The sequence below is a fragment of the Sorex araneus genome, chromosome 2 (assembly GCF_027595985.1).
Source record: "Sorex araneus isolate mSorAra2 chromosome 2, mSorAra2.pri, whole genome shotgun sequence".
Lineage (NCBI taxonomy): Eukaryota > Metazoa > Chordata > Mammalia > Eulipotyphla > Soricidae > Sorex > Sorex araneus.
In genome coordinates, this window is record NC_073303.1 from 206,931,969 (window position 1) to 207,002,053 (window position 70,085).

Below are 70,085 nucleotides of genomic sequence, written 5' to 3' on the forward strand. Positions count from 1 at the left end.
TGCTATCGCCCCAGCCCCTGAATGAGGCTTTTAATTAGGGTTTCTCAAGCACATAATCCCAACACTACGCCCCTCCCCCCTGACCCCCCCACGCCACCCCACCTTTCAGAAACCACCACCCTCCCCTGCCTCTCTCCAACTCAGTTGTATGGACCAGTTCCCCCATTGTGGTGCCTTTGATGTTTTGTTGTTACCTCGCTGTGCATTTTTTTTTTTTTTTTGCTTTTTGGGTCACACCTGGCAATGCACAGGGGTTACTCCTGGCTCTGCACTCAGGAATTACTCCTGGCGGTGCTTGGGGGACCCTATGGGATGCTGGGAATCAAACCTGGGTCGGCCACATGCAAGGCAAACGCCCTCCCCACTGTGCTATTGCTCCAGCCCCATTGCTGTGTATTTTTTTATTTGTTTCAGGGCCACTCCCGGAGGAGCTCAGGGCTGACTCCTGGCTCTGCTCTCAGGAATCACTCCTGGTGGAACTTGGGGATCATATGTGGTTGTTGGACTCGAACCCAGGCTGACCGTGTTTTACTACCTCTCCAGCCTCCTTGCTGTGAATCTCTAAGTCCCACCTATGAGGAGGACCGTTCTGTGTTCATTTCTTCTGACTGACTTCCCTTGGTCATCCTGTGTCTGTCCGCTCTGACTGACCTCACTCAGATTGCTCTGTCTGACCTTCCTCCCTGACTTCACTCAGTGCCAGGTCCTCTGCAAGTGGCATGATTTTGTTTAGGAGACTATAGGGGCTGGAGTGATAGCACAGGGGGAGGGCGTTTGCCTTGCACACGGCCGCCCGGGTTCGATTCCCAGCATCCCATATGGTCCCCTGAGCACCGCCAGGAGTAATTCCTGAGTGCATGAGCCAGGAGTAACCCCTGTGCATCGCCGGGTGTGACCCAAAAATAAAAAAAATAAAAGGAGACTCTGAAAAGGGGATTAAGTCAACCTGGCCCCGGGACATCCCGACTGGTATCATGATCAGGAGAGGGATGTGGGGTGCACAGAGGCAAGGGCAGAGAGAGGCAGCAGCCAGGCAGCACCACGCTGGAGACACGCGACTGGGTGCCCTGTCCTGCCCCTGGGCCTCCACAGGGATGCCCGACCTCGGCATGGCCGGACAGCTCTGAGGGACAGGGGGAAGCGGCCGCCCTGGAGTGGCCACCGTGGTCCCGGCCTCTCGGAGGACAGGGCAGGAGGGGCCAGCGGCCAGGGGAGCCCCCGTGTGTCCTCTCAGAGCTGAGGGAGAGGGCGGCTGGCGAGGCCCCAGGCCTGCTGAGTGCCGTGGGGGCCAGGCTGCCTCTCCAGTGCTCAGCGCCGTGTCCCAGAATGCAGTGAACACATGCTCGGTGGTGGCCAGCTTCTGTGGGGCGGACGCACGGCTGCAGCACTGATCTCCGGGGTTCGAGATGGCGCACGTGGTGGAGCACAGCCCTGCGCCAGTGTAACCCCAAACCGTGTGACCCCTCAAGCATCCCCAGGCATCCTGGCCCGAGCACTGACACACTGCTGAGCATCCCTGCCAGTGGACCCTATGAAGTCACCGGTCTCCAGAGCCTTCCCTGGTACCATCATCAGTACGAGTATCGCCACCGTCTCCACAGGGTGGCGATACTTGAAGCTTGATCCTTGAAGCTTGAAGTCCGAGTGAGGAAGTCAAGAGCCACCATCGGAAAGGTATCATGCAAGTTCCTCGCAGTAACAGTGCTGCAGACACAGTGCCTGGAAGGAAAATAAGAGGGGGAGGGGGAGGGGGAGAGAGAGGGAGGGAGGGAGGGATGAAGGGAGGGAGGGAGGGAGGGAGGGAGGGAGGAAGAGAGCGAGAGAAGGAGGTAGGGAGAGAGGGAGAGAAGAAGGGAGGGAGGGAGGGATGAAGGGAGGGAGGGAGGGAGGGAGGGAGGGAGGAAGAGAGCGAGAGAAGGAGGTAGGGAGAGAGGGAGAGAAGAAGGGAGGGAGAGAGATGGAGGGAGGGAAGGAGGGAGGGAACGAGGGAGGGAGGGAGAGAGATAGGGAGAGAGGGAGGGAGAGAAGGAGATAGGGAGAAAGGGAGGGAGAGAAGGAGAGAGGGAGGGAGAGAAGGAGAGAGGGAGAAAGAGAGGGAGGGAAGGAGAAGGAGAGAGAGGGAGGGAGGAGAGAGAGAAGGAGAGAGGGAGAGAGAGGGAGGGAGGGAGAGAGGGAGAGAAAGAGAGGGAGGGAGAGAGGGAGAGAGGAAGGGAGAGAGAGTCCGCTATAGAGGTAGGTGGGGGAGGGAGGGAAACTGGGGCCCAGGAGGCAGGAAATGTGCCCTGGTGGAGGGACAGTGTAGACTGACACCCAATCACTTTGTAACTGTATCTCAAGGTGATCCAATAATGACAGGAAAAAGCCCCAACATCTGCAAAGCGGCCCGGCTGTGCGGGCTTCAGGGACAAGCGGGAGGAACAGGCGAAAGGCTTGAGGATTTCTCACGTCACTTCTCACTCACTGGGTGTGGCCCCACCCATTCCCGGGCCAAGAAATGGCCCAAATAACTTAGTTTTCTTTAAAAATGTTAAAAATTCAATCACCATAAGTAACAAACTTACAAATTCTTCCATGACCGAGTTTCAGGGCTACAGTGTTTGAGCATCCATCCCTTTAGCGTCCACTTCTCCCCGCCAGGGGTCCAGTTTCCCTCCGGCCCAGCCCACCTCTACTTCCCTTTAAGCTGTGGTTTGCAATATTGTTACTGAGAGAGTAGCATGTATGTCGCCTCACCTCCTTTCAGCACTCTGGCCTCGCCCACGAAGACACTGGCCTCTGTCAGTGTGGGGGGAGCCTCCCGCACCCCCTAAAACAAGCTTCCTAGCAAGGGCCAGCTCTTCTCCTGCTCTTCGTTTCTGTTGCCACTGGGTGTTCGTTGTCCCCCTGCCGGGATCTTCCATCCCACACCCGGGAGATCACTCTGTGTCTGCCCCTCCCTCTGGCTGGTTCCCCCCAGCCCCACACTCTCCAGACCCACCCACGGACCAGCAAATTGCATATCCTGGATGAAGTCTTTTGATCCAGCTCCTTGGCTTAAGAGCAAAGAGACATGGTGGCACCAGAGCACAGGGTGGCAAACTCCTCTGAGCTGGCATCCGAGTTCCCCCCAACCCCTGGTATGCAGGCAGGTGCCGGAGGAAACCTGGCGGGGAGTGGCACATGAACGTCCCATCTGCCCCACCCTTCAAAGGATAGGAATGGGGTGTGGGGGGGCTGGAGCAATAGCACAGCGGGGAGGGCGTTTGCCTTGCATGCGGCTGACCCGGGTTCAATTCCCAGCATCCCATATGGTCCCCTGAGCACTGCCAGGAGCTAATTCCTGAGTGCAGAGCCAGGAGTGACCCCTGTGCATTGCCGGGTGTGACCCAAAAAGCAAATTAATTAATTAATTAATTAAAAGGATAGGAACGGGGCTGGTGACGGAACACGTGTGTGCATATAGGAGGCCCTGGGCTCAGACCTGGCACCACACACCCTTCCCAGTGCTGGGTGTGGCCCCCTAACCAAAATCAAAAATGAGAATAATAATCCGGCTCAGCTGTCCTCATAGGTGACCTGTGATCATGGCAGGGGAAAAATATAAAACAGGGATAAAAAGAGAAACTCCCCTTTGAGCGGTGAGGGGCGTGGAGAGGCCCGAGACTGGACTGGTCCTCACTGAGTCTCGTCCACTCTCCTGCCTGCCCGCCAGGGTGTTTTGCTTTTCTAAAACTCACTTCCTCCCTGTTCTGTTTTTGTTTCGTTTTTCTGTTTGTTTTTTTTTTTTTCGGTTTTGGGGTCACGTGCAGCAGTGCTTAGGACTCAGTTCTGATTGCGCTCAGGGGTCACTTTTGGCCATGCTCGAAAGACCAGATAGGGGATGCCGGGATCGAACCTCGGGGGGCCTCGTGCAAGACAAGCAAGCACCCTATCCCTTTCCACCTCCTCCCTGATTTGTTTTGTGTTTGGGGCCCACACTGGCGGTGCTCAGGGGCTGCTCTTGTCCCTGTGTTTGCAGGTACCCTGGGTGACGGTGTTGCCGGGGACCGTGTGACACAAGGACTGACCAGGCCTCCTGTGTGAAGAGCACAAACTCAGTCCCTCTCTCTTTCTGTCCCTCCCTCCCCACCGATTATTTTCACGCAATCTCTGAAACAAGCATATGTGCAGAGAATATAAAACACGGAATAGCAAATGGCCATGGATCTACTCTGAACATCACTGTCACCGTCACCGTCATCCCACTGCTCATCGATTTGCTCGAGTGGGCACCAGTAACATCTCCATGGTGAGACTTGTTGTTACTGTTTTGGGTGTATCCAATACGCCACGGGGAGCTTGCCAGGCTCTGCCGTGCAGGCGGGATACTCTCAGTAGCTTGCCGGGCTCTCCGAGAGGGGCGGAGGAATCGAACCCGGGTCAGCTGCATGCGAGGCAAATGCCCTACCTGCTGTGCTATGGCTCCAGCCCTCATGAAAGTCTGTGAGTCTCCCCTGAACATAGTGTTGACTAAAACACTGCCCATGGCCCTTAGGCACGTGTCCTGCCCCCACGGTGGCTTCCGGAAGGGAAGCTTCCCTTTGAGTTCTGGCCTCGCCGTTGCCTTGTCTCTGAATAGCTCTACCGTGCTGGCACCCAGCCCTAAACAACGTATGGCATCACTTGGGGGCTCGATAAAAATAGCGTCAGACTCATACTGCGTATGTGGTTCCCCGCACACGCTGAGCTCTTCACTCAACACTTTTCCTCCAGAAAAAGTGGAAAAGAACACGGATTTGGGGGCAGGTAGAACTGGGCTGGGACCCAGATCCAAGGACCCCAGCTGCACGCTTGCAGGAAAGTGGCACCCTCCCAGCCTTCACTCCCCCTGTGTGACGGTGTTCTCCTCGCCTTACTAAGGTGTCAAGAGGATTACATAAAATTGGGGCCAGAGTGACAGTACAGCAGGTAGGGCGTTTGCCTTGCCCGCGGCCGATCTGGGTTCGATTCCCAGCATCCCATATGGTCCCCTGAGCACCGCCAGGGGTAATTCCGAAGTGCAGAACCAGGAGTGATCCCTGTGCATTGCCGGTGTGACCCGAAAAGCCAAAAAACAAAACACAAAAATAAAAAAAGAGGATTACATAAAATAAATGAACAGGGAAAGCTCCTGTGGCAGCACGGGTTTGAGATAACACAATGGGTAGAGGACTTGCCTTGCACAAAGCCAACCAAGGATTGCATCCGCAGCACCCCAGAGGTCCCCGGAGCCTGCCTGGAGGGACCCCTGAGCACAGAGCCAGGGGAAAGCTCTGAGCAGAGGGTTATCATGAAAGAACAACCGCGCTGGTAGGTCCTGACTGTGTTTCTGCCTTGGAGGCGTTGATCCACTACAGTTTAGGGTCCTCACTAGTTCTGATCCCTCCCTCCATTGAAGTTTGCCTAGACTGGGGTCCTCTCTGTGGACCACCACAGAGGGAGCAACAGTGAACAGAAGTGTCTGGGTGGTACCAAGCTGAACAGCCAACGGAAAGACAATTCTACCAATTCAGGCCAGATGAAATTATTATTATTATTATTATTTTGCTTTTTGGGTCACACCAGGCGATGCACAGGGGTTTCTCCTGGCTCTGCACTCAGGAATTACCCCTGGCGGTGCTCAAGGGATCATATGGGATGCTGGGAATGGAACCCGGGTCAGCCGCGTGCAAGGCAAACACCCTACCCGCTGCCAATTCATGCCAGATAAAATTCTTTGCACTATGCCATTCCTCAACGAAGCCCTTTTAGCATGTTTGCATCCTGTTTGTCTTTGGAGAGCGGGGCTTGATTTTCCTTGATAGCGACTTTGAGGTGAAGGACAGTTGCTTCCAAGACAAAGGCTTCAGCAAACACAGACGGAGAAGAGGCAGACGGAGCTCGCGCTCAGGAGAGCCAGGGGGATGGACGTGAACATCCACTACACTGAAATATTGATGTCCGCATTTATGAAATATTCATCGCTGTGTCCTGCAAACACTCACGCGGACCCTCTGGAGCGGGGCATCCTCGGCCCCCACAGAGACCTGCACCATTATGGGGCACAGTTTTCTCTCGTCACTGGAAACACCCCATTTGCCTCCCAGTGGACCCGGTGACCCTCGCGGCCTTGACGTGCCTGTTTGCCGGTGCATTGCCTGACACGAGCTGAGAGTGTCAGACTCCCGGGCCAGCGGCCCCCTCGTCCCCACACCCGAGACCCACTGTCTGCCAGCAGGGACCGAGGGGACCGAGGCTGTGGGAGTGGCGTGAGGACCCCAAAGGTCTACAGGATGCACCTCCCAAAGGGCCCCCGGGCCCCTGACCTGGTGCTCCACTTCCCAGGGGATTCTGGGAAACCAGGAACTGGGCTGCAGGGGCTGGCTGGCTGCAGAGGGAAGTCGGTCAGCGGGGCCTCACCGAAGCCGGCACGGGCGGTGTGGGGGGAGGATGGGCACTCAGGCCCCCAGGACTAGAGAGCACGGACCCTGTAGTGTGGGCACCTGTTTGCCCTGCGACTACCTCCGAGCCAGGCCAGACCAGCCCCTGAGGGGTGTGGCTCGGGGGACGGCTGTGGCTTTCCCGGGAGCACACGGGCCGAGCGAGGCCATTCCGTCCACACTCCGAGATGACCACAGGGCAGGAGGAAGTGGCACAGGGCAGACGCACTTGTCCAGGACGAGGCAGAGTGACCCGTCGACGGAGTTGTCCCTTACTCGGGTCCCGGGAATGGCTTGTCCCCATTCTCACGGGCTGAGCAGGTGGCAGGGCCTGGGCTGCCGCGGACACGCTCACACACACACACACACACACACACACACACACACACACACACACACACACACACACACGCTCACACACGCTCACACACACACACGCTCACACACACACACGCACACACACACGCTCACACACACAGACATGCACACACACACAGACACGCGCACACACACACACACACACGCTCACACACACACATGCTCACACACACACACATGCTCACACACACACACGCTCACACACACACGCTGGTGGCATCGAGCCACACTCTCTCTCGCGCGCGCGCGCCTTCAGCTTCCTCTCCGGTAAAACGCGGCGGCGGCGGTGGGCCAGATCGGTCCTGAAAGGCTGACCTGAGACTCTGCCGGACGCTCAAACCCGGAAGTTGGGTCAGCATCGCATGGCTGTCCCCAGCACCAGGGCTTGGGCCTGGGAGCCGGGTCCAGATTTTCTACGTCATCAGTGACCCCTCTCGGCTCCTGCTGGCCCCCCTTCTTTCCGTGGGAGCGTCTCCACCCACTTCCCGAGAAGCCGCCCCCGCCCGCCCACGGACACCCTGTCCCGGCCACGGCTGTGTCTGCTCTCAGAACCACCCCGAGAGACGGATGGCACAGAGCAGGTGGGGTTAAAGACATTTATTTCCCGACAGTCCCAGGGAAGGAAGTGAGGGGCGGAGGGGTGGCCGCCCTGGTTTCTCGGGCGCCGTGGACGGCACCTTCCCGCCGTGTCTGCCAACTCTCCCCGCTGCATCCTCATCCGACTTCTGACGGGGATGTGGCCCCCTCTGTGAAGCCCACCCGGCAACTTCAGGTCACGCGAGTCACCTCTTTGAAGACCCTCCTCGGAACCGACATCTCCTCCAGGTCTGGGCCGGGGAGTCACCATGGGAAGCCACGACGCGGCTCGTCCCGGCAGAGACACAGCTGGGCCGCTCCCCGGGGTCACAGGACGCTTGGGAAGCCGTGACGGAGACACTGGGCCCTGGGGGGCTCCGTGTCGCCGTCTGAGGGGCTGTCCGCCCGGCCTCCAGGAAAGACGCAGGTGAGCAGGAAGGGAGCCGGGCCCTCAGCAGACCAGTTTAGTAGACGCAGGAGAAAGACGACGGCATAGTGGGCCGGTCTCTGACGGCCTGACGCGCTGTCCAGCCCGGCCCGCCGGCTCCACGTGGACTCTGGAAGGCCTCAAGCTTGGTCCCTCATGCGCTGTCCCCCGGGGGTGGCCCCTGCTTCCTGGGGTCACTTTTCACCAGCTGCCCCTGAACTCGCCCCGCCCAGGAGAGGCCCCCGGGGCTGACCTCCCTCGCAGACGTCCCTGCGTGTCCACCCCGGGGTCCTGAGGCTGCCAGACAGCAGAAGGCCACTTGGTGAGGTGTGGGCAGGCTGGCGCCTCCTCCAGGCAGACGGTCCCAGCGCCCAGGGCCCCCGGTGGGGCTCCCGGCCGTGTCCACGGACCCCTGCAGGCCATCTCGTCAGATCCCCGGTGCTGGGGACGGCGGGGACGGGCCTGCGGCTGGGGCTTCCGGGCCCGGCGAGCCACTGTCAGGACGTGCTGCTGCGCCGGCGGGGATGCAGTGCCTTCCTCCGGGCCACCTCCTCCTCCGTGTCGCTCTCGCAGTTCCTCTGCAGAAACACAGAAGAGGTGCCGGGGGCGCGGGGGCTGAGAGCCAGCGGGAGGCCAGGCGGGGCCGCCGGCAGGGAGGGGTTGGGGACAGCCAGGCCGGGGCTGTGTCCAGAGCCGGGGGCTGGATGGGGGGTGGGTGCAGGTGGAGCAGACGGGGATGGACCCGCCTGTGGGACCAAGGGCTGCAGAAAGAGCCACGGAAGACACAGCACAGAGAGGCTGAATCACGCACTGGACCCTGGGGTCGTGCGGGGCTGCCCGCCTGAACTCAGCAGGGGGTCGCGAGGGAGGCAGGGGGTAGGCCCTGAGGACCCCCAGACTCTGACGGCCACCCACGCACACCCTCTCCTCTGTCTGTCTGAGACGTTGTTCTGGCAGGCAAAGGGAACCAGCCCCAGGGGTGCTCGGGGCCCCCCCGGGATGCGGGGCTCGAACCCAGGACTCTCGGGATGCGGGGCTCGAACCCAGGACTCTCGCTGCAGCCCTCAGAGCTGGCTCCCGGCTCCTTGGCTCACACCTTCTTGTGCGTTTGTTTGTTTGTTTGTTTGTTCTGTCTTTTGTACTTTTGGCTACACCTGGGGAGCTCAGGCTGACTCTTGGTTCTGAGTTCAGGAATCACCCCCGCTGGACTCGGGGACCACGGGGGATGCTGGGGCTCGAACCAGAGCAGCCAAGTGCGAGGTGCGCGCCCTCCCCACTGTGCGACTGCGCCCGCCCTCCTGTCCAAACTGCTCCTGCAGGAAGCGGCATCTGTGCTGCAGGGGGGGAGAAAGGAGGCTGGGTCGGGGCCCACCGCGGTTGCGCTCAGGGGCCGTTCCTGGGCCTGTGCTCAGCCGGGTGCCCTGGCAGTGCTCGGGGAGCCATACGCGGCAGGGCCTGGGACAAGCTCGCAGCCCTGACGGCGCCTTCCCGTGAGAGGACGAGGGAGGCAGGGGCAGCCTGGCGGGTCCTGTGGGAGACGGGCCAGGCAGCAGCTCTTGGCTCCCAGGACCCTGCGCCCTCAGAGCACGAGGGAGCTTATTACAGCAGCTCGCACCCGGACGGGCTCGTGGGCCGGGGTTGTACTCTGAGTAAGACGGGTGCCTTGTACGCAGCCAGCTGTGTTCGACCCCAGGACCCTGTGTGGCTCCCCGAGCCCACCAGGAGCGACCCCAGAGCACAGGGCCAGGAGAAAGGCCAGGGTGCAGCACCAGGGGCAAGCCCCGAGCACTGCTGAGTGTGCGCTAGAGCCTCCACACAGACTAACGTGCTGGTGTGGGAAGGCTTGCGTCACTGGGAAAAATACTACAAAGTTGATTTTAAAGACTCCTAAACAAGATGCGGGTTTTCTTTTTTCTTCTTTTTCTTTTTGGGTCACACCCGGCGATGCACAGGGGTCACTCCTGGCTCTGCACTCAGGAATTACCCCTGGTGGTGCTCAGGGACCCTATGAGATGCTGGGAATCGCACCCAGGTCAGCTGCATACAAGGCAAACGCCCTCCCCGCTGTGCTCTCGCTCCAGCCCTGAAGATGCATTTTTAAGGAAGTCCCTCTGGGAACGCCAACAGGAGCTCCAGGACCCCGTCCTCCTTCCTCTCTTCAAAGTGCTGCAGTGAGTCAATGGTGCTGGGTGTCTGACTCTTTGTGGGGTACACAGAAGGCCCAGGGGTCCCCCCCACCCCGCAATTCCCAACCCCTGGGGCCACGGGTTCAGTGTAATGTAAGGCCTGAGGACACAGTGTAGCTAGGGCTGAGCAGTGCGGAGACCCCAGGCTGCCTGCAGGTGCTGAGGGGCCCAGGGCCACACCCCCAGTCACTCCGGGCCCCGAGAGCTGCTTCCAGCGATGCTCAGGGTTCCCCGGCCTTTGCCTTATCTCCGTGCTCTCTGGCCCGAAGGCGACATCGGTCCGCTTTCACAAGGCCGAGTGCGTGCTGGGTGACCGGGGTTCGATCTCCAGCACCACCTGACCCCTGAGCATCACCAGGGGTAGCCCTGGAGGCCCCCGGCACTGCTGGGGCAACATGGACATCCCCAGCACTACAGGGCCAGGCAATACCACGTCCCCGGGTCCGAGTGTGGAGCTGCCAGCCTGGCTGAGTGTTCCTGGGAGGGGCCTCCTCACTCTGCCCCCTCCACCCAGGAAGCAAACAGAGATGGTCCTCTGGGGCAGAAACACGCTCCTGCCAGCCTCCCCGGCTCGCTCCCCGGGGCAGGGGCAGCTCTGGGCCTTCCTCCCTTCCTCTGGCCTGAGCTGTCTGGAAATCCAAGGTCAAGATCAACTCTAGAGAAAGCACGTCCTGGGCCGAGTCTGGGCCTCACAATAAAAATAACCCCAGCCCTGCTGAACGGCGCTTTTCTGCCTGCGTCTGCGCCAACCGACACGGAGGTAAGCCGAGGGCACGCTCGGCCCCCAGCCGGGGTCTAGGCCCCACGGGAGCAAGTGGCCAGAGCGGGGACGCAGCTGCAGCTGAGTCCCGCTGTCCTTCTGCGTCTCGGGGCGTAGGGATGAGTGTCAGCGAGGGCTCGGGGGAGGGTCCAGGCGGCCATGCCGGGTTCCATGGGGCTCCCGGGCTGCCTCAGAGGCGCCTTCCCGCCCCTTCCTGGGCGTTGGGTCCCCTGGGCCATCCCAGACACTCGGGGTGCCTTCAGGGACTCCCAGCCGCGGGGTCTCCGTTCCCCTCTGCTTACCCACCACCCCCGCCTCCGAGATCAGCCCTGCCGCTCTGAGCTCATGGAGCCCTCCAGGCTGAGCCGGAACTCTTCCTCCTGCTAGGAGCATCCCGAGCACTCAGAGTGCCAGGATCTACATAAGTGAATCACTGGGGCTTACACAGAGAGGGCAAGGCGGTGCCCCAGGCCACACAGCTGCACCCAGAGACCACAGTCCTCCATAGGCCTAGTCTCTGTGTCCCAGTTTTGGTGTGTATCGCACAGGGGGAGCACCGGGAGGGCCGCTCAGTCACAGCGGCCAGCAGCCCTCCACAGCAAGGCAGAGAAGGAGGACCCGAGAGGGGACGGGCCCTTCTCCAGTGGAGTGGGGCCACCAGCCCCGTGTCAGATGGTCAGTGCTGGTCTGTAGCCCTGGGCCACGACACAAGCAGACCCTGTGAGTCCCACTGGGAAAGGGTTCGAGACCCCAGAATTCTGCTGGCCCAGAACCCCCAGGCACCCCTGAGCCCCTCCCACAGCCCCAGGCACCCCTGAGCCTCCTGCCCCCCCCCACCCCGACCACGTGCCCTGGGCAGATCACGATGGGGGGTGAGGGCAGGCCCAGCCGAAAGCCCCGCAAAGACCCACACGCCCCGGGGTGCCAAGGCCAGCTCTCCCAGAGCCCTGCCCGGGATGGCCCTGCCCGACATACCAGGTCCTCGCTGGGCCGCAGCTGGACCCTCTTCAGGAGGGAGCGGGTGAGGTGGTTGCACAGCGAGACGACGCTGAAGGAGAGCTGTGGGGGGGAGGGGGCACCGGGAGGGTGACGGGCTCAGCAGCACCCCAGAGCCCACTTGCCAGTGCCCCCAGAATGGACACAGCCTCCCCAGGGCCCGCCCGCACCCGCCCACCTGCCAGACCCCCAGAATGGACACAGCCCCCCCAGGGCCTGCACCCGCCCACCCACCTGCCAGCGCCCCCCTCAGGAAGGGCATGGACCCCCCAAGGTCCCTTCTGTACCCGTCCACCTGCCAGACCCCCCACAGAATGGCTGTGGACCCCCAATTTCCCTCTGCACCCGCTCACCTGCCAGCCCCCCCCGCATGGCGTGGACCTCCAGGCCCCCGGGCTCACCCACCTGCCAGCCCCCCAGCATGGCATGGACCCCCAGGCCCCAGGGCTCACCCACCTTCCAGCCCCCCCAGCATGGCGTGGACCCCCAGGCCCCCCCGGGCTCACCCACCTGCCAGCTCCCCCCAGCATGGCGTGGACCCCCAGGCCCCGGGCTCACCCACCTTCCAGCGCCCCCCCAGCACGGCGTGGACCCCCAGGCCCCGGGCTCACCCACCTTCCAGCGCCGGCGCACATACTGCTTCTTGAAGTTCTCCAGGTTGACCACGGACTCCCGGCGCACCATGGCCTGCTGCGGGTCCACTGGCTGCGGGACAGGGCAGAGAAGAAGCTGACCACCCCCCTCCGCTGCAGAGCCCCACCTGAGCCCGGCTGGCACCTCCCCGCTGCGCAGGACATGCAGAGGGAGCTCGAGGTGAGGACGACAGTCGCCGAGTGGCAACTGTCCGGGAGACGCCCTTGGCGCCCCGGAGCTATTATTACCACGGGACACAGGTTGGCCCCGCCGCAGATGCCTGCCCGGTCGTGCCCAGGAGGGTCATTTTACAGCAGCACCGCTGCCCCACACTGGCCAGTGGGCCTGGGCCTAGCAGAGCAGGGGCGTGTGGGCAGTCAGGCCTCTGCACCCCCTTAGAGTCAAGCGAGGATTCAGGGCACAGCTGTCCCTCACACCCCACATCAACACAGACAAGACGACTTCACAGGAAGCTGGGCCCGGGCTCCCTGCACACAGGGCTCCTCTGTCAGGTGGGCATCGCAGCACGCGGGGGGATCAAGATGAAACTCACGTGGTACGAAAGTGTTTTATCCAGAACTACTTGTAAGCAGGAAGATAAAGGGCTGTTGCCTGCCCCCTTGTCCACTCCCTCTTCTACAATACTTTAGGGCTGGAGAGATAATCCTTCGATGAGCTAAGTCCGTGCGTTGCATGCAGAGGGCCCAGATGCAACCCCCAGCACTGCACGATCCCCCCGGCAGAGGTGGGATAGCCTCTGGGCGCCACCATGTTAATCCCTAGTCCCCAGAAAAAAACCCAAATTATTTTAAAAATAGCTTTGAAGTTTAATTGATACACAAATGTATCTTGGGCATATTTAATGTAAATGATTCAATAAGCCCAAATCCCTCTTGAATTCCTCTGTAGGAGGTGGGTTTCAGGGGTTCTGCAAACCTGAAATGGTTTGCAAATTTAGTGTGGAACATTCTACAAGGGGGCTGGAGCCATCGCACAGCGGGAAGGGTGTTTGCCTTGCACGTGGCCGACCCGGGTTTGATTCCTCTGTCCCTCTCGGAGAGCCCGGCAAGCTACCGAGAGTATCCCGCCCGCATGGCAGAGGCTGGCAAGCTCCCCGTGGCGCATTCGATATGCCAAAAACAGTAACAACAAGTCTCACCATGGAGACGTTACTGGTGCCCGCTTGAGCCAATGGATGAGCAACGGGATGACAGTGACAGTGACAGTGACAACATTCTATGTGCATATTCATAGTGGCCTAATTCATGTTGGCTAAAGTATGAAACAAACAAAATATGCACAACAAGGGTCTGGAGCAATAGCACAGCGGGGAGGGCGTTTGCCTTGCATGTGACCAACCCAGGTTTGATTTCCCAGCATCCCATAGGATCCTTTGAGCACCGCCAGGGGTGATTCCTGAGTGCAGAGCCAGGAGTGACCCCTGTGCATTGCCAGGTGTGATCCAAAAAGCAAAATAAAGAAATAAATAAATAAGATTTAAACTTAAAATAAAAGAAAAAAAATATGCACAACAAAAAATGTCCAAACGAAATAGGACACCAGCTCCTGGCCAGAGGGTCTCTGGGGACACGTTGATTGTGTGGCTGCAGGGAGCAAAAGCTGCCCAGGGCAGCACCTGACTCCCTGGGGCTCGGTGTCGAGGCCAGAAGCACACGCTCTGGCTACCCCCCACACGGGTGGCCTTCTTGCCCCCGGCATCTGCTCGGAGGGGACCCGGCCATGTGGGTGACAGGTGCTTTGCTCCTCCCGACTGTGCTCTCTGTCTGTGGAGCAGCCTCGCACGCTGTAATCCCGGTGAAGCCAGCCCGGCAAATGTCTCCTGGGTCGGTATCTGACACCACTGGAGACGGATCCCGAGACAGGGTCTCACGGTACCAAAGTGCCACGCCTGGTCCAAGACCACCTCCTGGTGGGGCAAGCCCGCCACCCCTGCCGGGGCTCCCCTCACAGGGCAGCCGCTCCCCAGGGACAGCCCCGGGCACCACAGCCTGTGTAGCTGGGCGGCAGGGTCACCTGTCACCAGAGCCTCGGAAAGAAGGAGCCCCGGCCGCAACGGGGACTTTGGGGGTCACTGATCACAGTAGCAACACGGACTCCGGGTCCCTGCGCTGGGACTGGCGGTGCCAGACCCCGGGACCTGCCTTTGTAAGGGGAGACACGTGGGAAGCTGAGAACCGGGGGGTCTGGGCTCAGGTGGGGGGGGGTTGAGCAGAGGTGGGGGGGGTCTGGGCTCAGGTCCCGGAGGGGTGCGCAGAAGTGGGGGAGGGGTCTGGGCTCAGGTCCTGGGGGTCTGAGCTGAGGTCCTGGGGGTCTGAGCTGAGGCCCTGGGGGTCTGAGCTGAGGTCCTGGGGGTCTGAGCTGAGGTCCTGGGGGTCTGAGTTGAGGCCCTGGGGGTCTGAGCTGAGGTCCTGGGGGTCTGAGCTGAGGCCCTGGGGGTCTGAGCTGAGGTCCTGGGGGTCTGAGCTGAGGTCCTGGGGGTCTGAGCTGAGGTCCTGGGGTCTGAGCTGAGGTCCTGGGGGTCTGAGCTGAGGTCCTGGGGGGGTCTGGGCTGATGTCCTGGGGGGTCTGAGCTGAGGTCCTGGGGGTCTGAGCTGAGGTCCTGAGGGGGTCTGGGCTGATGTCCTGGGGGGTCTGAGCTGAGGTCCTGGGGGTCTGAGCTCGGGTCCTGGGGGGGTCTGGGCTGAGGTCCTGGGGGTCTGAGCTCGGGTCCTGGGGGTCTGAGCTGAGGTCCTGGGGTCTGAGCTGAGGTCCTGGGGGTCTGAGCTGAGGCCCTGGGGGGGGGGGGGTTGGCTTCAGTCCCAGGCCCTGAGACGCTGCTGGGACGCACGCCTGCTGGCATGACCCTCCAGCGTGGCTTCCCCTCCCGCTCTCGGCCGCGCCTGTGGTCAGGGCCGCAAGCAAAGGCCTGCGCGTGGCCACAGGGCTGGGCCACCCCCATCAGCCGCCCGAGACACAGCAGGTCCCGCCGCCCCCACAAGCCCACCCACGTGCTTACCGTGATCCAGGGGTGTCTGAGGGCCTCCTGGACAGTGAGACGCTTCCTGCACGGGGACCGGAGAGTGGTGTTGGGCACGCGGGGGACAGGGAGGGCACCCGTGGGGAGTGACAGGGCGTGTGGTGGACAGTCACGGGCACCTGGGGCCGTGACGGGGGTGTGGGGACAGTGACAGGGCAGGAGGGGACAGTGACAGGGCAGGAGGGGACAGTGACGGGGGCAGTGGCGGGGCACTGCAGGTGTCTGTCGGCCGCAGCGGCCGTCTCTTGGGGGACGTCAGGTGTGAAGCCGCATCCCTGCGTTGTGGATGGGCTCCTGACACCCCTGCCGGGGCTCCCAGCAACCCCCTGCAGACGTCTCACTCGGATGCCCCTGGTGTGGGGTTCCCGTTTCCTGCGGTGTGGGCTGGCCCACGTCCTAACCTTCCGGCTACCGTCCCCTCTGCGTCCACCTCCCACACACTCACCTGAACCTTTGTGTCAAGACCCAATTTCAGGTGCCTTTGGGACTACACAAGGTAACAAACCTTGGAAAATGACAGCGTGCTCTCTCTCTTACACACACACACACACACACACACACACACACATACACACACTGACTCACACACATATACACACTCACACACAAGCCCTCACATACACACTAATTCACACACACACTCACAAACACTCCCACATACACTCGCACACACCCACTCACACAGACTCACACAAACTCATACACACACTCTCTCACACGCACACACACACACACCCCATGCACGCGCATGTACACTCACACACATGGACACATACTGACCCACACACATATACACAGACTCACACACAAGCCCTCACATACACACGAATTCACACACACACTCACAAACACTCCCACATACACTCGCACACACCCACTCACACAGACTCATACACACACTCTCTCACACGCACACATACATACACACTCATGCGCGTGTGCACGCGCACACACACACACACACACACACACAATTTGCCTTTCCCACAGCAAAGGAAGGACTTGTGCAGACAAGGAAGGCCGAGTCTCTCCCTCTTCTCAGCTCCCAGCCTGGTCAGGTCCCAGGGTGCTGCCGGCTGTCCCCAGCCGTGGGGACGGGCTGGCACCGCTCAGAGAGAGGGGGGAGGACAGGGAGGCACGAGTGGCCTCTTACCGGGTCTCTCTGACCAGCAGCCTCCGGATGAAGTCCTTGGCCAGCTCGCTGGTCCGGCTGAAGAACTCCTCGTCGAAGTCGTAGCTCACGGCTGTGATGTTCGACAGCGTCTCCTGCTTCGTGTCGCCCAGGAAGGGGGACGCTCCACTCAGGCTGCCACAGAGAGGGACACGAGAGCAGCAGGAGCGTGACGCGGCAGCCTGCGGCATGGAGCCACGGCACCGGGGGCGGCGGGCCCCGAGAGGAAGCCCACACCGTCGAACTGAAAGTGGACCAATGGCCGGGGGCGGGGGCACCCACGCGGGCCCCAGAGAGCTGGTCCCTCATTGGCGTCTTAAAGGAGGAAGAAACTGTCAGCGGGCAGAGAAGGTGCTGGAAGGCCCGGGCTGAGGAAGGAGTTTGAACCCAGCTGGGGTGGGAGTCAAGGCCCCGTCGCAGGGGAGGGTCTGAGGAGCACTGCAGAAACGCCCCAGGGCTCTGTCCCCATCACCTAAAACTGCCATCTCCTCACCACCCCTCAGACCCTGCAGCGCCCGGCGGCCCTCCCGGGCCTCTGTGAGAGGACATCACCTGCCGACTCTCCCCCGGCCCCTCAGCATGTCTCTCTGGCCCCAAAGTCTCCACAGCTCCGTCGACAGCTTCAGGAAGGCCACCCCGAGCCTTTCAGTTTATCCCGTGAATCCCCTCCTTGGGCTCAGTGTCAGTCCCTCTCTGGGCCAGCCCCTGCCACTGCCCCTGACGGGTCACTCACAGGATGTAGGTGATGACACCGATGCTCCTGCAGAGGAAAGAACAGACCGTCAGGGCTGCCCGCTCTCCGCCCCGCCCCCAACTCAAGGGGCCAGCCCCGTCCCTCAGCGCCAGCCATCACACTCCTGCCCCTGCCCCATCTCCACACAGATGGCCCTGAGTCTAGGACGCGCCTGAGAAGCTGAGTTCGAGGAGAGACTCCTTCAGGCCTGACTCCTTCAGGCCTGGCTCGCTCACCCCGAGTTGCTCCTCAGGGAATGCTGAGAGCTACTCATGAGACTCTGCGCGGACGCAAAGAGCTGGTGATGGTGGTGCTGAGGCAGTTCTGACAAGACAATGTTGGTCTGTGTGGACTCACTCACTGTGGCCTCCTCAGCCACTCGGCGCCTCAAGATGTCACACCTCACTTAGCTCCCCTGCGTGCCTGACTGAATAAGCCGCTACTAGTCTTCCCCGCCTCGGCCCGGGGCTGGACTGCCAGCCTCCAGCCCCCTTGTTCTCTGCCTCAGCTCAGCTCTAAGTCGCCTCATGTCACCTGCTCTCTGCCTCAGTCATGTTCTAAGTCACCTCAGGTGCAGACGTGTCCATGACCTGCTGCCCAGGCCACAGGTCACCGCCCAGAGGAGTTAGAAGCCCCCTGGAGTGTCAAGCGTCTCCCAGAGACAGACTCTGAGGCCTTTTGCCCGGGGCCGCCTGGGGTGGTACCTGCCACTCACCACATGTCAGCCTCCAGTCCGAGTGGCTCATAGTTCACAATTTCTGGAGCTGAAAAAAACGCCACATTGAAGATTCACGTGAGTATGGAAATAAGGAGAGACGATGACAGGGGATCCGTGCCAGCTGCACCAGTTGGAGTCTCCACTGAGGAAAAATCTGGGCAGCAGACAGAGCCTAAGAATGTTCTAAGGAGTGTTAGTCCAGCGTCCCCTTCTGGGGCTTTGCCGCCTCCAAGAAGCCCTCTGCGAGCTTCTTTCCGGAAACGTCTCTGCGGCACACACCGGCGGCCACGCCGGCAGCCCCACGCCTCCCTCCCGTCCTCCTTCCTCCCGTCCTCCCTCCTGTCCCCCCTCTCATCCTCCCTCCCGTCCTCCCTCCCGTCCTCCCTCTCATCCTCCCTCCTCCCGTCCTCCCTCCATCCTCCCTCTCTTCCTCCCTCCCGTCCTCTCTCCCGTCCTCCCTCTCGTCCCCCCTCCCGTCCCCCCTCCCGTCCCCCCTCCCGTCCTCCCTCCTGTCCCCCCTCCCGTCCTCCCTCCCACCCTCCCTCCCGTCCTCTCTCCTGTCCTCCCTCTCGTCCCCCCTCCCGTCCCCCCTCCCATCCTCCCTCCCGTCCTCCCTCCCACCCTCCCTCCCGTCCTCTCTCCTGTCCTCCCTCTCGTCCCCCCTCCCGTCCCCCCTCCCATCCTCCCTCCCGTCCTCCCTCCCACCCTCCCTCCCGTCCTCCCTCTCATCCTCCCTCCCGTCCTCCCTCCCACCCTCCCTCCCGTCCTCCCTCCCGTCCTCCCTCTCTTCCTCCCTCCCATCCTCTCTCCCGTCCTCCCTCCCTCCCGCCCTCCCTCCCGTCCCCCCTCTGGAGGCCCCGGTGCGAGCCTGCTGCTCCTTTCCGAACGTCCCGGCCCCACAGGTGTCCCCTCTCTCTCCCCACCCGCCCGCAGTGTCTGACGTCGTGAGCCCCCCTGAACACCAGGCGGGCAGCACGGGGAGGTGCATGAGAGAAGTCGGCTCGGGCTCTGGGCCTGCTCCGAGGGGACTCTCCCCTCAGAGGGGTGGAAGGATGTTCTTGTGCGATGTCCCAGGGCCACCGCAGCTGAGGACAGGAAGTCAAAGGGTGGGGCCAGCTCGGTCCCATCCGGTGGCTCCACAGAGGCCAGAGCCAGTGCCGTGACTCAAGGGGCATAGAGTGGAGTAAAATGTGCCTGCCGTGACCCGGGGCGCTGGCAAGAGAAAACGTGCTTGAACGCGGCCACACGGTCACCACAGATGATGCCGGGAGCACCTCTAGGCGTGAGCAGAGCACAGAGCCAGGACTAAGTCCTGAGCACTGCCCGGTATGACCCCGAGCTCTACGCATGCCCCCAACCCCCCCGAAGACGATGGAGGAGTGAAGAAGGCCGAGCACTGAGCACTGAGCAGGCAGGCACTGAGGGGCGTGGATCCCACTCACGGTGGTGTAGACAGCGCAAAGCAGACACAGAATCCAGACACTCTCAGAGCTCGGAAAAGAAACAGAGGAGAAAGAGGGCTGGGGGCTGGATGGAGCAGGGCTGGTGGAACAGGGAACGGCCGGCGTGTCCACTAAAGCTTGTTTCCCAGAGTGGGCCATACTGGCCTCCGGGGTACCAGAACAATCTAGGAGTGGCAGTAGCCTTGGGTGCAGTTAGGGGGAATTTTCTGTTCAGTGGATTCAAGACAGGAACCACCCAGGAGGCTCTGAGTGATTTTCTCTCTGAAAGGGGCTGGTAGGACACGGATGTTGGGAAACCTCTAAATAAGACGCAAACCCATTGCATCTCTGGAGATGCCAACCAGCCTCCTCCTCTCGCGCGCCAGGAAGCAGTCACTGTTATCTCAGCACCTAATACACCACCGCTTGGTTTTCACTCAGTATTATGCGCCGAGGTTCACTAGACATGCAGTCATGATCCTTAATTTTCACAGGCACATGATAGTTTACTGTGTGAAAAGGAGAGAGAGACTAAATAAAACGGACTGTGCCTGCCACAGAGGCTGGGGGTCACGGGGGTGGGGGGTGGGGGAGGGATGCTGGGAACATTGGTGGTGGGGAATGGGCACTGGTGGAGGGATGGGTACTCGATCATTGTATGACTGAAACGTAATCACGGAAGTTTGTAAGTCTGTAACTGTACCTCACAGTGATTCTTTAAAAAAAAAATTAATCAACTAATTAATTGTAAAAGTTTACTGTGTGAACATACAGTCAGGTGGCCTGACCACCAAGAGGCTGTGAGAAATGCCTCTTCAGGCAACTTTTTCACTGTGCACACATCACTGCGTTCAAGTGCGCACCCCTTGCTAGTCTAACCCAGGCACGCCAGCTGGACCGCGGCAGTGACGAGAATGACACCCTGAGGACTCCCCGTCAGCATTTCGTCAGTCTCCTCTCGGTGTGACATGTGCACAGTTTCTGTCTTTTATAGGGACTCTGTGCTATACGAGTTTCTGCACACGTGTTCTGCCATGCACGTGTGAGACACCCCTTAGGATGCTGATCCGGGCTGGTTCCGAAAGGCAGTTACGAAAACTGGAGGCGAGGTTCAGACTCTCGGAACAGTGCCACGATCTTCAGACTGGGCTGGTTTTTATATGGACCCACTTCTTCCTCACACTTTACTGTAGTGGTTAGGCACAGATTGAAGAATATTTTCAGATTTTCTCTGCAGAAAGTTCGAGAGGTAACACAGCTTCCGTGCTTATCTGCTCGGGACACGCTCATTTCTGTCCTTAGTGTGTTTCGCTGTCCATCAGGGCGTTTTCCTTCCCTTTTCTCATCTTTTTGAATGTTTTGGGGGGTTAGTTTCTTATTGTTTCCCTCTCGCCCCAATTCTATTTCAGATGCTACCTTTGAGGTTTTGCTATGAGCATTTGTTTGTTTGGGTGCCACACCTGGGAGTACTCAGGTGCTCCCAGCTTACTCCTGGCTCTTTGCTTGGGAATCACTCCTGGTGGTGCTTGGGAATCACCTGGGGTGCCGAGGCTCTAACCCAGGTTGATCTCGTGCAAGGCAAGAGCCCAGGTTAACCTCGTGCAAGGAAAGTCCTGTGGCTCCAGGCCCACGTTTAATAGATTCCAACACAAATCTGGACTGAAGCGATAGCACAGCGGGGAGGGCGTTTGCCGTGCACATGGTCGACCTGGGTTCGATTCCTCCATCCCTCTCGGAGAGCCCGGCAAGCTACTGAGAGTATCCCGCCTGCATGGCAGAGCCTGGCAAGCTCCCTGTGGCATATTCAATATGCCAAAAACAGTCACAACAAGTCTCACGATGGAGACGTTACTGGTGCCCGCTCGAGCAAATCAACGAGCAACGGGACGACAGTGCGACAGTGCTACAGTGCTACAACACAAATCAACATCAGGCCTCTCCGCTAGTAAGAAAGGTCCTTAGAACACGCGATCCAAGCTCTGCTCTAACTTTATCTGCAGGTTTTAGTTCTGCCCTTCTCTAACCCCACAACTGAAACTGCATCATCCTTGTCGCCACTGTCAAAATTTATACAGATCCTGACTACACGGGTCCAATGCTTGCTGATTTCTTTGATCCTGTTACAGCGGCTGTGATTGCAGTGGGCTCCGGGGACCGTATGCAGTGCTGGGGATAAGACCCAGGTTGGTCATGTGCAAGGCTAGCCCATATCCACTGTACTATCTCTCTGACCACACGAACACACAATAGTTAAGCTATAAAGTACCAAGCAAAAAGATATTTTTCAAAGTCAGGAAAAAAGGACAAATTACTCACCACAAAAAAAAAAAAAAAGAATGACTCAATGAACTACCCAAACAACATAAAAACAAAAAATACTGTGTTCAGATATAGATTATTTTTTGCCTGATATGCACTTTCTTTTCTAAATCAAGGGTGCATGCCTTTATATCAGTTCTGGAAATTCTCAGCATTCTCTTCAAGTATTGCTATGCTATTGTCTCTATTCCTTCTAGAATTCCAAACAGACTATATGAGACTGGTTGGCTTTCTTTCCTTTCTTCCTTTCTTTCTTTCTTTCTCTTTCTTTCTTTCTTTCTTTCTTTCTTTCTTTCTTTCTTTCTTTCTTTCTTTCTTTCTTTCTTTCTTTCTTTCTTTCTTTCTTTCTTTCTTTCATTCTTTCTTTCTTTCCTTTCCTCTCTTTCTTTTCTCCCTCTCCCTCCCTCACTTCCTTCCTTTTTTTCTTTCCTTTATTCTTTTTTTTTTTTGCTTCTTTTGGGTCACACTCAGTGATGTTCAGGGGTTAGGTTACCCCTGGCTCTGCACTCAGGAATCACTCCTGGTGGTGCTCGGGGGACCATATGGGATGCCAGGAGTTGAACCTGGGTCGGCCGCATGCAAGGCAAATGCCCTCCCCGCTGTGCTATTGCTCCGGCCCCCCTTTATTCTTCATTCTTTCTCTCTCCTTATCCTTCATTCCTTCTCTCTATTTCTCTTTCCTTCCTTGCTTGCTTCCTCCTTTCCTTCTGTCCTTCTCTTCTCTCCTAACATGGCCTTATTCTCGTGGCCATGGGAATCTGTCTCCACTGGCCGAAGTGCTGCTCTGCGCAGTCTTTAGGGAGATGCCACCCCTAATTCTTGCTCCCACAGATCTGTCATTTTGCTCTTGTAGAGGAGGAGAGAGGCTTTAAGTTTAAGCTTCCTCTTATTTCCTTTTAATCCAAATTCTTTCCAGGAGATTATTTTTCTTTCTTTTTTTTTTTTGGGGGGGGGGGGTCACACCCATCAGTGCTCAGGGGTTACTCCTGGATCTGCATCTCAGGATCTCAGGAATTATTCCTGGCAGTGCTCGGGGGACCATATGGGATGCTGGGAATTGAACCCGGGTTGGCCGCGTGCAAGGCAAACACCCTCCCCGCTGTGCTATCGCTCCAGCCCTGTCCAGGAGATTATTTTTCTTAGCCTGGGGACTTAGCTAGCAGTTTAGCGCATGCCTTACATGTGTAAGCTCCGTGTTCGATTCCTGGTACCACAGAAAAGCAAACCCAAATAATCATAAATGAAATATTGATTCCTTCCTGCCCCTTTCTCCAAAACAAAAGCAGTATCTCTTACTCTGTGGTGTGTAAAAGTGTTTCTCTTCTGCAGATGACTCTTGACAAGTCAGAAAGAGTCTCTTCCTTCAGAACCCACTTTGTTGCGAGAGCTATCGAGGCTGGGTTTGCCACAGCACGGAAGCTGACACAAGGCTTTGATATTGGGGCTGAGGTTAACACTTCAAAGGGATGACTGGAGGGAGGAAAGTGCTGGAGCCTGCTTTGGGGTCTTGGTGGGCGTGGGGGAGTTTCACCCCAAGGTGGCAGAGTCTTCAAAAAACCACCTCACGTCTCTAAGGTAGAGACGAAACCGGCTGTGGCTGGAGCTCGGCCGCGCTGGCTCTGAGTCAAGCCCGTCAGCCCCCCTGACTCTGCATGTGGCGGCGAGTCTGTCAGGGCCGGGTGGCCGGTCTCAGGCACCGGGAGGTGACCCGAGCGGAAGCATGCTGGACTCTGCCGTCCGTGGCCCTGCACTTCAGAGAGCGTCAGCCATGGCACCCTGAGGTGCATGCATACCCGGGCCATTGCCACCCCAGTTCCCCATCAAGAGTGGCCCCCCTTGTGGCAAGCACCATGGCCAAGGGCGTGACACCCCCACCTGTCGTGGGGTCAGCACATCCACCCGTGGGAGCATCAGCACGCAGCACTCGCAGTGACTCCTAAGCATCACGGAACATCAGCAGGAAGAAGGAAGAGGAGGCGGAGAGGAGGCTACACGTTGGGGTTTCGTTTGAAATCAGTTGTTCGGCGCTAACGCAGGCAGCCCATCGACTCTGCGCCATCCACACAGCACTGTTCCGCTCAGTGCAGTCACCCCGGCCCGGTCCCCTGAGACGGGAGCCCCGCACATCCCCCCGTCTCCCCCAGCTCCCGGCCCCACTCACGTCTGGGAGCACTGCATGACGAGAGAGTGTGGTGTCAGGGAAGCTGGTCGCCTCCATGACCTGCCTGTGACTCCTTTGTGCCTGTCTTGGAATTTCAAGTCGTTCCCTTTCCTGATACTAACACTTGGTAGTATTGCAGCACTGTCATCCCGTTGCTCATCGATGTGCTCGAGCGGGCACCAGTAACGTCTCCATGGTGAGACTTGTTGTGACTGTGTTTGGCATATCAAATACGCCACGGGGAGCTTGCCAGGCTCTGCCGTGCGGGCGGGATACTCTCGGTAGCTTGCCAGGCTCTCTGAGAGGGACGGAGGAATCAAACCCGGGTTGGCCGCATGTAAGGCAAACGCCCTCCCCGCTGTGCTATCGCTCCAATTAACCTCACTATCGCTCCAGCCCAAGATTTTACTACCACTTGGTAGGAACAGAAAGAGAAATAGAAACACCCATTTCTCCCACAGGTGTAAATGGGGGGTGGGGAACCTTCTCTTGGAGTTTGGACGAGGCAGTGTGCTCCTGTCACCAGCTTACATGTGCGTGTGTGTGTGTGAGTGTGTGAGTGAGTGTGTGTGTGAGTGTGTGAGTGTGTGTGAGTGAGTGTGTGTGTGTGTGTGAGTGTGAGTGTGTGAGTGAGTGTGTGTGTGTGAGTGTGAGTGTGAGGTGCCCGTCCCCAATCTCTGTCGCATGGGGGGAAGAGCAGCCTTGTTGGCCATAAGGAAGACGTCGTCCTGGGTCTCCGGTCCCACGCACAGGCCCACGTCAGAATGGAGCACTCGGGGGATGGTCCCAGCATGGCCCCCCGCGGCTGTCCGGGCTCCTGGGGCAGAGCCTTGGCAGGGCCCACCAGGGTGGCGCGAGCACAGGCCTGGGGCTCAGCTCCACCTACTGGCTCCTCTGAGCACTGGGCAGGGAAATACCAAAGGTCCTCAGAGGGCAGCAGAGACGCAAAGCAACGACGGCCATGAAGGCAGGTCCCTGCCCGGGTTCCTGGGCTCAGAGCTGGTTCCGGGGCTTCAGGCCCCCAGGGCGGCCTTGACCCTCTCTGCCTTTGGGGTTTCATCGGGGTTTCAGACTTGCTCGGGTTCCGGGCGCTCCTCCCGGTTGCCCCCAAGGCACAGACAGCGGTTTCAGCCCTCACTCCTTCCCCTCTTGCAGGGCTGTTTCAACACCCCCGTACTCTGTGGCCCAATCCCCTGGTTTGTGGGGGGGGGGAGGGCTGGGCCAAGGGCATAGATGCTCGAAACAACAGAGGAAAGAGCTGCCAGGTCCTCCTGAACACGGCGGGGGGCTCGGAGGAGAGGGGGGTGGGTGCGGGTGGCCCCTGGCACGTGGCTCCCATTTCTCTTTCCAGAGAATCAAAAACTGCTCCAGAGTGGGCTGGAGCAATAGCACAGCAGGTAGAGCATTTGCCTTGCACACGGCCGACCCGGGTTCGATTCCCAGCATCCCATAGGGTCCCCTGAGCACCGCCAGGGGTAATTCCTGAGTGCAGAGCCAGGAGTAATCCCTGAGCATCGCCAGGTGTGACCCAAAAAGAAAAAAAAAAAAACTGCTCCAGAGAAGCTGCAGTTCACGGGTATGCAAGAGGACGAGTAGTTCTGAAGCCGGAGGGGTCTACTCAGCGCGGGATTAGCCAAGACCACGCCTTCCACCCCGACTCAGCAGGGGCCTGGCCCAGGCCAGAGCCCACAGCCACAGCTGGGGGCGCCAAGACACGCCCCCCCCACCCTCCCCACCCTCCCCACTGGGGCTCCTGCCCGAAGCCGCAGCCGCAAACAGAGGCGCTGCTCCTGGGCTCCTCCAGGGCTTGGCCCCAGATTCTTAACAAGATAAATAGGCCCAAGACTCACCAACAAATTCTGGCGTCCCGAAGATGTTCTTGAATTCAACTCCATCTTCTATTTCGTGGGCCAGGCCAAAGTCGATCAGCTTGATGTGTGGGATGGGGTTACTCTTGTCTAACAGCATGATGTTTTCTGGCTAGAGAACAGGAGGAGAAAAAAGGGGGGAGGAGGGGAGAGAGAGAAGGAGAGAGACAGACAGACAGAGAGTGGGGAGAGAGGGGGAAGAGAGAAGAGAGGGAGGGAGAGAGGGAAAGAGGGAGAAAGGAGAGAGAGGGAGAGAGCGGGAGAGAGGGAGAGAGAGGTGAGAGAAGAAGAGAGAGGGAGAGGGAGAAAGAGAGGGAGAGAGAAGGAGAGAGGGAGAGAGAGGGAGAGAGCGAGAGAGAGGGAGAGAGAGGGAGAGAGCGAGAGAGAGGGAGAGAGAGGTGAGAGAAGAAGAGAGAAGGGAGAGAGGGAGAGAGAAGGAGAGAGAGGGAGAGGGAGAGAGGGGGACAGGAGAGAGGGAGAGAGAAAGAGAGAGAGGAAGAGGGAGAGGGAGATAGGAAGAGAGAGAGGGAGAGAGAGGGAGAGAGGGAGGGAGAAGAAGAGGGAGAGGGAGAGAGAGGGAGAGAAGGAAGGAGAGGGAGGAGGGAGAGAGAGGGAAAGAGAAAGAGGGAGGAAGAGAGGGAAGGAGAGGGGGAGGGAGGGAGAGGGGGAAGGAGAGAGAGGGAAGAGAGAAGATGGTAATTAAAGCCCTGCTTTGGGGTTAGGGTGGGGTTTGTTCTTTTTTGGGAAACCACAACAGCACAACCTCTGGGCTTTGTGTCCACAGCTTCTCCCAGGGGCTCAGCAATAGGCCCAGCAATGTGGGTGAGCCCAGGACCCCCAGCCTGCCTCAGTGGGTCGGTCGCAGGGCGGGAGCCCTGGGCCCTCGCCCTTTGTCTCCGTGGCAGCCCCGTCGAGTGGTGCGCTCTTTGCATCTATGAAATGGACGCGGAGACAGCAGCATCTCCTGCCACAAACCACAGCCAGTGGGGGTGGCGGGTACAGTCCCCCGCCCCCGCTGACACCTGCATGGTGACCTTTGTCCTCCTGGTCACCCCTTCTTGGCCACCGCTTCCTGTTGACAACACACATGCTCTGGACCAAGTGCTCCTCTCTCACGCCTGCTGAACTGATCTGCGCCTTGGCAGGCAGAGCTGAGCCCGACCCTGCAAGGTGCAGCCCAGCCACGCTGGACAGCCTAGCCCCTGGGCAGCCTAGCCCCTGGACAGTCCCCTCTGCTCATACACCTGGGGCTGCCGCTGAGGCCAGAGCAGGGGCTGAGCCGCCTCCCGCCTCGCTGCCTGGCCCGGGTCGCCCCCTCTCCTGCTCCGTCCCCGCTCGGAATGTCTGGGAGCCAGGGACGCCCAGCATCCATGGCTGCGACCCTCACTGTTGGGGGGCTGGGGTGGGGGGCTGTACTTTCCTACCCTTGAGAGGAATGAAAGCCAGGCCGGGAGTTCGCCTTGCACACGGCCAGCCTGGACTCCATCCCTGGTGTCCATAAGGTCCCCGAGCCCACCAGGGGTAACTCCTGAGCACAGAGCCAGGAGTAAGCCCTGAGCATCACAGGGTGTGACTTCCCCCCCCCCCCGCCCACCCCCACCAAACAAAACTAAGCTAAAATATGAGCAGGACAGAAATGCTGAAACATGGGGGCTGGAGCGATAGCACAGCGGGGAGGGCATTTGCCTTGCACGCGGCCGACCTAGGTTCAAATCCCAGCATCCCATATGGTCCCCTGAGCACCACCAGGGGTAATTCCTGAGTGCAGAGCCAGGAGTGACCCCTGAGCATCGCCGGGTGTGACCCCAAAAGAAAAAAAAATTAAAAAAAAAAAAAACAGAAATGCTGAAACATGCCAAGTGAAAGACATTTCACCGGCTGATCCCGGCTTGCTAAGTCTGTGGCTCTCCTGACAGCGTCTGGGCACCACCCACCCCGCGCCCACCCACCCACCCACCCGCTCAGGCCAGCTGCCTCGGGCGCCGAGCCCCTCTCTTAAAAAAACTGCTTGAAAAAAAATAAATAAACCCAGGCTGGGCGGATGGACTCAAGGCCTGAGCGCAGGCGCAGGAGGCCTGGGTCCACTGCACGGCCCCCTGCCCCGGGACCACCAGGCGGGACCCCCAAACAGACAATAAAAATAAAATAACCCCCCGCTTCTGCACGGCTGACGCCTGTTCTCTCCTCTCTGGCCCTCTCTCCTCTCTTTACTCCGCAAGTGAGCTTGGGGCCTGGCCAGCAGGGCCCGTCGCAGGGGGGACAGGACGCTGGTGGGCGGGAGAGACCCCAGAGGGAGCCCCCCCTTCGGCAGGCCAAGATCCGGGGCACCCGGGAGCCCCCGGGCCGAGCCCCGTCCCTCGCAGAAGCATCTCACCCCACCTGCACGGCCCACGCGGACGGGGACAGAGGCGGGTGCAGGGGGAGTGACCCCTGCTCTGTCCACCAGTGGGGGTGACGGCAGGGAGGGAGGGTGAGGGGCTTCTGGGCACACGCCGACCACCCGCAGGCCGTGCCCCCCGCCTGCCTCGGGCTGCCCGCTGGGCTGGGCACGGGGCCTGCTGTCCTCCACGCACGCGGTGCCAGCTCGCAGAGGGAAGGTGAGGCTGGGTCTATCCGGCTGGACACGGGCGGCTGGACTCGAGCCAGGCAGGCCTGACGCCACCCCGGGGAGAGCGGGCACCCACGTGGGCTGGCTCCGGGCGCCTGGCACCCAGTGTGGACTCGGGGCCTGCGGTGGCCCCTGCTCCCCGCCCCGGAGGTGCGGGCACGGGGCCAGGGCTCACACAGGAAGGAGCTCAGCGAGGCCGGCCCTGCCCAGCGCGTCACGGCGGTGCGGTGGGGACCCTTGCGTCTGGGCGCCCGCCACAACATCCTGCTCAGAGATCTCTGAGAGAAACCCGACACCCTGCTGGCATTTGCGGCCCCCCGAGGTGGCGCCAGGAGGGGAGGGGAGCTGCGGTCTGTGCACCCCCCCCCACCCCCAGCCCCTTGACTGGCTTATTAGCTGCAACCCTGGAGAGTCTGGGGGTGCAGCTTCAGCCTTCTCCCAGCATCACTGCGCCCGCCACCACACCCCTGCACCCTCCCCACCCGGGACCTCTCTCTGCGGCCTCTCGCCCTCCCCCTTTCCTCCGGAACCATCAGTTTCCACCGTGCTGGGTCTCAGAGCCGCAGCCGGGCCTGGGGGACCCGTTTCTGTTCCTCCTTGACCCTGTGCCACCAGCGTGGAAGCGGCCGCCCCTGGCCCCCCGGGGAAGGGCCCTCCCTGGCCCCGCCCGCTGGCACGAGCGGCAGCGTCCTGTGTCCTAGCCGCGGAGTCGTCGGGCTGCACGGACGGGGCTCGCGTGTCTCTCCAGCTGACTACACGCGTGAGGGTGGGGGCACAACGCTTCCGTGCACGTGGGGCACACAGCTCCCTGTCCAGCCTTGCCCAGCCGCACCCCGGGGTGGCACAGCCCCCAGGGACACCCGCTCCACCCCTGCATCTCCTCCCTGCCGCACAGCGCTGCTCCCATTCTCCCCCACACCCACAGACCCCCCTGCAGTGCTTGGCCCCTACCTGGCATCCTAACGGGGGCGCCCGGCCCCTTTGGGCCGGCCCGCAGGACATGCTGCCTCCCTCCTGGGCAGGAGGGACACGCAGGGGCCATGTGCAGAGTGTCCTGGACGCACCCCCGGGCCCACACACGCCCTGCCCACCCCCCTTGCGCCTCCATCCTTCCTCCGGATTTTCTCGCACCGAGCCCTTCTCTCGCACGCCCGCCCGGAGCACACTTGGGGAAGGGTCACACCAGCCCGCAGCCCTGCACGCCGCCCAGCAGAGGGCAGACTCGTGCCCGGCCAGCGGGCCCAGCAGGCAGCCTGGGGACAGGCCCAACCTGCCTTGGACCGCCCCGAACCCGAACCTGGCAGGCGGGGTCCTCCGTGCCCCCGGAAGCCAGTCTCCCCCCAAGAGCCCTCAGCAGCCCGGGAGAGTGTCGGGGCCTGCAGGGCTGGGGAGAGAGGGGCCAGCACAGGACGAAGTGCAGGAGCACCTGCGGGGTCGGCCCAGGGTCCCGGCCTCCAGAAAGATGGGGCTCAAGGCTCACGTGTGCTCCCAAGCCCGGCTCTGCCACTCACAGGGCGACCCCTGGGCGAGGTCTGTGGGGACGTTGGGCACTGCCCGGCCAGCAAGGCTGCTCCCGGAGTCAGAGACCCGGGCTGGGGCGCATGGCCCACCCGGGCCCTCGCCACCCCCGCCCCCTGCGCAGCGGGAGAATGAGGCTTTCACAGACCCGCCCGGCGCTCTGCCTCCCTCTCTGCCTTCCTTCCCGCCGCCCCCACGGGGCCCACCTCGGCCCATCCACGCCCGGCACTGCCCGGGCACCGCGGAGCTGCCTGAGCGGGCAGCAGAGCCACAGCCAGGGGCCACCGAGGGCCTCCCTGGGCCGGGCAGGTGAGCAGCTCAGCAGGGCTGTGCGGGGAAGCCAGCCAGGAGCCGAGACCCCATCGCAGACTAGGCTCTTACCCCAGCGACCAGTCAAGCCACTTTGGGCAGGGGGTCACGGTCACAGCACCCTGTCTCGGGCCGGTGGCTGACACCTGAGTCTCCCTGGGCCAGGACCCAGGGTCCACCTCGCCTTAGTTTGGTCAAGGCTCTCCCACTGCTGTCCAGCTCACGCCCACCTCGTCCCAGGGGACCTCGGCCCGACCCAGCCTCTGTTCGCCCTCCCGACGATGGGCGCCTTCCCCAGCTGTCCCCAGCTGCAAGGTGACCTCGCAACTCGCTGTCTCGGCCGGGGGGCCCGGCTGTGCCTGGCAGCAAGCCAGCTCTAGATGCACGCCCCCCCCGCCCCTCACCCCACCGAGGCCCGCACCCGCCCTGACCCACTCCCAGCACCAAGGAATGCATTGCCTCAATTTTTTGTGCGAGTCCCAGCATCACGGCCACAGACCCTGTGGAGGTAGCACTAAGTGACCTTCCCTGTCGCTGAGGCCTGGGTCAAGGAGACACAGTCCTTTGCAGCATACGCGGATTCCCAGTGAAAACAGACCCCTGTGCTGGAGCTCGGGGTGCGCACATGGGGCAGAGTCGGGAAGAAGGGACTGGCTCCCCGAGGTAAAATCCACATGCACCTAGAGGAGGCCTGGGGACGTGCTCACAGGGCTCAACTGTGCACAGGGGCGCTGGGGGCGGCTGGTCCCATCTTAGTTCCCTCCCACCCCCAAGGACAGCCGAGTATGACCCCGGAACAACAACAGAGACTATTAAATATAATTAAAAATGAAGAAGTAGGGCTGGAGTGATAGCACAGCAGGGAGGGCATTTACCTTGTACGCAGCCGACCCGAGTTCGGTTCCCAGCATCCCATATAGTCCCCTGAGCACCGTCAGGAGTGATTCCTGAGTACAGAGCCAGGAGTAACCCCTGTGCATCACCAGGTGTGACCCAAAAAGCAAAAAAAAGGGGCTGGAGTGATAGCACAGTGGGTAGGGCATTTGCCTTGCACGCAGCCGACCTGAGTTTGATTCCCAGCATCCCATATGGTCCCCTGAGCACCACCAGGAATGGTTCCTGAGCACAGAGCCAGGAGTAATCCCTGAGCATCGTTGGGTATGCCCCCAAAACAACAACAAAAAAGAATGACTCGGGGCTGGAACAATAGCACAGCGGGTAGGGCGTTTGCCTTGCACGCGGCCAACCTGGGTTTGATTCCCAGCATCCCATATGGGCCCCTGAGCACCGCCAGGAGTAATTCCTGAGTGCAGAGCCAGGAGTGACCCCTGTGCATCACTGGGTGTGACCCAAAAATTAAAAAATTAATTAATTAAAAAAAAGATGGCTACACTTTCTTTCAAATAATATCTGAACCCCTGTACCATGTGTATACACACATATACATACACATGGCTCTTATACAAACACAAATTTTCTTCTTTTTTTTCTGTTTTGTTTTGTCTTTTGCTTTTTGAGTCACACCTGGTGATGCACAGGGGTTACTCCTGGCTCTGCACTCAGGAATCACCCCTGGCGGTGCTGGGGGGACCATATGGGATGCTGGGAATCTAACCTGGGTTGGCCGCATGCAAGGCAAACGCCCTCCCCGCTGTGCTATTGCTCCAGCCCCACAAATTTCCTTCTTTAAAAGCAGAAGTAGGGGCTGAAGAGACAGTACACCAGGCATGGTGGCTGCCTTGAATGTGACCCATTTAGGTTTGTTTTCCTGCACCCCATGTGGTCCCCTGAGCCACACCAAGAGTGATCTCCGAGCACAGAGAAAGGAGTTCGCCCTGAACACTGCTGGGGGCAGCCCCCCAAGCAAAAGTGCGGAGTAAAGTGGACACACCAAACCTTGAATCTAGGGAGGGTGTCCCGGCTACCATCCATTATTTCTTCTTCCAGTTCATTCCAGTGTTTTTAAGGTTAAAGGTTAAAGGTTCTAAAGGTCATCATGATGAAACACATTGCCAGGAAGCCCGAGTCTGGTCTGTGACGGCCTCCCAGTCCCTGATGTCTGCCCCACCAATCTCTGCCACGTCTCCCCGCTTCCTGATGCTCGTGTGGAATAGCCTCAGCCTTGCAAATGCTACGTTCACACGCACACATTCGCCACTTAGCACTAAATAAAACAGAAATGGATTCTGAGCGCAAGATAGAACTTATTTAGAAAAGAAAACATGAAAGGAGGAAATACTTACTAAGCACAGGTAAAGTGATGGCATAGTACACACCCTTGAATTATCTGTGTGAATACGCCAGGCCCAGGCAGTAAGAATCTACCCTCAGTTCACAGTGGAACAAAACCTGATGAATGAAACGCCAGCTTAGTGTCCCCTCTGGGCTCAGCTGGGCCTCAGCCTCTCCCTGCACACCGGTGCCATCGGGAGGCGTGACTGAACCTCCCGATTCCCAGAAGCTTTGTACGTGACCAGCAACCACACCCTGCACCTCCATCCATGGCAGTGAGAGTTGCAACGTCATGTTGCTCATCGATTTGCTCGAGCGGGCACCAGTAACGTCTCCACAGTGAGACTTGTGACTGTTTTTGGCATATCGAATACGACACGGGGAGCTTGCCAGGCTCTGCCATGCGGGCGGGATACTCTCGGCAGTGAGAGCTAAACAAGAATAAACATGTGTACTCTAGAAAGGACTTATAAATATGAAATTTCCGTCTTAGGGAAGCTTGATAAGCAGATGCATTTCCTGATGAACAGGTGGAAGGGCACATCTCTGTCCTCAGTAAAAGCCCCCATGGGAAAAATAAATTCCAACTTCGTGTATTGTTGGGTGTTAACCAGAACCGTTGTTGTGATCACTTCACGGCATTAATCAGATATTGCATCATGAACATACCTGAAAGGCACATACTCAATCTGTCAATTATACTCGATAACAAAGAAGCAAGAACCACTCCGAGGGTGGCCGGGGCTCGGAGGAATTTGGGTGTGGGAGCACCTTGCTCAGGAATTGATTGCTCTCAACGTTGTTTATAAAAGTGCCGTCAAGGTTCTGGGTTCTGACTTGCTTGCGCTGCCATTCAATTATTTTCGCTGAATCTTTTTGTCTTTAAAACACAAGTCTGAGCAGAGCATGACCTCCCATTCCTGAGTTTCCACACTGGGCCAAACTAGGGCCACGTGTGGGATCTGGGGAGGCTGGCACGGGTGGGGGCACACCCCCCCCACAGAAACGCCCAGCTCCCAAATAAACACCAAACTCCCTCCATGAGGCCTTTCTTTGTGTTGGGACTCACGTACAGGGCGGGGCTCCCGAGCCCCATTTCCTGATTTCCAGCTGAAGGGTGCCCAAGGGGAAACCGAGGACTCTCCCAGCCTCCGCTGAACTCAAGGTGCGGGCGGAAGGGTGCTCTCTGCTGCAGTGCTCAGAGCCCCAGTGCTGTTCCCCAGTCCCCCAGAGACGTCCCAGAGACGGCGCAGGACAGGGGTGGTGAGAATTGGGAGACCCACAGCGCATTGGTGTTTGTCCTTCTACCCCTGCGGTCCAAGACCTCAACACCTGTCTGTGCACGGAGCGGAAATCCGCTGCGGTCCACTCACCGCTTCCCGGTGACGGGCCGGGCTCTGCCCATGCATGCACCGTCGCTGACCGAGGCGTCTGCGGTCTCCTTTACTCATCACGAAACAGAGGCGCCCGCGGAGGGCGGGAGCTACTCAGAGGGAGGGACGCCCTAGCAGAGCCGGGGGCAGGTCTGTCGAGGGTCCTCCCTGGGGACCAGGAGGGGAGCCGGTCTCTCTCCCGGGACTGGAGGGTGAGCAGGGCGGCCGCAGGCTGCAGACGGGAAGGGGAGCACCGCGTGGCCGTGTAGGGGTGAGGACGGCGCAGAGAGAAGGGCCAGACGTGGGCCCGTCGTGCGGAGAAGCAGAGACGGGGGTCAGGGGACGAGGAGGCGAGTCGGGAGGCCCCAGCTCTGCCCAGGAGCCGTCCCCCGTCTCCGGAGCGACAAGCCGGCCACGGGCCGTGTGGGGCCGCACGGGGCCTCCCGCCCCCGCACACCTGCGTGTCCCCCGTCACCCTCCCCCCAGGGGCTGGAAGCGCGTCACAGGCCGAGACGGAGCCTTGCCACCCAGCCGAGTTTCCACGCTGGGTGGCAGATGTCGGGGGACTGAGCACGGGGCTAGCGGGGCCAGGCTGAGCCGACTCCCTGGCCGGGGCGTGGGGACAACGCGGGCTCGTGCCCACGGCCGACTCGTCAGGCTCCTGACGGAGACGCTCGGCGGGGGACGGGCCCGAGGGAGAGGGAGGCTGCGGGCGGGGCCACCCACAGGCCCGACCAGCACGTGGGCTGAGCTCAGGGGCTGCCCACGCTGCCCCCCCCACCCTCGCCCCGTACCCCGTACGCTCCTGGGGCCCCCGACCCATGCTCGGGGCCCCTCCTCAGACCAGAGGGGCAGGCGGCCTCGTCTCTGCACCACAGCCATAGCGGCCTCTGGTCTCGCGCATCCTATCTACGGGTGTCTGACCACTCCGTGCCCCCCGCATTGCCCCTTGTCTCTCTCTCGCTCTCGGCCTGTGCATCCCCCATTTCATGGTGCTGGTTCGGGCCCGTGTACGTTGCTGGCCTCTGGCCCTTGGACGATAACCCCTGCCAATCCTTCCAAAGGCAACTCAAACATCACCTCTTCTAGGAAGCCTTCTCCGATAGCCCCGTCGGACGGAGACATCCCCTCCACTCAGAGCTGTTGTTCTTTCCCTTTATTCCTTCAGACCCCCTGGGAATAAGGCCCTGGACCCCGGCAGGGTGCCCGCTGGTGTCGTGTATGCGGCAACACCCAGGCTCCGTGTCTGCCACAGCACAGACAGTTGTGGACAGAGAAGTGACAGCCCCGCCCCCACCCCCACCCTCCACGGCCCGCGGGTCACCGGGGGAGGCTCAGCTTGGCTGCCCCGGGACACCACGCTGACCATGCTTGCGTCACGCCCTCCCGGTGACTCTCTCCACCCAGACATGGCTCACCGCAAGCTGGCCGGAGGCCCCAGGTTCAGTTTCGGGGGGTGAGAAGGGCAGTCAGAGGGCCCTGGGCCCCACCCCGGGCATGCAGGAGCAGGCTGGCAGGGTGGGCGCCCCGCGGACCCCCCCCCTGAAGGCTCCTGCTCTGGCTCTATTTCCAGAGTTCACACGGGCCCCTGGGAAGCGTGTTTCTGGCTTTTTTTTTTTTTTCATGCTTTTTAAAAAAGTTTTTGGACCACACCTGTCACACTCAGGGCTGCTCCCGGCTCTGCACTCAGGGATCACTCCTGGTCGTGCTCAGGGACCTACGGGCGCCAGGGATCTAACGCAGGTCGGCTGCATGCAGGGCAATCGCCTGTTCCCCTCCCCCACCCTCACAGTACAATCCACTCCAGCCCTCTAAGACTCTTCTTTAGATGCTCCACCCTGCCTGTGGGGCTGGAGCGATAGCACAGCAGGTAGGGGGTTTGCCTTGCATGCGGCTGACCCGGGTTCGATTCCTCTGTCCCTCTCGGAGAGCCCAGCAAACTACCGAGAGTATCCCGCCCACATGGCAGAGCCTGCCAAGCTCCCCGTGGTGTATTCGATATGCCAAAAACAGCAACAAGTCTCACCATGGAGACGTTACTGGTGCCCACTCGAGCACATCGATGAGCAACGGGACGACAGTGCGACAGTGCTACCCTGCCTGTGTCGGGCGAGGCAGTACCCCGCAGCAGCTGGGCCCACCCTCTGTGCCCCACTCACCTTGAGGTCGAAGTGGGCGATCTTCTTGCCGTGAAGGTAGCCCACCCCGTCCAGGATCTGCTGGATGAAGCTGGTGGCCTCCTCCTCACTCAGCGACTCCTTCTGGGCCAGGAAGTCGAAGAGCTCTCCTCCAGACACCCTGTGAAGACGGGGTCCCGCCCGTCAGCAGGGCCCCGCCCCCGGCTCCCCTGCAAGCCCCCACACCCGAGGCCCACCGTGTCCCGCCAGCACCACAGACGCTGTCCTGCCTGCCAGGCCGGCTCTCCTGGCAGGCAAGACCCCGAAGGTCACCGGACGGGGTCTTTGCTCCCCCTCCAGGCCCAGGTCCGTCACCCTGGGGGTCACCTGCCTCAGGTGGCAGAGTTGAGAAACAGGAGCCGTGGGCTGGCGAAGATGAGCCAGACACAGGCCTTAGCCCTCCCCGCCCCGGCCCTGCCGGCCACTCCCTGCTCCAGGGTGCCCTCCGCCCCCTTCCCTGCAACGCCGGCGGGTCGGCTCTGGGTCCCTAGACTCCAAGCTCTTGGGAACCTTGGGATGACGCTCAATGATTGACGTTTGATAGGGACCCCCGGGTGACACCCAGCAGTGCTGGTTGTGGGGGAACACGGATGCCGGAGAGCACTGAAGTTCTCTCCTCTTTCTCTAAAGACCCCAACAACAGAGGGGCTGGAGCGAGAGCACAGCGGGGAGGGTGTTTGCCTTGCACGCGGCCGACCCGGGTTCGATTCCCAGCATCCCATATGGTCCCCTGAGCACCGCCAGGAGTGATTCCTGAGTGCAGAGCCAGGAGAAACCCAGGTGTGACCCAAAAGGAAAAAAAAATCCCAACAACTGAAAACTCCAGGCCTCAAGGAGTTGGGAACAGGCCACCCTTTCTCATCCCCCGCCCTCTGGGGTCCTGGTTGTCACCCCCACGAACTGCCTCTGGGAGCCATTTAAGTGCATTAACGGCCACAGTCCAGAGACTCACAATGAATCTCAGGACAGAGCAGCTTGCTGCAGAGATGTCTCAAAATTTTAGAATTCCAGGAGCGGCACGTGACATCACATACTACTTTTTTTTTGTACTTTTTTGTTGAATCACCGTGAGATAGATCCTTACGGACATCTCATACAAATTCACAACAAATAATACAAGATAATAATAATGGTCGGAAGGTGTCATGGTGGTGGGATTGGTGTTGAAATAGTGAATGTAACCAATAATGGTGAACAACTTTATGAAAATAAAACTTAAAAAATTAAAAATAAGGGATCAGAGTGATAGTGCAGTGGGGAGGGCGTTTGCCTTGCATGCGGCCGACCCGGGTTCGATTCCCAGCATCCCATAGGGTCCCCCGAGCACCGCCAGGAGTGATTCCTGAGTGCAGAGCCAGGAGTGAACCTTGAGCATCGCCGGGTGTGACCCAAAAGGCAAAAAATTAATTAATTAATTAATTAATTAAAAATAAATAAATGAATAAAAATGCCCAACAGTTCCCCTGATGCCCCTCGTGAACCTAAGCATCCTAAGAAAGAGAACAAACAATACGAGTGCAGGAAGCAGCGGTGAGGCTTGTGAGGGGCTGGACCCCAGTGCCTCGTCTCTGCCTCTGAGCCTCGTGGTCCCCCAGGACGTCCCGCGCCAGGTGCCACTCACTGGGCCTGCTGGGAACTGGGTCTACATCAGGACAACCAAGAATCTGATGTTTTAATTTGCTTTCATTTTAACTAATTAAAAAACCAAACATGCTGTGAAATACGCCCCACTCGTTGCTTCAGTTGGGTTACGTTTCCTTACACTATTGCACCGCAGGGGGCTGAGATATGCTCTAAGCACCGAAATACACACTGAGCTTGGAAGACTTGGTATAAAATAAACTAATAAAGACACCTCGTTAATTTGGCATAAAATATATGATAAATGGTATTGAAATACATGGAGTCAAATGAAAATATTGTTAATTCACCTGTTTCTTTTAAATACTCCTCAGCCATGCAACAACTAGAAAATCTAAAAGTGTGTATGTGGCTCATGTTATTTCCCTTGAGTTAGGATCAGTGACACCTTTCAACTTGGCTGCCTGTTCACAAGGAACACAGGAAATGGAGGAACCAGTTAAAGAGCAGCATGAAGAAGGACACGCCGAACTCAGACTGCACGACACCAAGGGAACTGTCGCACTGTCATCCTGTTGCTCATCGATGTGCTCGAGTGGGCACCAGTAACGTCTCCATGGTGAGACTTGTTGTGACTGTTCTTGGCATATCGAATACACCACGGGGAGCTTGCCAGGCTCTGCCTTGCGGGTGAGATACTCTCGGTAGCTTGCTGGGCTCTCCGAGAGGGATGGAGGAATGGAACCCGGGTCAGCCGTGTGCAAGGCAAACGCCCTCCCCGCTGTGCTATCGCTCCAGTTCACCCAGGGGACAAAGAGAAAAAAAAAAAAAAACAATCTCTGGGACAAATGACCTCGTTTCCCAACAAATCAGTGGGTCCCAAAGTAGAGGAGAGGAAGACCGTTAGGATAATTGCAGGGCCGGGATGTGGTTCCACGGTGAACCGCAAACTTTGAAGGCAGGAGAGGAGGGTTTGACCTGGGGGAGTGGGGAGGGGAGGGGGGTGGGGGGCAGCAAGGGAGCCCAGCCAGTGTGCGGGCTTCATTTGGGTTCTACCCCAGCCGAGCAACTGCCAAACCCTAGAAACCCAAAGCACAGCAACTGTAGGGGTTCAGGGCCTGGCAAATTCGGTCCAGTTGGATCGACACACAGTGGCGGTGGCTTTCTAAAGCTGTCACCCGTCAGAGACACCCAGCGTTCATGCGCAAGATGGACTTTCACACCGAGCTTGAGTTTCAAACGGTTCAGCAAGGAACCATGAACCTGATACCGCTGCGACGTGTCACCGGAACCCTAACAGAGCCAGTTAGAATATTTCCGCAGGAAAGCAGAAGCCAGAGGCGGGGGCTCACACCACACCTGGCAGAAGCCAGAGGCGGGGGCTCACACCACACCTGGCAGAAGCCAGAGGCGGGGGCTCACACCACACCTGGCAGCAGAAGCCAGAGGTAGGGGCTCACACCACTCCTGGCAGCAGAAGCCAGAGGCGGGGGAGAGGCAGGGGCTCACACCACACCTGCGACACCGACAGCAGGAAGGGGGCGGGCCGGCGGGGAACCCTCATCCTGTGTCCTCAGCCTTCGCGTCTATTTGGAACCTTCCAGAAGAAGAGGTCAGAGGTGCACCTGCAGGGAGGGCTCGGCCTCGTGCTGGGCCCCCGGGGAGGCTGGCTAGGCCGAGTCTCGGGGTCTCCCAGCCAGGGGCCGCCGTCCCGGTGCTGCAGGGAGAAGCTGCCGGAACCGTCCGCTCGGCTCCCAGACAGGCCGTCCGGGAGTGACCGTCTCCGCAGGGAGCGGGTGCGGGACACCGGCCAGAGCAGGGCTCCCCGCTCTGGCGTGCGTCACCCCCTGTGGTCGGGGCGGCAGCTCGAAGGTGCTGGGAACACAGTGCGCTGGGCGTAGGGCTGGGGGACGCAGGAACGCGGTGGGCCAGGACCCAGGGCCAGCCTGAGGTGGGGGCCACCCGGGCACCCCTGAGGCCTGCGGGTGCAGGGCCGTTGGGTCCTCTGGATCCGGGTCCCAGGGCCGCCCTGGCAAGGTCAGGGTCCTCCAGGGCTGCACCCAGCAACGCCTGGAGGACCCTGGGGTGCTGGGATGGAGGCCGGCAGTGCTCGCCAGGCAGTGCTCTCCAGGCATGCCCCAATCGCTCTGCTATCTCCAGGGCGGCTTCTCACGCCCCTGGTGCCGGGCTGCGTCCTGCAGGGATCCCCCATTTCCCTGACCTCTCTGAAGCCACATCGGCGCTGGGCTGGTGCTCACGGGCGGCTCCTGGCACCAAACCCAGGTTTGCACGATGCCAACCACGTGCTCTGCCGCCTGAGCCAGCCCTTCCGGCTCCAGTGGGGCGCAGACCCCAATGCTCGCACCCCTCCGCCCTGACCACCGCCCCCCCCCGCCCCAGCCGTGCCTGCTCCTGCTGCGCCAACCTTCCCGCAGTGCAGGGCTGCCCTGCCCTACACCGTCCCCCGCTCCCCAGGACACGTGCACTCACGAGACCGTCTCCTCGGTGACTCATGAGGGGTAAGTCCAGGGCTGTGTGGACAGTCCCGGGAACGAGGGAGCACTGTGCGGGGTCACTCCTGAGCACCACCGGGGGGAGGGAGTAAAATTAAGTGACGACAAAACCATTTTATAGCCAGGGAACTAAAATTATACACAGAATGAACGCCAAGTTAACGCGAGTGACTCGAGGCTGACGCTGCTGACGGGAACCGTGATGTCACCGACCACTCTGTGACCCAGACACCTGCTGTGGAAGCCAGGGCTCGGGAATCCAAAGATAACAGCCATGCCATCATCCCACTCCACACACACACACACACACACACACACACGTATCACTGTCATCCCGTTGCTCATCGATTTCCTCGAGCGGGCTCCAGTAACATCTCCATAAGTCCCTGTCGCGTGCTAGTGTAGCCCAATGGTGTCTGCTCACCCCAGGAACATGAAGAGCCTCAAATCATTCATTCAGGGTCTTGACGAAGAAGTCTGACCATCTCATAGGTGGGCGGCCACGCGGCCTTTTGACGTCCCGTGGAATCTAGTTGGTAATAGCTCTAGTCCAGCGGTCGTCTCCAAATCGCATTACGTGTCCGGCCCATCTGATTTTTGACGCCTTCCTTGGCAAACGAGACAGCGTCCCTGATTCTCGATTGACGTGATGTGATCGATGCCTTCTTGTGTCGGTCAATCCAATGATGTGGTACTTGATCTTCTGCGCTTGCACCATCAGGTCCTCGATGGAAGCTTCCGATGCCAGCATCCGAGCATTAAAAGTGCAGATGGTCATTTTAGTCCTTCTTCGTTTTGGCAGCCTAGTTCGGCCCTGAGATCTTAGCAGCCTCTCCTTGCTCGTCCTTCTCCATGCTGCTGTATTGGGGGCTCTTCCAGGGGTGGGGAATGAGGCCTATCTTTGTTATTGTTTTTGGCATATCGAATACACCACGGGTAGCTTGCCAAGGTCTGCCATGCGGGTGGCATATAGGGAGGATGCACACACACACACACACACACACACACTACATATATACACATACATACACACACATATATGCAGAGAGAGAGACAGAGCAAGAGACAGAGAGGGAGAGAGGGAGAGAGGGAGAGGCCGTACATAGTGTTGCTTGGGGCTAATTCCTGGTTCCGTGTGTGCCCAGAAATCACTCCCGATGGGCCTCAGGTGACCGTACGAGTGCTGGCAATCCCACCTGGACACCTGGGCTGGCTGTGTGTGAGGCAAATGCCCCACGGGGGGTTCCATGGCTCCGACCCTCATTCCACTCCTGAGGATTCTTTTGAAAGAGTCGATACACGAGAAAAGGAGGGAAATTCGGGGAGAAGAGTTGTTCTTTGGCCCATAGGACACGTGACGGCTAAGAGCTCGGAAGAGGGCGGGAGGGGGGCGCCTGCCTTGCCTGCTTCCAGCCCCGCTGGGCCCCCGACACAGCCTGCTCCTCCGCGCCTCGTGGTCAGCTCTGGGCGCTGCCCAGGACACTCTGGATGGCACAGCTGGAGCAGACAGCACGGCCTGCACCAACATGGGCACCCAATACCAGGAGGACCCCCTGAGCACTGCTGGGGAGACCCACCCAGACACGCTGGGAACTGAAGCCCAAGAGCAGTGAAAACACACACGTCAAAGCCAGTTGAGAGGGAACAAAAGCTACAAATGGCATTAGCTGGGGAGGGCAGAGCAGGGATGGCAGAAACACAGGGACACACAGACCAGCCCTGAGCCCTGCCCTGAGGTCAGAAGGTGGACGTGGCTCCTTATCAACAGCCTGAAGCTTGTTCACTTGCGTTTTCTTCTTTTTTTTTTTTCTTTTTGGGTCACACCCGGCGATGCACAGGGGTTACTCCTGGCTCTGCACTCAGGAATTACCCCTGGCGGTGCTCAGGGATGCTGGGAATCGAACCTGGGTCGGCCACATGCAAGGCAAACGCCCTCCCCGCTGTGCTATTGCTCCAGCCCCAACTCCCTGTGGGTTCTTGCTGTGTGAGTGAAACACACACACAGACACACAGACACACAGACACACACACACACACACCCTTCTCCTTTCACAGAGACACTGTGAAGGGGCCAGCCAGACCCTGCGGGTTTGGAGTCACCTGTGTGGACCCCAGGAGGCGCCCGCCCCCCCCCCCTCCCGGCTAGCCAGCACCCGTGAGCTGTGTCCTTCCCGAGCCCACCCCGGGCCCACACTTCCAGCTGAAGGGTCTGTGGGTGGGCTGGTCCCTCCGCACTTGGCCCGTGACGTGAGGCCCACCCGAGTCCTGGGCTAGGACCCTCGTCGCCTTCTCTGAGCCTGGGGGGGCGGCCGGCAGGAAGCCGCGATGGGGGTCCCAGGCCAGCTCCTGCGCTGCGGCGCGTGTCCCGTCGCGCATGCGCGGGCCGGGAGGTCCCGCCAGTGGCCAGGGGCTTCTGGGCGCCGGGCCCCGGCTCAGACGCAGGCGCCTCGTGACTCGGGGGCGCGTTTCCCGGGCCCACGCGGTCACGAGGGGAGGCCACGAAGCAGCCCTGGCCTCCGTCACCTCCAGCGCGTGGCGACGGGGGAGTCGGGCGGACCCAAGGCGCGGGGGTCCCGGGGGCAGGAGAAGACGCTGGGGCTGGGGGTGCCCGTCTCGAGTGCTCCCACCCCCGGGGCTTGTTCCCCCCATGTCCCCGCGGGAGCCGGAGCCACGTGCCCTCCAGCACCCGGGTACCAGGCCCGGGAGACTCAGCCCCGCCCCCCCCAGCCCGGGGAGACTCAGCCCCCCCCCCCCCCGCGTGGCACTCACACCCGGGTACCAGGCCCGAGGAGACTCAGCCCCCCCCCGCCCCTGCGTGGCACTCACACCCGCGTACCAGGCCCGGGGAGACTCAGCCCCGCCCCCCCCCCCCCCCGCGTGGCACTCACAGCTCCAGGATGAGCACCACGTCGCTGCGGGTCTCGTACACGTCGTGCAGCGTGATGATGTGGGGGTGCAGCAGCCGCCGCAGGACGCCCACCTCCCGCTCCACCTCCTCCCGGCACACGCCCCGCCGGCTGGCCGCGCTCTGCCGCTTCTTGATGAACTTGGCCGCGTACTCCTGCCCGCTGCTCTGCTCCCGGCACTTCTTCACCACGGCGAACTGGCCGCTGCGGGGACACAGACAGACCCGCCCGGTCAGGACGGAGGGTCGTCAGCCACCAGCCAGCCCGCGGCCCTGCTGCCCTGCTGCCCGCTACGCCCCCGCTGTGCCCAGTGCCCCCCAATGCTTCCGCCGTCCCAAATATCTCCTGTTGTCCTTGATGTCCCTCACTGTCCCCCATGTCCCCACTGTCCCCAGTGTCCCCTGCTCTCACCGATGTCCCCTGCTGTCCCCAAAGCCTCTCCGGTCCCCAACGCCCCCCACTGTCCCCGCTGTCCCCATGCCTCCCACTGTCCCCATTCTCCCCCGTGCCCCTGTGGTCCCCCTGCTGCCCTGCTGCCCGCCCTGCCGTGACCCACCAGAGACGGGCAGGGGCGGGTTTCCAGCGCAGCCGAGAGAGACGTCAGCCCAGAGAAGCCCAGACCCGGGGCCCTCGAGCCTCTCGCTTCGGCAGACGCCTTGGCCCCCGGTTCTGCGGTTCTGAACCCGCAGCGAGTGTGGACCCCCAGACGGAGCCATGGCCCCAGGTCTGAGCCCTCCGCAACCGCAGAGCCCCGGGCTGGGCCTTGCTGCCACGCCTGTCGGCCTGTGCAGCAGAGACGGGAAGGCCAGAGGGGTCCAAGAGGCAGGGCAGAGGGAAGGTGCCGGCCCACGAGGGGAGGACCTGACCCAGGTCCGACCCCCCGCGTTACAGCTGGGAGCAGCAGCACAACACGCAGAAAACTGAGACCGGCCCGAGAGCCTCGGAGCTGAGCGTGGGCGGGAGGCCGTGGCCAGCAGCAGGACTGTGCCGGGCCTCAGGGACAAGCCCGGGTGGCCCTTATCTTGGGGACTGAGGTAGCAGCTAGGAAAAGGCACGCCCAGCAGCAGACTCCATGCCACCCTCCCCGTTCACTGGCTGGGTGTCCCTGGGACCTACCGCGCCTATAGTGCTCCCTCTACAGTGCTCCCACTTCCCTTCCACAGGACGTCAGGCGTTCTTGCCCCCAGAACGCCTACTGCTCAGGACGGTCTGTTTCTGCTCGGATGGTTTTGCACCCAGCACTGCGGGGAGAGTTGAAGGGGCTGAGCACACAGGAGGCCCGGGGGCAGTCCCCGGCGGCCAGCTGGTCCCCTGAGCACAGCGAGGAGTGACCCTTGAGCACCGGGCCAGCAGTAAGCCCTGAGCACTGTCAGATGTGACCAGCAACCAGAGAGAGAGATGGGGAGGGAGGCTGGGGCTTGGGGGGCCACACCTGGGGAGCGAGAGTTCCTTCCAGACCTGGGCCTGGGGCTGCACCGGAGTGGTCTCCAGCCCCCTGGGGCGGGGCCCCTCTGTGCAGGGCAGGAGCTCTCGCCCCGGGGGCCGCCTGGCCCAGGGGCCCCATCAGAGTCCCTCAGTGACTCCCCAACCCTTCGGGGCCACATGAAGCAGGCAGCAAGGATCCGGTACGCCAACGCGTGGCGAGTGTGAGTGAACTCTGCCGGCCACTGGGGGCGCCCTCTGCCTTCAGTGCTCCCTGCGGTGCTCCCCGGGCACCCTCGCACCGGCTCTGCCCCGGGCAGAGGCGGGGCTGGACCAGCACTGGACGCCAGGTAGACGCAAGAGGGAGGAGGTGTCGGGCCGGCTGGCCAAGCCGACCTGGGCTTTGCGGGAACAGCTTTGTAGTGAATCACCCGCGACGCTCGCACTCGGGACTCTCCGATATTTACACCCCTAACCCGGCCCAGGCTGACGCAGACGGGGGGCAGCTGGGCTTCCCGGGGCCGGGAGCACAGCCGGCGAGGTCAACACAGCGGGCCACTTGGCGCCACTTGGGGCCTCGGGGACAGCGGGTCCCCGAGTGGGTGCCAAGGAGCACTTGAGCGGGCTCCCCGCCCGGGAGGCTGCAGGTCTGCGCTGAGGGCAGCGAATCTCCTCCCGCTCGTGCAGCCTGACAGACAGACGGACACGAGGGCACCCCCCGGTCGGCCAGCCCCGAAGCTCAGCCCACGAGGGAACTGTTTCTGCTGCAGGGCCCGGCGGCGGCTGTGGGAACCGAGTCCCTTCGCGTCACCTCCCCTGTCTCCCGAGGGAGCAGCATTTCCTCTCACATACCTCGGACACTCCCAGCTCTCCGGGGCTCAAGTGTTTGCTCTGGGAGCCGCCGGGTCAGCCGGAGAGCAGGCGTCGTGCCCGCGCCAGACGGGCTCGCCCGGGGACAGCCGCACCCCCTGCCCTCATGCCCCCGGGCAATGCCGAGGGTCTCGGGCAGGCCAGGGGCGGGACGAGCCTCTGTGCTCAGCATCCTCCCAGACTCGCACTCACGTCCATCCTCGGGACGGTGGGGGAGGGGGCCGGGCGGGGGCCTCCCCTCCCCCCAGCAGGGACTGTGCTCCAAGTTCACGGGCAAGCTGGAACAGTGCAGGGGGCCGCGGGCAGTCCGGTGCTCCAGCCACTGCACCCGCTGCAGACACGGGGAACTCAGATACGGGGAGCTGGCGGCGGACGCACGGCCTGTGGGAGCAGACGGGCTGGCCCCAGGCCCCCGGTGGGCACAGCGCAGGACTCGGGGTGCTGTGGGGTGGGGGGGACGGCGGCCGCTGCCCTCGGCTGGGACGGCCACCGGGGCACCCACGGGAGGAGCAGGGAGCCCAGCGAGGTGCTGGTGAGAGGGGGAGCGACAGCACAGGACTGTGGGTGCCTGCCTTGCACGTGGTTGGCCAGGGTTCAATCCCAGCATCCGGGCGGTCCCCCGAGAGGACCAGGTGTGGCCCCGAAACAAGCAAACCGCAAACCGCGGGCTAGTGAAGGCTGGGCTGACACTCACTCGGAAACCCTGGCCATTCCCGGCCGGAGAGACGGCACCGGGTGAAGCGTCGGCCTTGCACGCAGCCCGCCGGGGTCCGAGCCCCTGGGCATCACCAGGCTCCCCTCCCCCGGCTCCTGCAAAGATCCTGGCAGCAGCTTCTGGTGTCTTCTCCGCCTGCAGGACACTCGGTCCCCCAGGCCCGGGACCCACAGGCTGCCCCTGGGGGTGGGGGGGCGGGGGGGGCGCAGTCATTCCTGAGCTGCCGTCAGAGCTTCCTGGCAGGGCTGGGCTGGGCTCAGGTATCCCAAGGGAGCTCGCAGGTGGTCCTGAGTCCGCTCTCGACTCAGACACCCTCTGAGAGAGGATCGGGCGCCCTGAGCATTGCTGGGGATTCCTGTGACCTTTGTGTTGTTGGTGTTGGATGATGTTCTTGGTTAGTTGATTGGGGGCCACCTGCAGCTGTGGCGAGGGCCCCTCCTGGCAGTGCTCAGGGGACCAGTGGTGACGGGGATGGACCCCAGGGCCCCCTCACACACCCAGGGTCTAGTCTAAGCCTTTATATATATATTTTTTTTTTAGTTTTTTTTTTTCTTTTTGGGTCACACCCGGCGATGCTCAGGGGTTACTCCTGGCTCTGCACTCAGGAATTACTCCTGGCGGTGCTCAGGGGACCGTATGGGATGCTGGGAATCGAACCCGGGTCGGCCGCGTGCAAGGCAAACGCCCTCCCCGCTGTGCTACCGCTCCATATCCTAAGCCTTTATATTTTAAGCTTCAGTCAGGGACAGGAGCTGCCTCCTGCCACCTCAGGATGGGCGCCCAGCTCCGGCCGAGGGAGGGACGGGACGCGTCTCCCTCCCCTTCCCCTCCCTCCTGAGGTGCTGGAGCAAAAGCAGGGCCCAGACAGTCCCCACACGCCCCTGCAGAGCCACAGCCGAGGTCCCTGTGGCGCAGAGACCAGGGTCCTAGCTGCCCCCCCCTCCCGCCCCCTGCCCCAGGCCGTCTGAGCTCCAGGCAGGATCTGTGTCTGTGGCAGAAGTCACGTAGGAGGGATTAGGGAGGGACACGAAGGCAGGAGACACAAGCCACCTCCCGCCCGGGCCGCACCCTGGCCCAGCCCCTCGGTCACTCAGCACCCCCAGGACACGCACCGGCTGCGTGGAGTCTAGTGCCAAATCCTCATCAGAACTGGGGGGGCAGGGGGACCCCAGGTCTCCTGTGATGCGCCTCGGAACCAGGGGAAAAGCAGCAAATCTAGAGCAGCCTCGAGACACCCACGCGGTGTTGGTGTCTGGGCTTCACGGAGGCCCCCGGGGCTCGCCCCAAATTCTCAGGGCCCAGGGGACCAACCAGCACGACCAAACCCTCCCCACAGTACAGATTAGGGCAATAACCGTGCAGAACACCAACACGCCACTTTTCCCTTCTTGAGCAAATATTCTCTGTTTCCCTTGTAACCCCTGTGGGCATGAAAACCAGGAGAACAGTCAATATTAGCCAAGGACAACGGACCGTAACCCGAAATCTAGAGGCCGGGAGAGTCTGTCCTCAGTTTACCCTCTTCCTGGAAGCTCACAGGCACAGTGGTGTGGGGGCCATAGCGTGCAGGCATGGATAACGGGGGCTGCAGCAACAGGGGCCTCGGCATGCAGACACGGCAATGCCCGGCAGGCGTGTTAGAGAGACCGTGAGCCGTGGCTTGCACACGCACAGACTCACAAGCCATGGCAGGCACAGCTACACTCGGACCCTGGCGTGAAAACAGGGCAAGTGGATCCCGTGGCATTTAGACACAGCACATGGGGTACTCCTCCTGGAGTGCCCCCCAAACCCTGAGTTGTCCTCGCTAGGTCTGTGATAGGACGGGCTACCCCAGGAGCCACCTGAGGGCCTCTCCCCTCTGCCTGGCTATCTGCAGCCAGCCTCGCCGAGAGCTTCCCTGATGGCTCGACAGAAGCTGCTTCTTAGGATCAAGTGTCTCACTGACACACTCAACTGCCTCAGTGACACACTCAAGTGCCTCAGTGACACACTCAAGTGCCTCACTGACACACTCAAGTACCTCACTGACACACTCAACTGCCTCAGTGACACACTCAACTGCCTCAGTGACACACTCAAGCGCCTCAGTGACACACTCAAGTGCCACACTGACACACTCAACTGCCTCACTGACACACTCAACTGCCTCAGTGACACACTCAACTGCCTCACTGACACACTCAGGTGCCTCACTGACACACTCAAGCGCCTCAGTGACACACTCAACTGCCTCACTGACACACTCAACTGCCTCACTGACACTCTCAAGTGCCACACTGACACACTCAACTGCCTCACTGACACACTCAACTTCTTCACTGACACACTCAACTGCCTCACTGACACACTCCACTCTTTCTCGGAATTCCTTCGAGTGGTTTTACCTCAGGTTGGCTTCTTTGTCATTACTGGGCCACGGTCCAGATCAGCTCACCAGCTGTGTGGGGAGGTGGGGAGTGGGCGGCTGAAACACCAGGCCAGGGGTCCTCGCTCTCTTCCACCCTCCAGACCCCTGGCCTCCCCTCAGCATCCTTGTCCGAATGAAGGGTGGGTCACGATGTGTCTACCGGGGCCTGGCCCACCTCGGCTCAGCCTCTCTCTGTGGGTCCATCTGTGGTTTCTTCCTGAGGGGCCCAGCCCGGGGCTCGGGTCACTGAGTCTCAGAGTGACCAGTGAAGCTTCCCAGTGGAGGCAGGACGACATCAGGGCGTCAGACCCCGAGGGGTGCCCTGGGTGAGATGCCCTGTGCCGCCCGCACACCCAGCAAGAGGCTGGACCCAGCAAAGGCCGCAGCCCAAATGCAGCGGGAGCGCCTTCCTAGACGCCCTGACCGCGAACGCTTCCTCGATATTCAATTTTTTAAATTTATTTTTTATTTGGGAGCTGCTCCTGGTGGTGCTCAGGGAACCGCGGGTTGCTGGGCGTCCAGAAGGCGCGCAGCCGGTCCAGCTACGTCTCTAGCAGGATCTGCTTCTCCCTCGAGAGCAGAGGCTGGGCAGAGAGCAGAGGGGAAGCACTTGGTCGCCTTGTATGCATCTGATCCCCGTCACCTTGCATGACTCACCCCCGGCACCTCGTATGGTCCCTGAGCACACAAGTGATCCCCGAGTACGAACCAGGAGTGAGCCCTGAGCACAGCTGGGGGTGGTCCCCAAAGTAAAAGTATAAACATTTAAAGGAAGAATATTCAATAATATTCATTATTGTTTTCACAACAAAGAACACAGGTTAACGCACAGAGAGAAAGCAAAACTGTCCCTTATTGCTTTCTTCCCCCCCCCCTTTTTGGGTCACACCCGGCCATGCACAGGGGTTACTCCTGGCTCTGCACTCAGGAATTACTCCTGGCGGTGCTCAGGGGACCATATGGGATGCTGGGAATCGAACCTGGGTCGGCTGTGTGCAAGGCAAACGCCCTATCTGCCGTGCTCTCACTCGGGCCCCTATTCTTGCTTTCTGAAATGACCCTTGTTATCACTTGGGCACCCGCCTTTGGGGTCTCCCTCTCTGAATGGTCGTGTCTAGTCACGAGTCCACTTAGTACACAACACTGGCATGACACGTGTGTGTGCCTTCGGTGCCCACCTTTCAGTGTCCCTTTGAGAATACACCACACGCATTTTCTCAGGGCACTGAGAACTTGAAGCCCCCCAAGTCACAGACTCTGTGACGCAGCCAACATGTGTCAGGGAGCAGGGCTGAGGCGGAGCAGCCCCCAGGGAACACGTGGGCTGGAACACATGCTCCACAAGCAGGAAGCCCGGGTTCGATCCCTGGCACCAAGCCGTTCCCAGAGCACCCCCAGGGGAGCCCCCAAGCAACACCAAGTGTGGCCCTGAACCCCCAATAATAATGAATAAAGACGAACAAAGTGAAAAAGTAAATAAATCAAACTCTTACTACCTGATTCTGACTGACTGTGGGGTCCGTCTAGGCTTATGAAGCTCTTCCACAAAGGAAAACAGGGGACCACACGGGCAGTGCTCAGGAGTCCAGGGGACCACACGGGCAGTGCTCAGGAGTCTAGGGGACCACACGGGCAGTGCTCAGGAGTACAGGGGACCACTGGGGCAGTGCTCAGGAGTACAGGGGACCACACGGGCAGTGCTCAGGAGTACAGGGGACCACACGGGCAGTGCTCAGGAGTACAGGGGACCACTGGGGCAGTGCTCAGGAGTACAGGGGACCGCTGGGGCAGTGCTCTGGAGTACAGGGGACCGCTGGGGCAGTGCTCTGGAGTACAGGGGACCACACAGGCAGTGCTCCAGTGTCCCAGTGACACTCTGGGGACCAGGCAGTGGCCGGGACAGAAAGGGGGGCTCTCATGTTCACAGCACCTGCGCCAACCCTCTGAGTATTTCCCTGGCCCCAGAAAGAAAATCTTTAACGTTGGAAACCTGTATTACTTTCAATTTTGTACATGATGAATAATGTGGTTGTGAAAGCTTTTACATATAAATCTTTGCATACTTCCCTGCTTATTTTTCCCTGAGAAAAATTCTAGGAAATGGCATCCTTAGTCTAAAATTATGATTTTTTATTTTTTGAGGTTTTATTCATTTATTTTGGTTTGGGGCCACACCTGGCACTGCTCAGGGCTCAAACCTATTCTCTCATGTAAAGCGTGCACTCTAGCCTTTGACCCCACTGGGGTCAGGCCTAGCCTCTGACTCCAATATCTGATCTATTTTTGACACTTGACAAGTTATTCTCCAGAGAGGTTGATTCTTCATGATACTCCTAATTGCCCTAAGTATTATCCACACTTCCCTCTCACACAAAATCCCCAAATATTAACTCACTCAGCTGTCTTTTTTCAACTTTGCCTTCTTGATACTTGAAAGCCAAGCCCCGGGTGTGTGTGAGGGGGAAATCAGATGCTTTCCACGAATGAGACGAAAGGGATAAACCCCAGCATCCAAACAAAACAAAAACAAAGAACCGAGATAACTCCTTGCTGTTTCGGTGGGAATCACGTTCATCAATCTGCAGCTCAGTACAGCAAGGAGCTCGTCTTCCTGTGCTCATTAGCCGTCTGAGCTGTGGGCTCACCTACACTCGGCTCATGTCCCACCTGGACCATCTCCTTCTCTTACTGTTTGCCTTTGCGACAGTGACTCTTTCTCAGTGCGTCTGTGGCTGCCAGCTGCTCTGCTGGGTGGCACCCGGGGTGCAAAAGTTCTCAGCACTCCCGGGGGCTGACGGACTAGTCTTTTCTGGGCCTTGCTCCCATTGGGCTAGCTCTTCAGCCACCCGTGTCTCAGGGGCTGTCTCTCAGAGGGCACCAGGGTGGTCCAGGCCTAAGCTCCCGTGCTGCTTCCCGGGACCTGGCACAGTACCTCCATCTCACGCCCTACACCCGCCTCGCCTAAACTCTGCCTCCCCTGCAGCCTGGAGGCGGCGCAGGCCCGGGCTGGCTGCAGGAGGCAGGGCGCCTGGGGGTGCCCAGGTTTATACAACACAGCGGCTGCTCTTGACGGGAGCACACCAGAGACCCCTCCAAGGCACACAGCAGCCCCTCTGCCCCCCAGATCCCCGAGCACCCTGTGTCGCCTCCTGCACAGAAGGAAGCACGCGATGGCGTGTGGAAATTCAGATGTCGAAGGACCTTTCCTCACTCGGATCACAAACATGACGTAACTCATTTCCCTTCTGCTGTCCTGGTTCCTAACAGCCGTGCTGACGGCTCGATCGTGAATCTACTTCCTTCCTCCTTCCTGTACACCCGTGAACCTGGGGCGTTGGGGGAGGGCTCACTGAAAGCGCAGGGGCCCAGACTGTACCCGTAGTTTGATCAACTGTCACCTCTGGAGGTCAGGGGGCTTTCGCTCGTTTGACTTCATTTCCACGCTCTAATACGTACCTCCAACTGCAGGTTGCCTCAAATCTTAAACCTGCATGAGCAAAAGGAACTAACTGTGTGGTCATTGATGCAACACAGAAAGAGATAAAGGGGCCGGAGTGATAGCACAGAGGGCAGGGTGTTTGCCTTGCATGCCGGCAGCCCGGGTTCAAGCACCATACGGTCCCCTTGAGTACTGCCAGGAATAATTCCTGAGTGCATGAGCCAGGAGTAACCCCTGTGCATCGCTGGGTGTGACCCAAAAAGCAAGAGAGAGAGAGAGAGAGAGAGAGAGAGAGAGAGAGAGAGAAGGAGGTGCTTTTAAAAATAGAACTTGGGGGGGCTGGAGCAATAGCACAGCGGGTGGGGCGTTTGCCTTGCACGCGGCCGACCCAGGTTCAATTCCCAGCATCCCATATGGTCCTCTGAGCACCGCAAGGGTTGACTCCTGAGTGCAGAGCCAGGGGTAACCCCTGTGCATCGCTGGGTGACCCAAAAATAAATAAATAAATAAATAAATAAATAAATAAATAAATAAATAAATAAATAAAAATAGAACTTGGGGGCCAGAAAGATAGTATAACGGGTCAGGAACTTGCCTTGCACGTCGCCAACCTGGGTTTGCTCTCTGGGACCACCTGTGTTCCCCCGAGTTCCACCAGGCGTGGTCCCTAAGCACAGAGCCAGGGACAGTCCTGAGCATCACTGGGTGTGGTCCCAAAATTAAAAAAAATAAATTAATAGAATTTGGGGGCAGGGATGCGGCTCCAGTGGTCGTGGGTTTGCTCCCCGGAGTCACACGCCTGTGCCCGACACCTACAGCTGTGAGCACACGGTAGAGCTCGGGCGCGACACAGACGGTGAAAGAAGGTCAAACTATTAAGGGTTTTTCCAAGGCTAGCCCCCCCCCCTGCCCCTCCCACCCCAGCCGCACATCAAGCAGTCACTGTTCATCTAAGGGGCCCAGTAGATTTTGTAGCAAGACATTTCACTGGGGGGGCTGGAGCGATAGCACAGCGGGGAGGGCGTTTGCCTTGCACGCGGCCGACCTGGGTTCGATTCCCAGCATACCATAGGGTCACCCTGAGCACCGCCAGGAGTGATTCCTGAGTGCTGAGCCAGGAGTGACCCCTGAGCATCGCCTGGTGTGACCCAAAAAGAAAAAAAAAGAAGACATTTCACTTGGGACGTAACCGTGCCACCCGTGCCCGCGGCCTGGGGCCCACAGGAGCCCCGCGCCCCGGTGCCCGTAGCCTGGAGGGGGCTGGCTGGGCGGGACAGAGCAACCTCTAGGGAGCCCGTGTCCTGCTCCCCTCCCGGAGCCAGCATCCCCGGCACGTCCGCGGGGCAGGCGCCTGCAGGACCCGCCCCGCCACCTCGTCTGTCAGCAGCAGCCCCGGTTGGCAGCCGGCAGGTGACCGCAGGCGGCCACTCCTCCCCGGGGCCTCCGCCCCGCTCTGAGGCCCCGCAGGAGTCAGCACTGCCCGCTTGCTTCTCCCGGGGCCCGGGAAAGTGCCTGCCACACCCATCACGGCCTCGCCCTCCTCTGCTCACCCCAGGTGCTCTCTGGGAGGGATGCGGCTCCTCATGGGATCCTCCTCTGAGCCGCTCCAGGTGGCCCGTCCCCACCTGCACAGCCACGCTGCAGCCATAAGGGGGTCTAGGGTGACCCACAATGCTGGCCAGTCACACGGGAGCCGAGAGTAACCTGCAATGCTGACCAGTGACACGGGGGCCAAGAGTAACCCGCAATGCTAACCAGTGACACGGGGCCGAGAGTAACCCACAATGCTGACCAGTGACACGGGGGCCAAGAGTAACCTGCAATGCTGACCAGTTACATGAGGGCAGAGAGTGACCAGTATACTGACCAGTCACACGGGGCCAAGAGTAACCCGCAATGGTGACCAGTGACACGGGGGCCGAGAGTAACCCACAATGCTGACCAGTGACACGGGGGCCAAGAGTAACCCGCAATGCTGACCAGTTACATGAGGGCAGAGAGTGACCAGTATACTGACCAGTCACACGGGGCCAAGAGTAACCCGCAATGGTGACCAGTGACACGGGGGCCGGGAGTAACCCGCAAAGCTGACCAGTGACATGAGGGCAGAGAGTGACCAGTATACTGACCAGTCACACAGGGCCGAGAGTAACCTGCAATGCTGACCACTTACATGGGGCTGAGAGTGACCAGCACCGCTGTGATCCCAGTAGCTCAGATCTGGGTATTCCTGGGTCCCGGATCACCTAGTGCAGTTACCAGCTACAGTGAGACGTCGGGTGAGTTGCTTTTCCCCTTTCTTTTTTCTGGGATACACCTGGCAGCACTAGACTGGTCCGGGTTCTCTGTTCAGGGATCACTCCTGAACAGGGGGGAGGGGCAGGCAGGGGGGCTGTGCAGTGCTAGGGGTCGAACGCTGGAGCATGCACGCCACATGTACGCCGCATGTACGCCACATGTGTTCGCCCGCTGAGTCTTCTCCCCGGGTGAGTGTGTCTCTGGCTTGCCCTGCTGACGAGCAGCCAACGTGAGCTAACGGGAATGTGCCCCAGCACCTGAGGAGACACGAACAGCCTGACACCCGGAGTCACAGACATACGGGACTTTGCACGTGGTTCTCTGGGCTTCTGTTCGCTCACATGTGAGACGAAGTGGAGAAGCTCCAATAGTACAGCGGCTGAGGAACGTGAGCACGTGACCACCACTGGGGCCGGGAGGACAGAGAGCGCAGGCGTGGGCGGCGCGGCCCAGGGCAGGCGTGTCCAGCCCTTGCTGCCTCTCAACCCCCCAGTAGGCAAATCACTCAGAGCAATAATGCATGGGTTGAAAAAAGGGCACTTGCGTGTGCTCAGTTACCTCCAACACACATACCCACACACATAGGCATATATGCACATGTGACCGTGCACACATGCACACAGGTGCATGCATAACCCTCACATGCATACATACATGTGATGCACATGCACGCGTATGTGCACACACATGTACACTCATGCACATGCACGGTGTATACACACATGTACATGCACGTGTATGCACGTGCACACACACACACACATACACGCCCGCCAACCCCTAACTCTGCACCCCAGGACTCCAGGTGAGAAACTGCATCCCCTGTGGAGCCACACAGGAACAGACACACCTGTGCCAGGTACACCTGGGCTTCTCCCACTCCCCTCCCACACCCGGCCCCCTGTGATGTCACCGTCTCGGACAGGAGACACGCCACAGAGCATCCGGTTTCCCTGCCAGAGAGAGGCAGCAGGAGTCGCTGTGTGTAACGGCTCGGAAGAACGTGGGAACAGAGAGCGGCTGGATATTAGCACCGTGGGTGCCCCGTCAGCTGATCAGACACTTTCCCACAGCCGCGCTCGGCACAGAGCGGAGACAAGGCGACGCTGACGGGGAGAAGGGCTGGGGCGGGGGAGAAGCCGCTGCTCACCCAGAGAGCAGGAGGCCGCCTGTCCCCGAGCTCCCAGTCCCAGGAGGACACCGGGGGAACCCCAGCCTGGCCAGCCAGAAGGAGGCAGCGAAGGCGTTACAGGAAGAGGAGAGGAAGCGCCCTGAGCTGCTCACTGCACAGTGCTCTCTCAAACACTCCATTCCAGAAACTTCCTCAGCCCACCTCCACTAACCGGCCAGAACCAGCTCCTGGGGGTGGGGTGGGGGCGGGAAGAGCCCAAAAAGCCGAGCTCGGGGTCCTCATGCTGGGGACCCAGGTTCCACCCCTGGCTCAGCATGGTCTCCCCTGGGTCCCAGGACTGACCCGCACCTCAGTACTGCTGTATGGTCCAAAACCAAAATTAAAAAGAGAAAGGAAGGAAGCGGTTCTCTCAAGCCCGGAGTCAGCACATTGGCCCACCAGGTGCTGAGGCAGGAACGGTGCCTTGGCCAGAGCAGGCTCGGGCTGGCTGTCCAGCCTGCCCCCGAGAAGCAACAGGGCCTGTGACGGTGCAGCCCCTGGACGCACACCTGCGCCTCCCCGAGCCCGAGAAGTGGGAGACAGCCGTGGGAAGGGGGTGGAGGTCGCAACCGGCCCCAACCCACGTTCCTGCCCATCTCCGCCCCTGCAGCCACCCTTCCTCCTTCCTCTCCCCACGGCGCACTGCAGCTGGCAGCACCCCTCGCCTCCTGGTGCAAGGGCAACCCTCGGACCGTAACACAGGACCCCGGGGACTGGGGCGCAAAGCCCATTCACAGAGCCCGGCCCGGCACAGCTGAACCAGACTCAGGCGGGCACGGAGAGTCCCGGGGGAGTTGCACAACATTCACGTCTGAGATTCAGTGTCACACTATCGCTGTGTCTGCACACCTAGGACAGGGTCCCTGCATCACCGTGCCTGCCTGCCGGGGTCCCTGCATCACTGTGTCTGCCTGCAGGGTCCCTGCATCACCGTGTCTGCTGTCAGGGTCCCTGCATCACCGTGTCTGCCTGCCGGGGTCCCTGTATCACCGTGTCTGCCTGCCAGGGTCCCTGCATCACCGTGTCTGCTGTCAGGGACCCTGCATCACCGTGTCTGCTGTCAGGGTCCCTGCATCACCGTGCCTGCCTGCCAGGGTCCCTGCACCACCGTGTCTGCCTGCCGGGGTCCCTGTACCACCGTGCCTGCCTGCCGGGGTCCCTGCATCCCTGTGTCTGCCTGCCGGGGTCCCTGCACCACCGTGTCTGCCTGCCGGGGTCCCTGTACCACCGTGCCTGCCTGCCGGGGTCCCTGCATCCCTGTGTCTGCCTGCCGGGGTCACTGCATCACCGTGTCTGCCTGCCGGGGTCCCTGCACCCCCGTGTCTGCCTTCTGGGGTCCCTGCATCACCGTGTCTGCCTCCAGGGTCCCTGCATCACCGTGTCTGCCTGCCAGAGTCCCTGCATCACTGTGTCTGCCTGCAGGGTCCCTGCATCACCGTGTCTGCTGTCAGGGTCCCTGCATCACCGTGTCTGCCTGCCGGGGTCCCTGTATCACCGTGTCTGCCTGCCAGGGTCCCTGCATCACCGTGTCTGCTGTCAGGGACCCTGCATCACCGTGTCTGCTGTCAGGGTCCCTGCATCACCGTGCCTGCCTGCCAGGGTCCCTGCACCACCGTGTCTGCCTGCCGGGGTCCCTGTACCACCGTGCCTGCCTGCCGGGGTCCCTGCATCCCTGTGTCTGCCTGCCGGGGTCCCTGCACCACCGTGTCTGCCTGCCGGGGTCCCTGTACCACCGTGCCTGCCTGCCGGGGTCCCTGCATCCCTGTGTCTGCCTGCCGGGGTCACTGCATCACCGTGTCTGCCTGCCGGGGTCCCTGCACCCCCGTGTCTGCCTTCTGGGGTCCCTGCATCACCGTGTCTGCCTCCAGGGTCCCTGCATCACCGTGTCTGCCTGCCAGAGTCCCTGCATCACCGTGTCTGCCAGGGTCACTGCATCACCGTGTCTGCCTGCCAGGGTCACTGCATCACTGTGCTGCAATGTGACCCCAGCATCACAGTGCCTACCAGTTTCCCAATTTAAAATGAGATTCTCGAATTTTCCAGGTGGTATGTAGACTCCTGCTCCTCCCTCTCCCCGTGAGTGGGTGGCCTGTGGCTAAATGCCAGACTCCACGGCAAGGGGAGCAGGGACTAGAGAAATCTGCTCACGCCTCAGCCAGCATTATCCTGCTCAGGCTGAGGGCGCGTGTTTTCCACCTAGATCCATAACTTCACTCAGTCTAAACACACACACACACACACACACACACACACACACACACACACACACACATACACTCACTCACACCAAAAACCAGCAGATGTCCTACTGAACACCCTACCAGTGCTCCCACAAACCCTTCAGGACCACAGGAAACAAAGGGGCGGATGGTCTGAGAACCTGCAGAGAGACAAACGGCCAACTGAGTGCAACATGGCAGAGACAGTTCAGGGAGCATCTGGGGCGGAGGCGGGGTGGGGGGGCAGCTTGGGAGAACCGAGAATCTGGGGAGCACAGAACGTCATTAATGAGGGGACTGGGATGAAAAGCAAATGGAAGCTCCAAAGGAAAATGTAGCAAAAAAAGACAGGTGAAGGGCTGGAGCGATAGCACAGCGGGGAGGGCGTTTGCCTTGCATGCGGCCAACCCAGGTTCGATCCCCAGCATCCCATATGGTCCCCCGACCAGGAGTGATTCCTGAGTGCAGAGCCAGGAGTAACCCCTGAGCATTGCTGGGTGTGACCCCCCCTCCAAAAAAAGAGGTGATATTATCTCCCCTGATGAGGATCAGGGGAGCACGTGCAAGTGATGCAGAAATTCCGACGATTTGGCGACATCCGTCATTACTACTATTACCACACGCCTCTGTGCCCACCCGGAAAACAGCCCTGCTCTGGGCTTCACTGCCTGAGACCCGCTGGATTGGGAAGTGTGGGACACTGAGGCAGGAACACAGGGCCAGCAGAAAGCTCTCTCAGTCACATCAGGCCCACGTGGGCCTGCAAATGTTCTGCTAAATCTCACTGAAAACAAGTATTTACTTCGATCAACTCATCATCTTTTCCCCCTTTACATTCCTACTTACTCCCTACTCTGCTGGAATATTTGAAGCACAACCCATGAATTGCATCACTTAGTTGGTGAATAATTCAGAATGTATGTTTAAAAGACAACACAATTTAAAAATAATAATCACTACCTATTTAAAATAACAAAAATTATTTCATACCATCAACATCTATTTGCAGTTAACATTTGCAGTTAACAGTTAACATAAGGGCAATTGATAATGTCTCAATTTTTCAGCTACAGGTGTCTCTCTTTCCCTCCCTTTCTCCTGTCTCTGCTTCTATCTCCTTTTTCTCTCCCTCTCTCTCTTTCTCTCACAAACCATTTGCTAAAGATAATAGGTCATATGCAGCATATGCCACCGTCTGCATTTTGCTAATCGCATTCTCATGGATGGACTGGAGCAATAGCACAGCGGGTAGGGCGTTTGCCTTGCACACAGCCGACCTGAGTTTGATTCATCCGTCCCTCTCGGAGAGCCCGGCAAGCTACCGAGAGTCTCCCGCCCGCACGGCAGAGCCTGGCAAGCTCCCCGTGGCGCACTCGATATGCCAAGAACAGTGACAACAAGTCTCACAATGGAGACGTTACTGGTGCCCGCCCGAGCAAATCGATGAGCAACGGGACGACAGTGCGACTGTGAGATTCTCATGGACATGTTCCTCTATCCCCTGTATGCCTGGTAAATTAGCAGTTGGACACAGAGGCTTGATCAATTTAGGCTTGAATTTCTGGCAAAATTCTACCATCGTCATCATCATCATCATCATCATCATCATCATCATCATCACCATCATCATCATCATCATCATCATCATCATCATCATCATCGGTGACTTGCCGCCTGCTGGGCTGTGCTGCCGCCCCTGGCCCGTCCTGAACTCTTGGCCTGTGCCCCTGAGCCCCGCCAGACTTCCCAGGAGCAGGGCTGGGGTCTGCGGGGCTGACTGGGGGTGTCCTTGCTGCAGCCACACGTCGTGAGCCCACCCTTCATGGGGCTCCCTCAGGTTCCAGGGCACGTGCAGCGAGACGGCGTGCGAGCAGATCGTGTCCTGAGCCGGCCCGGTGAGGCCAGGAATCCCCACCCTGGTGCCACTCCCTCTGGCTCTGCCCAGGTGCTCTGCCCGTTCTCTGATCTCAGAGTCTTAGCTCCGGGGCCCAAAGCAATTACACTCACGTAAGAATTCTTCCTCCCCTGCAAACCTCACCTTCCCCCCTCTCCCCTGCCCCTCCCAGAGTTCCTTGGCCACGGTGGTGGTTTTCCTGAGCTTCCAAAACACTCTCTGACTAACCCTCCTTGGGGTCCACCACCAAAGTGGGGAAACTGAGTCTAGAAGGCAGACTCGGCCTCAAGTCAGCCTGGAAGGGGCCAGGCTCTGTCCCAGCAAGATGAAGACGAGTGTCGGGAGCGAGTGACCGGACCAGGCCAGAGCCAGGACGCACAGCGGCCCTCGGCACTCTGCTGGGCCCCAGTTTCCTGGAGAGCTGTGACCTCGGCGTCCCCTCCTGCGGCCAGGCCGCCTGTGAGGCTGTGAGCTCTGCTCAGGGGCCGGTACACGCCGTCGTCACCGATGTGGAAACAAGCACAGGCTTGACCCTCCCAGCCGGGCCCCCCACGGAAAGGAGTGGAGACAGGCGAGAGGCGGCAAGAAGGACCGAGTGGCCACTGGCCTCCTCAGACGGGCCAGCGGGAGCCAGTGGGCCCAGCCCCGGGGTGCTGGAGGCGGGCAGCAGGCAGGGTGCGCCAGAGACTCGACGGGGCGGGCAGAGGGCAGGGCTGAGGGCCTGGCCCTCCCGGAGAGCGAAGTGGACACAGCACCAATGCCGGACACCGCCAGAGCTGGCCAGGAGAGTGCGGCCCCCTGGGTCTCCAGGTACCGCGTCAGCTCCACACCCTTTGGGCGCCTCCTCCACCCCTCCCCGGCCATCAGGACCCCCGTCTGCCCCAGGCGCCTGTATGCCCTGGACGCTGTCCACACACAGCCTCGCAGCTGGCCGAGCACGGCCAATGGCTGGAGAAGCCCGTTTGGCCCCCACAGCCTCAGGCCCTCGGGAGGGAGGGAGGGAGGGAGGGAGGGAGGGAGGGAGGGAGGGAGGGAGAGAGGGAGGGAGGGAGGGAGGGAGGGAGGGAGGGAGGGAGGGAGGGAGGGAGGGAGGGAGGAACGGAGGGAGGGAGGGAGGGAGGGAGGGAGGGAGGGAGGGAGGGAGGGAGGGAGGGAGGGAGCAGGAGGTGGCAGATCCCCCTCTGCGCACGCTGCGGCCGGCTCTGAGAGGCCCAGCCAGGGCCAGGCCGTCCTCCAGGACCTTGCCAAGACCCCAGAGGGAGGCCAGGGGGGGGGTTGTCATCCCCTCGGACCCTAGCGGGGAATGCTCTGGCCCCACAGCCAGGGCAGAGGCGCCTGAGCCATCCCTCAGGCAGGACAGACAGCCACCGCCTCGGGCGGCAGAGGGCACAGACCCCGACCGGGAGGGGACCAGGGTGGGAAGCCAGCCTCCAGGAGCCAGCCAAGAGGGGCAGGGCTGGCTGGTCAGGAGCACGGCCTCCAGCCCAGGGCGTCAGTCCTCACAGTGCTGGGCAGTGAGTCCGTCCTCACCGAGTCACGGGAGACGTCAGCTCCCCCTCCGGTGGGGCCGTGCACCCTCGCAGTGGGGCCTGCAGGCCCTTGGGAGCAGCCTGCCCCAAGCACCCACGGCCACGGGGTCCTCCTCCGTCCAGAACTGTCTCCTGGCCAAGCCCTCCCTGGGTGCTCACTGCCTCCGGGAAGCCTTCTCCGCCTCCGCCTCCCGAGCTCTCTCCTCGGAGTCTCCACGGCTGTCCCGCCAACTCGCTTCTTTGTTTCTTTAACTGCTACACTGAACGGGGACAATGCAACAATGCCAGGCCACACCTCAGCATTTGACAGAAGCCCCTGAGCGTCACCCTCACCACCCAAAGGCACAGTCGCTGAGCTACGCACCAGCCGGATGGCCTGTTTCCATGACTGGTTAGAGAAACTTTGGTACATCTACACTATGGAATACTATGCAGCTGTTAGAAAAGATGAAGTCATAAAATTTGCATGTAAGTGGATCAACATGGAAAGTGTCATGTTAAGTGAAATGAGTCAGAAAGAGAGGGACAGGCATAGAAAGATCGCACTCATCGGTGGAACATAAAGTAACAGAGTGGGAGATTAATACCCAAGAGTAGTATAAATAAGAACCAAGAGATCGGCCCCACAGCTTGGAAACTGGCCTCACACGCTGGAGGAAAAGGCAGCTGAGATAGAGAAGGGAACACCAAGTAGAGGATGTTGGGAGAACCCATTCGGGTTGAAAGATGTGTGCCAAAAGTAGACTATAGACCGGATATGACGGCCACTCAATACCTCTAACTGCAAATTACAACACCCAAAAGGAGAGAGAGCAAAAGGGAATGCCCTGGCACAGAGGTGGGGTGGGGTGGAGGGGACGGGGTCGGGGTGGTGGGAGGATCCTGGGAACACTAGTGGTGGAGAATGGGCATGGGTGGAGGGATGGGCACTCGAGCATTGTATAACTGAAACGAAAGCACGGAAGTTGGTAAGTCTGTAACTGCACCTCACGGTGATTCACTAATAAAAAAAAAAAAATAGGCGGCCTGTTTCCACACAAAGGAATAGAATCTCACGACTGAAAGTCATGAATTGGGCCAGAGAGATGCTCAGGGGGCGAATGCTCTGTCTACAGGCAACCCGGGTTCCAGCCTTGGCGTCTCGGAGCCCTGAAACACTGCAGGGAGTGATCCCCGGACACAGAGCCAGGACTCAGCCCTGAGAGCCACACCCAAGCTCAGAAGGCAGGAGGCACCGGTACCTGTCGTGACACGGGTGAATGGGATTAGCCGAGCGCAAACAGCTCGTCAGGAACCAGCCCAGTGCCAGGTCTCACGGATGAACACCCAGAACTGGCCGGGGGAGCAGCGTAGATTGGTAGTTGCCTGGGGCTACTGGAACAAGGGGAGATGGAGTGATACAATGAATTAAGGGTTTTTTTAGGGGTGATGCACTGTAGCACTGCAGCACTGTCATCCCGTTGTTCATCGATTTGCTCGAGTGGGCACCAGTAACGTCTCCATGGTGAGACTTGCTGCTACTGTTCTGGGCATATCGAATACGCCACAGGGAGTTTGCCAGGCTCTGCCTTGCAGGCGGGATACTCTCGGGAGCTTGCCGGGCTCTCCGAGAGGGGCGGAGGAATCGAACCGGGTCAACAGCGTGCAAGGCCAACGCCCTCCCCGCTGTGTGATGCAATGCTCCAAATCTGATGATGACGACCTGCCACTCTACAAACGCACTGAAAGTCACCGCGCTGTGCTCTCTGGGGGGGAGCTGCACGGAGTGCGGGCCTCCATTCTCCATGAGAGTCAGGACTCAGTGCTCCCTCCAGAAGCAGGACGAGTGCTCTCCCCAGCCAGGGGAATGCATCTCCCAGTGGGGCACCACCTTCGGGCAAGGTCAAGGGTCAGAGGCACGTGCCCGACACTGACCCCCAACTACGTGGCCCGGTACTGTGGAGATGGTCTTGCTGGGCCCCGCCATGGGTCAGGCCTGAGCTTGCGACATGGGCCAGCTGGCTGGTCACTGCAGACTCCCTGAGCACTGCTTGAGGGGTTCCTCCCAAAAAGTGTGGCCAAAGGAGAGAAGTTCTCTGTTTGCTCTGTAGGAGGTGCCTCTACCCCTGCAGGGCGACCCCAGGGCCAGACAACGGTCTTGTTTGCTACAAAGCAGAGGGAATGTCTGAAAACTCACCACCAACTCTGCCTGGTTTACAGGCTCGGGGTGAAGCGGCTCTAGAGCAGGCCTGACTCAGCAGGAACCAAGGGAAATTCCCTGAGATAAAGATTCAAACCTGGGGGCTGGAGCGAGAGCACAGCAGGGAGGGCGTTTGGTTTGCACACGGCTGACCTGGGTTCGATTCCCAACATCCCATATGGTCCCCTGAGCACTGCCAGGAGTAATTCCTGAGTGCAGAGCCAGGAGTAACCCCTGTGCATTACCGGGTTGTGACCCAAGAAGCAAAATAAAATAAAGTAAATTTAAAAAACAAACAAACAAAAAACCTGGGGGCGGGAGCGATAGCACAGCGGGGAGGGCGTTTGCTTTGCACGCGGCTGACCCGAGTTCGATTCCCAGCATCCCATATGGTTCCCTGAGCACCGCCAGTAGTAATTCCTGAGTGCAGAGCCAGGAGTAACCCCTGTGCACCGCCGGGTGTGACGAAAGAAAGAAAGAAAGAAAGAAGGAAAGAAAGAAAGAAAGAAAGAAAGAAAGAAAGAAAGAAAGAAAGAAAGAAAGAAAGAAGAAAGAAGAAAGAAAGAAAGAAAGAAAGAAGGAAGGAAGGAAGGAAGGAAGGAAGGAAGGAAGGAAGGAAGGAAGGAAGGAAGGAAAGAAGGAAAGAAAGAAAGAAAGAAAGAAAGAAAGAAAGAAAGAAAGAAAGAAAGAAAGAAAGAAAGAAAGAAAGAAAGAAAGAAAGAAAAGAAAAAGAAAAATTCAAAATCTGGGGGCAGAGAGACAGTACAGAGGGCGGGGCGCTTGCCTTGCACACAGCCAACCCGGTTTCATCCCCAGCAACCCCTGTGATTTTCCAGGCATCACCAGGAGTAATTCCTGAGTGCAGAGGCAGGAGTAACCTCTGAGCACCAACAGTTAGAGATTCAAATCACCAACAGTTAGAGATTCAAATCACAACAGTTAGAGATTCAAATCACTAACGGTCGTTAAGTTGACTTTACGAAGTGGAGGGGTCACTTGTGAATCATGTTTTTCTTTTGTCATGAAGTCAGTGTTAGAGCACTCCGGTTAGTGCTCTCACGAAACAAATGAACTTGCTGGAAATGAACTTCCTGGTGTTTGTGTAGGAGCCGGGATATGCCCTAGAGTTCCTCTGGAATACACCCGTCTCCAGCCTTCAGTGGGTGGGTAAGGAGCCTTGCAGGCGGGCGGTCGCGGTTCTGTCTCCAGCACCATGTATGGTTCTTTGAGGACTGCCCAGAGTGACTCCTGAGCACAGAGCCAGGAACAACCCCTGAGCAGGTTGTTCCAGGTCTACTCTCTCCCCCACACAAAAAATCATCAGCAGCAGCATCAGCATCATCATCATCATCATCATCATCATCATCATCATCATCTCGAGCGGTCTCAGCAACCTCTCCATTCGTCCTATCCCTCAGATTTTAGAAGATTTTATTTATTTATTTATTTATTCATTTATTTTGCTTTTGGGGTCACATCTGGCGATGCACAGGGGTTACTCCTGGCTCTGCACTCAGGAATTACTCCTGGCGGTGCTCAGGGGACCATATAGGATGCTGGGATTCGAACCCGGGTCGGCCACGTGCAAGGCAAACACCCTACTCTCTGTGCTATCGCTCCAGCCCCAAGATTTTAGAAGATTTTAGAGAGTCTCTTGCCCGAGCGCCTGGCTGTCTTCCCCGGGGCCCCTCGGAGGGGATGGGCTCCAGCTTCCCTCCCCGCCCCGAGCAGAGCTCCCGGCAGCTGAAGACCTCTGGAACCTACCCACAGCCAAATAAATAACATAAGATCATAAAAACCATCAAACCGGACAGAGTGGTGGCCCAGCAGGTCAGTGCTCTCCGGGCGCGTGGCTGACCCACCCAGGCCTGACCCTGGCATCCCTTACCTCCTACACGGCCCCCGGCCACCCCGAGAGCGATTCCTGAGTGCAGCGCCAGGGGCAGCCCCTGGGCATTGGCGGGTGTGGCCCTCAAACCAAAAAAAAATTTCAAAAATTAAAATAAATAAACAAAATATTGGCTTTATTTTGCAATGGAGATTTCTCCAACTGACAAAGGATTTAAGACAGAAGCAGGAGGAGGCTCCCTCACACACGCTCGTCCCGGGTGAGGCCGGCTGCCCTGCACACACGGCTCTTCAGGGGACTCTCCACAGAGCCTGGCCGGGCCCCCCTCCACACCATCCAGCGAGCACCGCCACCCTTCACAGGGCAGGGAGGGCACTCAGAGCCAGGCACGCGCTCACTCATACCGACTGAAACTTCCATCAGCTCTCTGAGTCACCGAGCACTGTTCTCTGAGTCCCTGAGCACTGGTCTCTGAATCCCGAGCACTGTTCTCTGAGTCCATGAGCACTGTTCCCTGAGTCCCGGACACTGTTACCTGACCCTCAGGCCCACCCCCCCCCCCCAGGAGAGCATGCCATTATCCAGGGGAGGGGACTTACTGAGCTGGGGCACAGCAGACTCTTGGGACAGATTCTTTTTTTTTTTTTTTTGCTTTTTGGGTCACACCCAGTGATGCACAGGGGTCACTCCTGGCTCATGCACTCAGGAATCACCCCTGGCGGTGCTCAGGGGACCATATGGGATGCTGGGATTCGAACCCGGGTTGGCCGCGTGCAAGGCAAACGCCCTCCCCGCTGTGCTATCGCTCCAGCCCCTCTTGGGACAGATTCTGGTCCCCAAGACTAAAATGTCAGCGGGGAGGAAATGGCAGGACCCGTTTCTGCCTGCAGGCCCCAAGGCGACAGGGAGGCCGGGCAGATTAGCGTGGCCACCGCGCTTCCCTCTAGGTGTTCTCCGAGCCCCGAACACGTGACCCTTCTCCGGTTTCCAGTCTGGCACCCGCCCCCCCACCTCGTCATCCGGAGCTTTCTCCCAGGGCTGAGCACGCCTGTGCATGAAAGCAGGCACCGTACACGGAAGCAAGGCCACGCGGCACACCCCTGACTCCCTCTCTGTTCCTGGCCTGTGAGGGCCTCGGCAGTGCCAGGGCCCAGTCATCCGCTCAGCGAGTCGCCCGCTGGTCCCGCAGCTCAGACGTCCTGGGTGGAGCCGGCCCAGCCTGGTGCAGCCCGGCACCCTCTGGAGGTCCCTGACTCGGACACGGCACGAGCTGCGCGTCCCAGCCACCCCGCACGGCCCCGTCTGTCTCCCGGAAGCCCTGGTCTCCTCCTGCCCCACGACACCCCAACCACGCCCCGATGTGCTGGTCAGAGCGATAGCTGCCAGCCGCCTTGGCTGCAGTGGTGAAAGAGCCTCCAATCCTGTTGTTTCAGACTCTGCATCAAACCTGGGCTGGAGCCATAGCACAGCGGGGAGGGCGTTTGCCTTGCATGCTGTTGACCCAGGTTCGATTCCTCCATCCCTCTCGGAGAGCCCGGCAAGCTACCGAGAGCATCTCTGGCAAGCTCCCCGTGGCGTATTCGATATGCCAAAAACAGTCACAACAAGTCTCACAATGGAGACGTTACTGGCGCCCGCTCAAGCACATCGATGAGCAACGGGATGGCGTTAAACCTACGTTCGCTGCCTCTCATGGAGTCCTCAGAGGCCCCGTCTTCATACAGCGAGTGGGAAGGAAAACTCGACACACTCTTCCATCTTGAAGGGTTTCACTCTAGGGGCGAGGAGCATAGCTCGGGGATGCAGGGCCCCCATACACTAAAGCCTCAGGTTGGTGCTTGGCACTTAATGCCCAACCCCCAGCACCTCCGGGCATGACTCTGGGTGGGCCCCGGCCCCCTCTGGGTGCTGCAGCAGCATCCTGGACCCGCACACTCAACAGCCTGGCCCCGTTTCCGGAGCCCTGCTAGGAAACGGGGAAGAGGAGAATCGCACCTTCCTGGAAACAGACAAACAGAACCTTTCGTTTGAACGGCAGCAGTTCCGGCCCCCTTTAAGAAGCCCAAGGAAACTGAGGCACCTTTCGGGGCCCTCACCCCCGCCGTGCCACCAGCTTCCTCCACAGCCTTAGCTCAGCAGCCCGTCACCCCAGTTCTTCCAAGAGGGCAAACTCCCGACTCCCCACCAGCACCTGCACACAAGAGGCCACACCCCGGGGGCCCCCAGACTGCCACATGCTGCCACCACCCGTGCCGCTGCAGTGATCATCGGCGCCCCAGGAAGGGGTCCCCTGCCCACTGGGGCGGAGGGCAGAGGGGGCCGCCCTGAGCCGGGCTAGGGGCGCAGGGGACGTCTCGGCACCCGCAGCTCCACCGGTCTCCTGCCCACGCACAGACCAGGGGCTGCCCACGTCCACTTTCCTCCGTGAGTTTCCTGGCAGCCAAGCCGCCGCGGGGCTTCCCCCGGCCCCCACGGCCCCCCGGTGCCGAGAAGCCCTCGCAGAGGTTTGCTGAGGGACAAGGATGCTCACGGGGCAACGGCCCCGGTGTCCAGCCACAGACTGGCTGGTTAAGCCCCTCGTGGCCCGGCCAGACAGGCGGGGTCCATGAAACTGCCACAGAGGGCGACACTGGGGCCAGGCTCATGGCTCGGGGACAGACCCCTCGCCTGGCGTGGGGGGGACATTTGTCCCATCCCAGGCATCACACACTCCCCTGAGCACCCACGAGAGGGCCAGGGCCAGAGTTTAAGGGGGAGAAAACAGGACCCGCCTCAGCCCAGCCCTGAGTTCAGGCCCTGCATCTCCTGTCCACTGAGCACTGCCTGCCCATGACAGGATGAGCATCCCCGGGGCCCCGAGCACTGCCACAGGTAGCCCCAATTTTAAATAAAATACAAAGTTGCTGAGTGAGAGGACACACACCCCACGTGTGTGAGGGTCTGGGCTGGATATACACACACACTGGAGTCTGGGAAAAGACAAAATTAAGAAATCAAGGGGGCTGGAGTGATAGCACAGCGGGGAGGGCCTTTGCCTTGCATGCGGCCAACCCGGGTTCGATTCCCAGCATCCCATATGGTCCCCTGAGCACCACCAGGGGTGACTCCTGAGTGCAGAGCCAGGAGTAACCCCTATGCATTGCCGGGTGTGACCCAAAAAGCAAAGAAAAAAAAACAAAAAAAAGGAATCAGGGGCCAGAGTGATAGCACAGTGGGGAGGGCGTTTGCCTTGCACACGGCCGACCAGGTTCGATCCCCGGCATCCCATATGGTCCCCCAAGTACTGCCAGGAGTAATTCCTGAGTGCAGAGCCAGGAGTAACCCCTGAGCATCGCTGGGTGTGACCCAAAAAGAAAAAAAAAAAAAGGAATCAAACTGCAGAATTGAGTCTGATGCAATTTTCATGTTTAAAAAATAGGGATGATGCCCAGGTGTGTCTATGGTCACATTTCTGAAACTATTTCTGGATTTCGGAAAGGACACAGAAACTTAGCAGCAGCCACTTCTGCACACGGGGCTCGAGCGGTGTGGCGGGGGGGGAGAACAGGCTTTTCAACTCCTCTGCTTATGAGAAATCCAACTCAGCTGGCCTTTCCAATCTATGAAAGATCAGGGGAAAGTACCATGGGTGGAGAAAAGATGGGGCAAGATTAAGGTGCTTACTCAGATGTGGCTGAGCCACTTAACCCCTAGTTTGAATCCAGGCACAGCATCTGACCCCGAGCACTGCTAGGAGTGATCCCTGAGCACAAAACCAGGAGCAATCGGGCCAGAGCGGTAGCACAGCAGGGAGGGCGTTTGCCTTGCACGCAGCTGACCCGGGTTCGATTCCCAGCATCCCACATGGTCCCCTGAGCACCGCCAGGAGTAATTCCTGAGTGCATGAGCCAGGAGTAACCCCTGTGCATCGCCGGGTGTGACCCAAAAAGCCCCCTCCCTCCCAAAAAAGGAGTAACCCTTGAGTACCCACCCTGTGTGATCCCCAAACAAAACAAAGCAAAGCAAAAACTCGATCTGAAGGTTGGAGAGACAATATGTGGGTTAAAATAACTTGCTTTGCATATGGCCAGGTTTGATACCTGGTACCACGTGCGGCCCCTCAAGCACAGCCAGAGAGTAACCCCTGGGCACAGTGGCTGTGGCCTAAATTTAAAGCAAAAAGCTGCCTGTAGCACTGTAGCACTGTCGTCCAGTTGTTCATCGATTTGCTTGAGCGGGCACCAGTAACATCTCCATTGTGAGACTTATTGTTGCTATTTTTGGCATATCCAGTACGCCACGGGGAGCTTGCCAGGCTCTGCCATGCGGGCGGGATGCTCTTGGTAGCTTGCCAGGCTCTCTGAGAGGGACGGAGGAATCGAACCCGGGTCAACAGCATGCAAGGCAAACACCCTACCCACTGTGCTATGGCTCCCGTCCAAAACAAAAACAAAAAACAAATTATAAGGATCCGAAAAGCTGAACTAAAGTGCCAAAACATGCTTTGTAAGCAGGTACTGGGCTCAATCCCTAGTACCACATGGTCCCCTGAATACCCCAGGGAATAACCAAAGAGCACTGGTCTGGGAGTAACCCCCAGCACTACCCAGTATAGCCTCAAGCAAATAAAAATTCTATCTGAAATGTCACATGCTCATAAATATGTTTTCCATGGGAATGACTGAGCCAATGGAATGTTAACTGTATCTTCCACAGGATCAAAATGTGAGAAAAAAAAACCCAGAAGAGAAGCAGCGTGTGGCCCCAGGAATGAGACCACCCACCACCCCCCTCGGCCCACAGAGCAGGGACCGGCCGCCTCAGGACCCCACCCACGCACCCTGGCTCTCCCCTGGGCAGATCACTGGGCTCTCACTCCTTCCCAAGGCTCCAGCTACGAGCCGAGTCACAAGGGCCTCCGGGAAATCCGCACACTCTGGGCCAGCCAGCAGCTGGCAGCTTAGCTGACACTCGGCACCTCTAAGACGGTAATTGGGCAGGAAAGCGACACCCAGCCCTGGGGGGCAGCAGCGAGGGCTTATCTCTGCTCGCCTCGGGGAGCCTGGGAGAAGC

General features: G+C 59.7%; 1 protein-coding gene across 1 annotated transcript; it reads right to left on the reverse strand.

Annotated features, from left to right (window-relative positions):
* Positions 1-7,400: 7,400 nt before the first annotated feature.
* Positions 7,401-36,146, reverse strand: DAPK2 (death associated protein kinase 2). The gene is made up of 9 exons (XM_055127422.1): positions 36,021-36,146; positions 25,804-25,929; positions 18,029-18,077; positions 17,314-17,340; positions 16,563-16,715; positions 15,389-15,434; positions 12,355-12,444; positions 11,719-11,802; positions 7,401-8,375 (listed from the first exon to the last, which is right to left on the reverse strand). The coding sequence occupies exons 2-9, from the start codon at positions 25,919-25,921 to the stop codon at positions 8,295-8,297; spliced, it is 648 nt and encodes a 215-aa protein (XP_054983397.1). The 5' UTR covers positions 25,922-25,929; positions 36,021-36,146; the 3' UTR covers positions 7,401-8,294.
* Positions 36,147-70,085: the final 33,939 nt, after the last annotated feature.

Coding starts and splice junctions, on each gene's coding strand:
- DAPK2 (XM_055127422.1), bottom strand. CDS start 25,921: ATGCTGTTAGACAAGAGTAACCCCATCCCACACATCAAGCTGATCGAC. Junction 16,716..17,313: donor GGTGTCATCACCTACATCCT/GTGAGTGACCCG, acceptor TCTCTGTGGCAG/CCTGAGTGGAGCGTCCCCCT. Junction 12,445..15,388: donor TCAGACACCCCTGGATCACG/GTAAGCACGTGG, acceptor CCTGTCCCGCAG/CCAGTGGACCCGCAGCAGGC.